At 36.9% G+C, this 72,089-nt stretch overlaps 2 protein-coding genes across 3 annotated transcripts in view; one reads left to right on the top strand and one right to left on the bottom strand.

The window, feature by feature from the left end:
• LOC141830890 (uncharacterized) overlaps nucleotides 1–23,991 on the bottom strand; it is an 88,780-nt gene extending 64,789 nt beyond the window's left edge. Inside the window, exons 1-12 of the mRNA XM_074718337.1 lie at nucleotides 23,808–23,991; nucleotides 23,389–23,727; nucleotides 16,663–16,724; nucleotides 16,401–16,538; nucleotides 16,009–16,284; nucleotides 5,249–5,335; nucleotides 4,869–4,970; nucleotides 4,733–4,798; nucleotides 4,362–4,472; nucleotides 4,223–4,284; nucleotides 4,052–4,096; nucleotides 3,831–3,904 (exon numbers count right to left, since the gene is read on the bottom strand). Coding sequence (XP_074574438.1) covers nucleotides 3,831–3,904; nucleotides 4,052–4,096; nucleotides 4,223–4,284; nucleotides 4,362–4,472; nucleotides 4,733–4,798; nucleotides 4,869–4,970; nucleotides 5,249–5,335; nucleotides 16,009–16,284; nucleotides 16,401–16,538; nucleotides 16,663–16,724; nucleotides 23,389–23,727; nucleotides 23,808–23,979 — 1,534 coding nt within the window. The 5' untranslated portion in view covers nucleotides 23,980–23,991. The remainder of the gene's footprint in view (nucleotides 1–3,830; nucleotides 3,905–4,051; nucleotides 4,097–4,222; nucleotides 4,285–4,361; nucleotides 4,473–4,732; nucleotides 4,799–4,868; nucleotides 4,971–5,248; nucleotides 5,336–16,008; nucleotides 16,285–16,400; nucleotides 16,539–16,662; nucleotides 16,725–23,388; nucleotides 23,728–23,807) is intronic.
• Nucleotides 23,992–35,537: 11,546 nt separating this feature from the next.
• Nucleotides 35,538–50,872, top strand: LOC141830910 (uncharacterized). 2 transcript variants are annotated; one of them, XM_074718355.1, is made up of 5 exons: nucleotides 35,538–35,706; nucleotides 36,145–36,230; nucleotides 36,427–36,554; nucleotides 47,342–47,824; nucleotides 50,137–50,872. In XM_074718355.1, exons 2-5 carry the CDS (start codon nucleotides 36,204–36,206, stop codon nucleotides 50,549–50,551), a joined length of 1,053 nt encoding a protein of 350 aa, XP_074574456.1. In that variant the 5' UTR covers nucleotides 35,538–35,706; nucleotides 36,145–36,203; the 3' UTR covers nucleotides 50,552–50,872. The 2 variants fall into 2 exon arrangements, with proteins under 2 accessions (XP_074574456.1, XP_074574457.1); XM_074718356.1 differs by lacking the exon at nucleotides 35,538–35,706 and adding an exon at nucleotides 35,768–35,890.
• The last annotated feature ends 21,217 nt before the right edge of the window (nucleotides 50,873–72,089 follow it).

Consider the following 72,089-nt stretch of genomic DNA (forward strand, 5'->3'; position numbering starts at 1 on the left):
CTATCAGCAGAGGTGGGCGGCGCTTCCTTGGGCGGCGACAACGAAAGGATTCAGCGCGTGAAGGAACACTGTCGAAAAGAGAAGAGTCGCACGATGAGGAAGGAGGAGCCGACACTAGGGTTATAGGAAAGAGGAATAAGTTTTTTCTCTAACCTCGCTCTGATACCATGTCATTTCACAAAAGAATTCTTAATCCAATATTACAAGAGGTAAGCCCTATTTATATGTCTAGTTAGGGTCTATTCTAAAAATAATTAGGACTCTTTTCTATGAAATAAATCAAGATTCTATTCTAAGGACTAATTTGTATTTTAAGTAAATATAAATTTGGATATCAAATTATCCCTAGCCATATTTATAATATTCTAACAAATATGTACATCCGAATTCTAGGGTCTGTCAAAACCGATTAACATCTCTACTAATTGGCCATTAGAAGTAATAGAAGATTTACAAATCTCTTTAAATTGGGCCTTCGCTCGTCAAAAAAATTGCAATCAATCATTTTAATGTACATATAAAAGCCTTGAAATATTATTGGAGATGATCACAAATTTTAGTGATAATAAAAATTCTTCTTGATTCTCTTTAATTTGTCAATGGATAAGGCGCACATTAAGTACGGACCAGGCTTTCCTGTGGCTGACAAATAACCCAACTCAGATATATTTGTGTCAGGCTCGTGTTGGCACGAGTATACCAAAACCAGAGCCAACATGAGCCTTGGGGTGGGGGCACATCATATGACACATAATGTATCTCTTTTTTACATCTAGACACCGTGTCATAAGACCTCTAGGGTAAAAATCACAGATGGAACTGTCAATTGTGTTGCTGGAAAAGGCTTTGTCTATCAAACTATCTTGTTCTACTTTCTATACTTCATACTTCCAAATTAACGTACAACTTGGTGTCAATTAGCAAACTAGCTTACAATCTTGATTGCACTACTATTTTCTACCACTTCTTGTCAATAGTAAGAGCAGGGATCAGAAAGGATGATTGCCATTGCTAAGAAACAGGATGGACTCTACCATTTTAAGAATGGTGATTATGTGTGGAAAGGTAGGCTAATATGGCTGAGAATAGTGTACATCCTATTTCCAATAAGGATGTAATAATGTGGCATTGTAGATTAGGTCACCCTAATTTTCATTATCGTAAACACTTATTTCCATACTTTTTTAATAATAAAAATCTCAATTCCTTATGAAATTTATCAATTAGCCAAACACACACGAATATATTTCCAACCAAACCATACAAAGAGTCTCATTCATTTTCTCTTATTCATAGTAATATTGGGGACCGTCTTGAGTACAAAATATCACAATTACTAGAAGGTTAATTACATTTAGTGATGATCCCAGTAGAGTATGTTGGGTTAATCTCTACAAAGAAAAATGAGAATTTTGAAAAATAAAAATAAAAAATAAAATTTTTGCTCTATGGTAAAAAATAAATTTTAAACCTCAATCAAAGTCTTGAGTGCTACAATGGAAAAATATATATTTTAAATCCATCCTAAGAGAGTATCAAGAATTCAATGGCATCATTCATCAAAGTTCTTGTACCAACATATCACAACAAAATGCTATAGCCGAGAAAAAAAATCATAACCTACCTGAGATTGCTAGAGCCCTTATGTTCACTATATATATTCCTAAATATCAAAGGGGTGAAGCTATCAAAAGTGCCTCACATTTTATAAACTACATCTCCTCAAAAGCTACTTCTATGTCCAGTTACTTAAAGCCTATCCATTGTTCCATTCTTTCTCCTCTATTCCCCTTAAAACATTTGATTGTACCACATTTATTCATGTTAATTCCCAGAACCATTCAAAATTTAACCCAAATCAAGTGCCTCACATCTTAAATTTATTTTTTAAAGAAAAATTAAATTTAGTGATATAATTGTGACCCTCATTTGGAAACAAATGAGAGTGGATGGATAAGCATGACAGAAAAAAGATGACTATCAAACTTTAAAGAGGCATGACTAATGTAGTGGTAATTGTTATTCCATATTATAAGTACAGCCTTGAATCATATCATCTATAAGTATAAATCACGATTGTGATAGTAAAGGACCGACCGATTACACATGTTAAGCGAACTTGTCATTTTGTGAATTGTGGCACTTGGTACTCTATGATCGCAACCATGATTCATCCTCATCACAATATAGGGTAAAAATTATGGCTATGATCCTAGAGGATTATAGAGAACTATTAGTGCAATCAGTCCCTAAGAGGCTTAAGGGGAGGTTGTTGATGTAATTATACTTAAATTGGGTTGGTTTTGATGTGGTTGGCAAAATCATTGATAGATTGTTTAAACTATCATTGCAATTGGGTTAAGGGGAATCTGATTACTTCGAGATTTTTTTGGGTTCTAGGGTTAACAAAATTTTCTCAAAATTATCCTCGTGGTTTTGCGCAAAGAGGTGGGCAGGCAAGCATCTAGGGCGAGGAAGGAGCGGAGGCAGGGGAGGAGTAAACGAAGGAGACGGCTGGTTTTGCACTCAGACTATTGGCGACGGGAAGGTGTCGGCCGGCGACAACAATAGCGACACCAGCTTGCAGCGACGGCGACTGGCAACAACACCAGTTCTCCTCTTTCGCTCTCCAATGGCACCCACGGTCGAGGGGGTGCAGCGACTTGAGGACTGCTAGCGACGGGAAGGCGTCAGCCGGTGGAGGCAACGAAGGCGACGTCGACTCGCAGCGGCGACAAGGGCGGCTGGCAGCAACGGCGAGAGCACGCGAGTGAGATAATCAACACAATAAATAAAAAAATCGACCATCGGCACAGTTAAAAAAACACAGTGAATTAAAAAATTTAAACTTAAATAAGATAATTTAAAACAGTAAAACATTAAGTTATGTTTGGTTGAACTAAGGGTAATACAGTAAAACCAAATAAGTTTTGTTACATTACTTAGGATTGAATCAAACAATATTAAATTATGTTTGATTCTCCATGATCTTGGTTTACATAACCAAAGTTATGCATGATAACTTGAACCAAACGTACCCTAAAAGTTTATATCATTTTCAAATCTATACCATTCTTGGTCTAATTATTATCGTAATTACTTTTGGAATTCGAACTTTTGCGTTATGTCTAGATAGTAATGTTTTATTTTAAGTGATTTTAGATATCTTATATTGTATTTGAAGTTGTAGCACTGGGGTGATACAGATGACCGGTTTACAAGTCTCAGATATTAATAAAAAGATCCTTTTGATTCGTTCTCTTTCCAATTGAGATCACTGATTGAGGCATGCACCCCTATGGTGAGATTCTCTGATTGAGATACATGATACATATCTTCCATCTCTTACCTTCTCCACTGATCATGTTGTGTCAGAGGTGTTTTCAGATCAAGGAACCCCACCCATCTTCCACCAACCTAATACACACATATGCACATGCACATGCACACACATGTGTGGTGCCAGTCTTTCTCCTCAAGAATACCTGAGGACAGGCGCATTCAGCCCATCTTCTCCTTGCAAACGGCTGCACAGTGCACATCGCCAACCAATCCACCTCCACATGCTGCTGAATCTCCTTGAGCTCTCTTCCTCTAAAAATCACAAGTAATACTCCCCTTTCTGTCAATAGCAATCAATCAACCCGATACATCCCAACATTCCCAGTGTTTGCTGAGAAATATTCCCAAGAAGCAATCAGAGATATCGGCTAGCAATTTAACTCTAACATATATAGCCATTGGTAAATGAAAACTACAGAAACAGATTATGAAAATAATGCACATGACTTTAGAATTGAATAAATTAATAAAAAAAAGTGATGACTAACCAGTATATTCAGCAAGTGCAGCAAGTGCACTTTTATTAGTCCTGAATCCTTCTTTTGCGCATATAAAGTTAAGCCTACCATGAGTGAACTCTTAAACTTAGAACAAAATGACTAAGGATTCAAAAGTGAAAGTAAGAAGCACAAAGGAATAAATGGAAAAGAAAATGAAAGAACGAGAAAGAAATTCAATGTCAATTAGGAGTTCTTCAGAATTCACCAACCTATTCACAACACGGTTAATTGTTGGCTGGACAAAGGTATGCACCCTGTTTAAAATTTCTTCTCATCAAAATATGCAAGACTCATTCATTCTTAACGTCAGACAAAGACAAACTTATTGCTCAGCTCTAACAAATAATTGATTTGCACAAATAACAAAACCAAGTACTCACTTGGCGACTTGGCGAAGTGCTCTCAAGGCAGGTGCATAAACATCATTGCATATGCAGATTACCTACGGAAATACCAAGTATTGGGACCTAAAGAGTAAAAAGTTAACAAAGACATATGAAGTTAAAAGAAAATACTTACAGGTCTATTCAATATTGCTGATTTATGTCTCTTTTTGGACATGGTCTTTCCGGGTTGAGCTTGATGAGTGGAATTTTCCTTATCACTGCTTAATTTCTTTTCAGCAGCTATCTATGAGAAAAGATGCTTCATATTTGTGATGCAACACAACTTCAGTCAATTTTAAATTGTTGACACATGTATAACAATTGATTTAGCTACTTTGTTATGTTACAGTTGTCAATTTATGCAGAACTTTTCCCAGTGCCACGACATAATTAATGTCCTTCTGTTGCCATCATATAATATATCACTATATGAAAATCTTAGATGCAAACAGCAAACTTGCACATGATATCTAACAAGTCAAAGACAAAGTATAGAATACATACCATTTTCAAAATTACATCAACAGCACCTTTTCCTTCACCAAGTGCCCCATCAATTTCATCAATTATCTGCAGATAAAAAGAAAAGTTGATTACATCAGAAGAACCACTCTTCAAGACATGGAAAGGTAAAACTCACCAAACACTTGGGCTTGGCATCAGGCATGACAGAGTTCATCTGTATCACATCAAGAATTTTTGACTCAACTGTAGATGCAGAACGATCGTCACTAGCATTAATCTGCAAAAATGATGTTTAGATGCAGCAGCATTACTTCATTTCTAATAACAAGATCATCCAATAACTATACAAGTTCGTACTCATTTTTAAAAGGTCCAATATTTATTTGGGATTTTACTAATACATCTAATCTGCAGGATAATTATTTAATGAAAAATGAAATCGTTACTTCAATTACAGTTATTCATCACAGTGTCTTAGAAGTATCTACTGGCTACAATTTGGCATATGTCCACAACGCCATACAATAGTAAATAAGGACACCAGATGGAATCTACCTCAACAGCACGATATCCACAATGCTTAGCAGCTATGTTTGCGAGTGTGGTCTTCCCAAGGCCTGGTGAACCACATAGCAGAAGAACCTATAGAAAATGATCCTCGATGGTATCATAAGAAAGAAAACTTTTGAGTAAGGAAAATAAAAATTGTAGTATACCTATTGACACCGAACAAGACAACTTGAAATATTAATCTGTTTTATTTAGAATAAATTACTGGGCAAGCCATATACCAATGGAAAGCCTCAGATGTCTAGTTTCCAACAAAAAAAATGGTGTTCAAAAATAATGTTTCTACAGGAAATTATAGCCATCTTTACTAAAGACTGTTGGGCTGGAAAAAGTGCTCGGGAATGCTTATAATGGTGCTCGGGAAAGGTGCTCAATGCTCAAGAAAGGTGCTCGGTGCTCGGTGCTCGGTGCTCGGTGCTCGGTGCAGGAATGCTAAAGTACTCAAGAAAATCAAAGGTTAACATGCTACTCGAGAATTTGAACAGTTCAATTAACTTTTGGTATTCTCAATGAGGTTCTTCTTGGAACTTGAAAGCTGACCAATCTTTAATACCTTTGCATGCTTATTCATTATTAAACGCAATTTTCATTCTCAAGGGCTTAGGAAATAGAAATCTCATTTAATGCATTTTGACTCATCTTGGAGGGTTGTTCCAAGTCTCGCCTATAAAGGTTATCATTGGTATTGTTGGTTGTAGTTTTTTTTAGATTAAAATATATTGTGAGCTTTAAGCTTGTTAAGAAGATTTCTCTTCTGGTTATTTCTCTAAACTCTTCGTGGATTTCCTAGAGTGGTGAGAGTATTGAGAGTGTCTTGTGTTACCTCCTATTTCCCCTACACTTTCCAGTGTCAAATTGGTATCGGAGCTTAGGTTCACAATGGCTGATCGTAGAAGACAAAGGTTAAATGGTGATGATCCTACAGCTCATCAAAAAGACTTTCGTGATATTGAGTAGGATGACTTAAGGAGACAAGTGCAACAACTCGAGGAACGTCTTGCACGTGGCGAACCTTTGGAACAAGATGTTGAGGGCCATAGTTCGGAGGCTGATTCTGCAAATTGTGAGATGGGTTTTAATCCATTTCATGGCAATAGAAATAATGATTCCAATGATAATGCATCTCGAAGTCAAAGATATCGAACGTCAGAAATCTATTGATTTCAAAGTTCACATCCCAAATTTTGATGAAAGAAATGATTCCAATGAATTCATAGATTGGCTCAACTCCGTTGAAAGAATCTTTAAATTTAAACAAAATTTAGAAGATTGTAAAGTGAAGTTTGTTGCTATCAAGTTGAAGAAATATGTATCCATTTGATGGAAGCACCTAAAGAAGCAACGAGCTCGTGATGGCAAGCAAAAGATTCAAACATGAGACAAGATCAAAAAAGAATTGTGCAAGAAATTTTTGCCGGATAATTATCATCAATATATTTTTCGCAAATATCACAATTTCAAGCAAAAGGATCTATCTGTTGAAGACTATATTGCTGAATTTGAGAATCTCACGATGAAATGTGATATTGTAGAGTCGGAGGAGCAATCTATTGCTCGACTTCTTGGAGTACTCCGACATGAGATTGGAAATGTTATCCAACTGCAACCATATCGGACTTATAATGATGTATGTAAGTTGGCTCTCAAGGTGGAAAAACAACAAAAAGAATCCAGATGGTTTGGTGGTCGTTTCTCTTCAAGTGGTGGTGCTTCTAATCGAGGGAGTGCATCTACTTCAAAGAACACAACAGCTTCAAAAGAGGCAAATCAAAAGGTTGTTGAGCAAGGAGAACAATGCAGGTTTTGTTAAACCAAATGATCCTAACAATCAAAAAACATGTTTCAAATACAAAGGTTTTGGACACTTTGTTGTAAATTGTTCAAATCGTAGGATTATTACTCTTATTGAAGCAGAAGACGAGGAATCGTATGAGGCAGCACCTATCTACGATGACTACGATAAAGAAGAAGAAATTACTTATGAAGATCATGGAGAATCTTTGGTGGTACGGCGTAGCTCAATACTACTTATGTTGAAGATCAATCATGGCTTTGCAACAATATTTTTCACAATAGGTGTGCTTCTCATGGTAGTGTGCAGTATCATCAATGATGGAGGAAGTTGTGAGAATGTTGTGGCTAATACGATGGTGGCGAAGCTGAAACTAATGGTTGAGGATCATCCTCAACCTTACAAGCTATCATGGCTTCAAAAAGTAATGAGTTGAAGGTAACTCAAAAATATCTCATTCAATTTTCTATTGGCAATAAGTATAAAGATGAAGTTTGGTGCAATGTTATTCCTATGGATGCTTGTCATTTGTTTCTTGGTAGACCTTGGCAATTTGATTGGAAAACTTATCATAATGGCTTCAAGAATACTTATACTTTTATTAAAGATGGTGAGAAGATTATTTTGGGCCAACTATGGTGGAAAGTATTCTTAAACCCTCAAAAAGGGATGGAAATACTTTATTTTCCAAGTCACAAGTGGAAATGGCAATTTGTGAATCTGTTGAAGCATTCGCGTTGGTAGTTTTGGAAGAAAATGAAGGTCATGCTGTCCCTTCACAAGTTCAACCCCTTCTCCATGAATTTCAAGATGTGGTGCTTGAAGAAATTCCCCCGAGGCTCCCTCCAATACGAAATATTCAACATTGCATTGATTTAGTCTCTGGTACTTCAATTCCAAACAAGGCAGCCTATAGAATGAGTCATAGGGTGCATGAAGAGTTACAAAGGCAAGTTGAGGACCTTTTGGTTAAAAGTCTTGTCCAAGAAAGTAAGAGCCCTTGTGTTATCACAGCCCTTTTTGTACTAAAGAAAGATGGTTCGTGACGCATGTGCATTGATAGTAGAGCAGTGAACAAAATCACGATCAAATATCGCTTTCCTATTCCTCACCTTGATGATCTTTTCGACCAACTTCATATGTTCAAGATTAGTTCCAAAATTGATCTTGGAAGTGGTTATCATCAGATTCACATGAGATCAGGAGATGAATGGAAATCAACCTTCAAAACAAGGAATTGTCTCTATGAATGATTGGTTACGTCATTCGGTCTTTCTAATGCTCCTTCTACTTTTATGCGGCTTATGAATCATGTCTTTAAACCATTCATTGGCAAATTTATTGTTGTCTACTTTGATGATATCCTTGTTTACGGTCCTAACCCGAAAGAACATTTGGAACATCTTCGACAAGTTTTTGAATTACCAAGGGAGCAAAAGTTATATGCTAACTTGAAGAAATGTCATTTCTTCACCAATAGTCTGGTCCTTTATGCTATGTTGTTTCCTCCAATGGCATCAGGATGGACGAGAATAAAATTGAAGTCATTCTCCATTGGCTAACTTCCTAAATCTCTTCATGGCCGAATTTTTCATCCTAAATCTCTTCATGATATCCGAATTTTTCATGGCTTAGCTTCATTCTATCACCGGTTTATTAAAAATTTTAGCACTATCATTGCCCCTAAAATTGCATGCTTGAAAGGGGTCATTTCAAATGGAGAGAGGAGGCGCGACAAAGCTTTGAGCTTCTTAAAAGAAAGGTTACAGAAGCTCCAACATTGCAACTACCATATTTTGATAAAGTTTTTAAAGTGGATTGTGATGCTTCAAATGTGGGAATTGGAGGTGTTCTTAGCCAAGAAGGTAAGCTCATTGCTTTCTTTAGTGGGATGTTGAATCATTCTCAACACAACTATTCCACATATGACAAGGAGTTCTTTGCTATTGTTCGTACATTGGATCATTGGCAACATTATCTCTTGCATAAAGAGTTTGTTCTTTTCTCGGACATGAAGCTTTGAAGTATTTGAACACTTAAATTAAACCCTCATTATGCTAAATGGGTTGAATTTCTACAAGCCTTCAACTTTGTTATTAAGCACAAGTCTAGTTTTCTTAATCGTATGGCAAATACTCTTAGTCAACGACACACTTTGTTGTCTATTTTACAATCAAAGATAATTGGCTTTGAAGTGATCAAAGAGCTCTACCGAAATGATCCATATTTTGGTAAGACTTGAGAAGAATGCAAGAAAGCTCCATTCAAACTCTTCTTGATTCACGATGGATTTCTCTTCAAAGACAAATGTCTATGTGTTCCCGATTGTTCTTTAAGACACGCAATCATCAATAAAGCTCACAATGGAGGTCTTGCAGGACATTTTGGTAGGGACAAGACTCTTACATGTTGGTGCAGTCTTGCCCCAAGTATCATTGGATTTTAATATTTGGCTAAATGAGTTTAAGTTAGGCAATGTTGGTGATCTAACATGTGTGAATTAAGTATACAGGAAAGTCCAAATTTGAAGTCTTGGCAAATGGTGAAGTCCCGGAGGTGTGGCCTCTTGGCAAACAGTGAAGTCTCGAAGGTGCGGTCTCTTGGCAAAAGAAAGACTTAGCATGACGAAGCTGAGGGAAACATCTCCAGCAAGTGCAAGGATGGGGAGTCGTGGGCTCGAGAGCATCCAAGGAGAGCACAAGGCTTGTGGAAGATATTTGAAGACGTGAGTCAAGGCTAAGGGATGAAGAAGAAAGCTGAAAAGTGATTTTCAGCTTCACCAGTCGACTGGGACTACATCAGTCGACTGGTGTCCTGATCCAAAACACACAGAAAATTTGGTCGAGTGAAAGACACTGACCAGTCGACTGACCAATCGACTGGGTGAGTCTCAGTCGACTGATATTTGAACGTTGGGCTGATAGCTGGAAAATTAAACGCAATCTACAAGAGTCGTTAAAGCCCACCAGTCAACTGATCCCTGAGGCAGTCGACTGGCATCGAGAAAAATATAAAAAGACAGATTGAAGATTTGAGACGCAAGTGTTTGCACTTTTTTATTCTTGCACGATCTTCAATCCCTGTTATTCACAAAATCTTCCCCCAAACCTTCACTTTACATCTGTAAGAAGAAGAGATCAACTGTAAAGGTTTCTCCACCTTCACAGTTTCTTTGAGAATGAGAAGTTTCATAGTGGAACGTTTGTGTGGTGTGTGTGGATCCTTGGATTAGTCACCTCGTAGAGGTGGATACCAAGTAAATCGAAAGGGTTAAGCATTTACACTTGTTCAAGAAAATTTTTATCAGCCCCGAATGGACTGAGATGTCAAAAAATGCATTAAAAGGTGCAGAACTTGTCATATTGCCAAGATTCATGGCCAAAACACTAGATTATACATGTCATTACCAGTACCAACAAGTCCTTGGGAAAACTCAAGTGTGGACTTTGTGGTTGGATTGCCTCACACTCAAAGAAACAAGGATTAGTCATGGTGGTTGTCGATCATTTCTCCAAAATGGCACATTTTGTTCCCTGCACCAAGACCTTGGATGCTACTCATATAGCTAATCTTTATTTCAAAGAAATTGTAAGACTTCATGGTATTCCAAAAACCACTACATCTGATTAGGATTCAAAGTTTATGAGTTATTTCTAGCGCACACTTTAGCGAAAGCTTGAAACTCAACTCCAAAATAGTTCCTCTCATCATCCTCAAACTAATGGCCAAATAGAAGTGGTAAATAGGAGTTTGGGAAATCTTTTGAGAAGTTTGGTTGGCAAAAACCCACACCAATGGGATGTGGTTTTGGCTCAAGCCGAGTTTGCTTATAATAGATCTACGAGTCAAACTACCAGTCAAAGCCCATTTGAGATTGTATATGGTCATAATCCAATCAGTCCATTAGGTTTGGTGCCCATTCTTGTCACTCATCATTTCAGTGGTAATAGAGAAGAACATGCTCAATACATTGCATGAGCAAGTTCGACAAGAGATTGTTAAGCAGAATGAATGAGCGAGTTCGACAAGAGATTGTTACGTCTGATTAAGCCTATCATTTATATTGTTGGCTGTAGTTTTTTTTAGATTAAAATATATTGTGAGCCTTAAGCTTGTTAAGAAGAATTCTCTTCTTGTTAATTTCGCTAAACTCTTTGTGAATTTCCTAGAGTGGTGAGAGTATTGAGAGTGCCTTGTGTTACCTCTTATTTCTCCTACACTTTCCGATGTCACCTGTCATTTGTTAAAGGAATAGCTATTTGGGTAATTTATTGCACAATTTTAGCAATTTTAGTATTGTGTGTACAGTATGGTAAATACTGAGATTGTGGGCTCTAAACATACTTTTATTCATCTTATTTGTTTAATAATTCATTAATGTTTTATTCAGTGTATCAGTCCAATCTATCTTTGAGATTGGCCTTTCAAGTAAGGGTGTAGAGCTCTTCCTACACTCCTTGCAATCCTCCCGACTCAGTGATGCTCCACATGTGGGCAGAAAATAAATCACATCTTCATCACTTTCACTAATTCAACTGAATCTGTAATATTCCCAAGATGTTGTCACTATTTCATGAATAGGATATATTCTTTCATATTTAAAGCATGGAAGAAACACTATGGGAAAAACATACTTTAAATAAGGACTTGAAGAAATTTTGAAAATGAGTAGAATAACTTAAGAGTGACTAAAGAGCATTTTATCAATTTGGGAAAGTTAGAGTAGGGAAACACAATGTGTGCGAGAGAAATTAATACCAAATGGGGAGAGAGAGGAGCAGTGATTTTGGTGGTATTCCTGCATTACCAAGAGGAATAATGCATCGGCTCTTATGCCTAATCCTTCTCAACGATCAAACCCTTAATTTTCTTCTCCCACTCCTTAGTTTCTTGGTGGTTGGCGACAGCAAAGAGAGAGAACCATTCTATCTTGGGGGTTGGTGGTGTCAAAGGGAGAAGCAACAACTTAGGAATTCCACCTATTACACTTGAAAAGTGTCATAAGACAATCGCCTTAGATATTGTATTATTTATTGGATAAACAAAATCACTATTTGAGTGTACATTCTCTAAGTATTTGATTTGATCGTAAACTCAATTACTGACGTCCACAATACAATCATACCATTAGAGAAATTGTGATTGGATCATAATTAGTAGGTATCTCTACCTATGTAATTATGTACGTATTGAAATTCTAGTTGTTAGTCGTTGAACTAGTCATCATCAATTCTGTGAAGACTAGCATATGTTAGACGTCTTAATTTTACCAAGCAACCAATCTTTACTAACTGGAAGCATTGGGATGTTAAGAGTTAACATATGGATGCTAGTTAAGGGTAACTAGTTCATCAGAAGTAACCTATCATGAAACTTCAAATGGTTCTATTAATGTCTATAAAAATCTCATTGCAGCTCAAGTATAAATTTCTTTCGACTTGAGGTATTCAAGTCATTTTAATCATGGAGACTTATACTTTGATATCTAAGCAAGCATATCTACAAAGGTGTGAACCTGGGATGATTGGGTAAAGCCGAACTGTTCGAAAGTGTTTGGGTAGCCAACAGTGAATTCACCCCTCCTTTAATTAGAAGATATATACCCTATGGTCACTTGTCAGGATTGTTACTCGTAAGTCTTTGACCAAAACAATAACACGTCAAGAGGATGATCCTCTTGGATAGATGTTTTGAGTAACTTAAATCTACAAAACAAAGAACTACAGTTTGGACTAGGAGTGACGTAGTCAACCTAGTGGGGACTAACACATAAACCATGTGTTGAACTAAGCGGGTATAAGATAAGTGAAAGAAACAAACGCATGAATAATTGTAGTTGTTAAAGGATTCAGAAGTGGTTCTGGAATCAACTATGATTTTTCGATTAATTAGAGATCATGATGTACATACACTATTAGATCTCACTCATGATCTATCCGTAATTAATAATTAATTATGGACAACCAACATAACTTGAAAACCTATAAGGTCACACGCACGACGAGTTTCTCCAAGAGATATAAAACAAGTTTGAGAATTATATTCTCAGATTGACAGAGACTGAGTCCGGTTGGACCGGACGAAGGATAAATATAAAAGATATTTTACCAAAAAGAAAACACAGATGGATCACGTCTTTTGAAGACAAAGTAGGCTCTTTTTGGTTTAATTATAAACCAAATTGATTTGGTTTAAATTAAAGGTGGTTTGGTTTTGAACCAATGCAGTTTGGTTTTGAACCAATACAGTTTGATTGTGAATCAAACTTAAGTCTAGTGGTTTGGACTTTGAGATTTTTGATTAGCGAACTAAACCCGTGAGCGATCTATAAATATAACTCTTATGAAGAATTATTTACAAGGTTAAAAACCTAATTGTTAGGTTTAAACCCGTAGCCCTCTCTTCCTCCAATTGTCGCCCAACACAAACAACACAAACCCCTTCTTTTGTGTTGCTACGGCCCCTCGTTGGGTGGTTCTTGTTGCCACCAGCTAAAGGACTTTTTCCAAGGTTCACCACCGATCATTGATCATCCTAAGATCAGTATCCTCCTAAGGGTTGGCCATCCCGGAGCCAAAGGAAGCTATAGCCAACGATGGAAACAAGGAACACGAGGAAAAGCAACGATTGTTTCTCCACCAAAAGGTATCGCTTCTTCCTTTCGTTTTAGCTTTTGTTTCGGGACAATTGTTATCGCTGGAACAGCCACGCCATATAGATTTGTTGCCCCTGCTTGACAGCGAACCATACGATCTTCGAATGATAATGTGATCCTCTCCGTTTAATCCGATTTGTATCGCCAGATTACTTCACCCCGTCGAATACAGAATCGGACTATAGATCCTCTCTCAAATCGCTTGTCTCCCTCCTTCGACTAGTATTGAAACGGAGACAAAACACGTAACTTAGGAAAGTCATCTCGAAGAGATCTCTGAGTGGATACGAGTAGAGGCAACCTTGCTGTAGGTTGCTAATTGATATCGTTTCCATTTCGCTTCATCCAAAAGATATAAATGTGTTTGTCTTATCTATGATTATGTTTGCATATGTGTGTTTCCTTGGATGGATTTTATGCATAGTTAGTGATAAAATATTTATTATATTTCCGTTGCATGTTTAGTGAAACATAAAAGTTTTAAATTACACATACGAAAACCCAACACCACCTTCTTTAAAGGTAAAGGAAATTTGCTCTTGTGATTGAAGGTGTTAGTGGGGACTACATAAGGTCTTCAAGGGAAAGAAAAGACAAGTTGAAGTTTTGGAACATTAAAATGAATTTTTATTGGTTGTAGAACAGCTAACAAGGGAGGAAAAACTCTTCATCTTTGTGGCAAGGACAAGCATTGTGATTGTGATGAGTATTCGTACAACCTAAATAATACCCGTAAAATATATGGTAGTCGTATTGATCTTCGGAGAATGAATGTAAGGTTCATCTTGGTGAAAGGAAGTCAGGAGGAGTCTAAGACACTTTCATGCTCAAGACATGGCAAAGGTGGGTATAGTTGGAATTGCATTGTTGGAAGCAAATTTAATGTATATTATTGTTGTATGAACATGGTGAAATAGACCTTATCATACATTTTGAATGTCAACCCTAAAAAAATAAAGGTGTTCGCCTTACTCACGACATCGGAGCTTATTTACATGGCACACTATGATGATCCTTGGCCCTATTTCCATTATACAATCAGTAAGTGCCCAAGATACACATAAAATTATATATGTAATATACTATTGTATATTCAATTTGTCAATGGTTGTCTAACATGATGTGCAGGTGTCCAAGTGAGACCCTTGTTTAGTTAACTTTTATAAGAGGTAATGGTTCATAGGGTATTGCATTACATGTGTTACAAATATGTATTCATGAGTGTAGCTATATTTAAATTGTGTTGCATATTATTAATGATGAACACTCTTTTACTTGTTCAATAGTTGCTTGGACATTGTGAATTAATACTCATGCTTGTCATTTGCCTCTAGATTCTTAGGTGGGAGAAAGTGTGTAGCCATAACATACTCAGAGAGGACAGTTGCTGTGCAAATGGGGAAGATGCTTTGTTTAGACTAAAGTCACTTGTATCGTGCTACTTGGTATTTTTGTTTGTGGTTGTAGGGCAATGGTGTTGTCTAGTGTTTAGATTTACACTATAAATTCAAGGCTTATGTCAAACTTGGTAAATGTTGTCGATACTTTCTTACAATTGTTTAGTAGTCTCTTAAATCACATTAATCCTGTGAATGTGTGTATTTCGTGGGAAGGATGGTAAAATTCACATATTTCTTGTGTTGTAAAGCATAGTTGGAGTACATAATACATTGGAGGTGTTAAGCTGTTTTAGACCACTTAAACTGCTACACTGGTTCAGATTCATTGTTCCTCTTTTCTGAAGAAGAATATTGGTCAACTCTTTTTCTTGGGTTGGTCAGAGAGCAAACCCTCTTTTTCAGAGAGCAATATATTGGTCGACTCTTTTTCACAGATTGGTCGACTTAAATTTCCAATAATTATGGTCGGTCGACTCAATTATATTTTTTTGTCAACCTAACCCGAGATGGTGAACTGGACCCTTTTGAGGCATGACAAATCTTCCCCTTTTGAATTCAGCCAGAACCAATCAATTCCTCCAAGTTTTTCCCATTCTAGTGCATTTAAATTTCTTCACACAGTCTGTCAGCAGAAATTGGATTGGCATGTGCCAATTCCAATCCAGCTCTGCTTCTGTCATATCAGTGGAGTTTCACAACCATAATTTCTTTATATATCTTGTGCATTCCTTGTGTTAAAGAAAGTGATGAAGAATCATGCGCATGAAATCTTTTAGTGATGAAAATACATGAGGTGCAAGGAAATTTATAAAATTTCAACCAAAAAGTTAGAACTTATTTATGTTAGCTCAAATACAAAGAACCTCAAACTGTATCTATTTAAGAAACTTTGACCAACCTTTTGTTCTGGAGGATGATTCACTCTGGACTTTCTTCCCAATGATTCGTGAACATCTATAAAACGACTATCTTGTCCATCCAAGATATTAGAAATTTTTGAGTATCGATTACCAAAAGGATGCCCCTTGTTGTGAAAGAAACCTCTATTTGCACCAAATCTAGGATTTTGAACACCTGAAGAGTGGCGCCTTAAAGCAGACAAAACTTCATCCTCTGTGGCAGTAATATGTGATCCAAATACAGAGGAATCCCATTGCTTCAACCATAATAGTACCTACAAAAAAAAACAAAAATCTAGTGAAAATAACTCTCAATGTAAGTATGCGATGATGTAAAAAAAATAGATTCAGTTTGAGCAAGAAAAATGAAGTTAATTGGTAGTCTATTTACCTCACGATTTGTTCGTTCATCACTCAGAAGCTCTTTAAAAGAGTTTGGTGAATATTTATCTACCCAAAGTTGATCATCAGCCTGATTAATTGTTGCATGAGGTAGCTGATCTGCTGATCCAAAGCTATCCTTCAAAGCCTTCATGTTCATTACAATATAAACAATAGTGCTCAATTGTAAGAGTATTTTTTATCATAACTGTATAGAAAGAGCAATAAATTCAAAACAACATATTGAAGACAGGTTGTCCAAAAACATATACCTTTGCCAAGGCTTCTTGTTCCAGCTTTTTGTTTAATGCGCTAATAGGTTCAGAAAGAAGGCCTGCTAATGAACAAGAATGAACACCAAATATTGCATCACAATTTATTGTGAGAGACTGAAAGGTATACTCAAAGGATGTATGTAGTTGGTTGCTAAATGCAGTAGAGTACCAAGAGGAAAACGACACTCCAAAATTGACAATTCAGAGACTTGTTTAAGGAAGATAATTGCCCAAGGTGTAGAGCATGTAATAATCCCCAAGTTAAGGTAAAAACTTCTGTAAGATGACATTTTCATCCTTTTCAGAAGATGAAGGCTTGGTAGATTGCACTTATCCAAATGTTGGATCTCAAGTCCAACGTATCATATATGTTGTAAGCAACAGTAAGCCATCTTCCAATAGATTGGGGTGGTAATTTTTTCTTCCATGTTATCTTTTCTGCAAGGTTTTTGTCAATTCTCTCATTCTAAAATGACTTTATTCTCATTCAAATACATTAAAGTTTGGATATTGTTAGGGACCTGAATGTAAATACAAGGGATATATTTGTGAATAACATATATTATGGATTACATTGTAATATTAAAGTATGAATATGTAGGTAGAAGGGACTATCTAGGAATCATGACCCTAATCTTCCATTTTACATGTTGTCAGAGTCATGTTCCTATTGATATTTGATCCCTCTCTCTCATCGCCAACTATATCTGTTTGATCCTGAAAGCACACATTGCTTGCTTGCCAATCACAAATCATCCATGAGTACAATGCAAGCACACAACACATTCACACACCATAAGAGCACCTGCCAGTTCCACCAATCACAATTGCACACATCACAATTTCTTCCATTGCTCCTTCACCACAATCTTGATATAAGCAACAAGAAACCTCCCTATCAGAAACAAGCAAACACGAGGATACCCACTTCTTCCATGCATTACAATCACATTTACCGCTTCTTCTGCTTCTCATTTGCTGCATCATCTTCCAGCACCTAGCATGAAAAGCATAAGGCGCTTCCTGCTGAACATAAACAATAGAGGTGCCCCTCATTTGTGAGTCCAGATCTCGTGACAAGCAGTCACTCCAGGTTTCTCACTCCTCAAGTGGTGTCACTCACGTGGTTTTATTGCACCAACAACATTTCACCGCTCAATTGCCACACCTGATCTGATTTGGGAGATCTTACCTGTTTGATTTCCTTAATAAAAAAAATTGTTAGAGCATCTTCAACCTATTTTAGTGTCAGAGAGTTGATTCTTTCAATTTAAAAAGTCAGATTCTCCTCAATACCTCCTATAGTTGGTTTTTCAGGCCTTTTTTAGCTCCATAATAATTACCTCTAAGAAGCTAAACGGGAAAATTTATTCTTAGTGTGTAGTGATTCATGTGTGGCTCATGGGCCAAGAGTGCACCAGAGGTTCAAGGCATAAATTGATGCTCAACTAAGGGTCTATTGATTCCAATCTTGTGAGAACATTTCATTATTTGTTCTCTTACTAGCAGACCTGAACACATGCTTGAGATTTGTACGATGACACCTCTTAAGTTTACAATGTGATTAACTCTGTTTCAGTTATAGCAGTGCAACACAGCATGACCATACAGTTGGTTAATCGTGAGTCAATAAATGTTGATTTTCAACTTGTCATTCCAATTACAACAAATGTAAGGATGGTACAGAATCATCTCAACAATTTCAACAAGATTCTCAGTATTATGTCAATTCATATAGTCCATCCTAAGTTAGTGCCTATGAAAACTCTATTTGATGTATACATGAGAGGCACCTCCAATCTATCTAGGTAAGATTTTTGAATGAGAATGTTAAGATTGTTGCCAAATGCACATCAATGGTATCTAACCCCCTGTAGAAAAATATATTTTAGCCACTTAGTTGCCATTTGAAAGGTCTTATGATGATAAGAGGAGATGGGCAACAAACCACAAAGATTCTACGGGTCATAGTAAACACCTAAATGTATCCACTGTTGGTTGGGATTGTCAAGGACGTCTTATATTGCCTTCATGGCTCTCCGCCAGATCATCCTCCATAGTACCCATATAATACAATCAACCACAAATAATTAGGATGATTCATCTACTCTCATCACGTCTGGTTCTAGCTCTATTAGCAAGGTTTTAAAAGGCAGTGTGGTAGGCCGTCAACCCACAGCATACCGCCAATATGATAAACAAGCAACTGAGAGGAGGCCTAGGTAGTCAGCAATAAAATTATTAATAAAATAGATATACAATCCAAACAAAACAGACACAAGTAAACAAATGATAACTGATAAGTACACAGCAACAACAAAAAATCATACTTCAAATTGCTCAAAGAAAACACAACACAACAAATCACATAAATACATAACAATGATTATCTATTTAAATAAGTTGTAAATAAGCATAGCAATTATAAATCTATATTGGTATATTGCATGATAGCAATTTAACATAACACCGTAACAAGTGAACCAATTGTAAAAATAAATCAATTTTTCTCTAATGAACTTGCCGCATCCACCTAGGCAGTCCACCTGGACTACAATTTGGAACAACCACATAATAGACCACTTAATCACTAACTGAAACAGTCCCAAGACTCCGCTTTGACAACTACCTAGAGTGATTTTCAGAACATGGTCTATTATCACAGTTCCAACTGAGAAATATACTCACCTTCCTCAGCTCTAAGGTACAACGAATGCTTCCTCTCAATCAAAGTGTTATCTCATATAGCTGCTTCTACTACGTTTATGATGCATTCCACTAACCGTTCTACCTAAATTCTTGACTCAAGCGCCTCTGAACACATTTGGTGATTCATCCACTCATTTTTTACTTTTATATCACTCAGTGTACCTACAATGCCATGTTTTACAATGTTCTGTTCACATTGATAAAAGGCATTGTGTGGTTTCTAATGCTCTATTTTTATCACTTTTGTATCTTATATGTTCTTCATGCGTCTAATTGTTCTTGAAATTTGTTACCAATCAATTAATAGACTTGTTGCATCATATTCATCAATAATTCGTTATTCCATTTAGGATTCGTAGATACGGGAGGTGATTTACGTTGAGCATGAGTCACAAGGTCTACATCAACTTATTTATAACATCTATATCCGCTCTTATTGACCACCTACAAATTCACAATCAACTTAGTTATCCAAGTCTTTCTAATCTTCAAAAGATTTTTCTAATTTACATGTAATTGTTTTATCTACTTATTATCTCAACGGAGATAAATTGTTGCGAGTGTCTCCCTTTATCTTACTCTCAATTACAAAAGAGGTACTATTGCTATTCTCCCAACTTAGAATGTGCATTTATCTTTATCAATGTCACTTTCTTTGAGTTCATCGCATTCTTTTCTGATTTATAATCTACTTTTGAGTTTGTGACTACACTACTTTAAATTTCTACAACTTTATCCATTCTATTACCTTCTCTTACAAGAACATCTACACCATATCGTCCACCATTTAGGACCCATAGCAGACAACCATAAAACTCCATTACTCACCACCACCAATTCCCAAATCCAACTCACTTGGATATTTCTGTTGCTCGGAGGAACAAATACAATTGTTTTACCTCTCATCTATTAGTGCAATCATCTCCTGAGTGATCGAATTCAACCAATTAAGTGATACTTGAGGGGAAGAGACATTGGGGAGATTGTTGGTAAAACCACGACCAAGTGGCTAAATTTGGCTAAATAGTTTTGATGCTTAGGTAAAGGTTCAACTTAAGCTTATATTTTTATTACTGATATGCTTTGTCAAGTGTGTAGGTGTGTAGGTGGAGATTCCTTGACAAAGATATTGCAAGTGCAATGGATGAAATCCAAATAGGTGAAGGTTGACCTACTACATGGTAACTAGAGAAGTCCTAGAAGGTCGAGGACAAGATACTTAGCTTGGCAAGTGGAAGTCCAAACCAGTTAAGAGTAACCACCAGATTTTTTATAGCTAAAAGTCCCAATGGGCCATAGATGATTGCAAGACCTCTTGGCACGAAAGACCCGAGAAGGAGGCCTCTTGGCACACGAAGAAATCCCGAAGGCACAAGCTCTTGGCATGTAACTTCTAGTGAAGTTGAGAATCGAGTGTACTTGTAATATAGATTACAAGTAGGACTAAACTTAGGCAAAGACTCAACTTCTAGACTAAGTCAAGAATCCAGTCAACTAGTATACAAGTAGACCAAGCATTGACTAAAGATAATCATGTTTCTATGTGTGGCTAAGTTGACTAAGTAATCGAATAGGTTCGATCCAATTGACTGGGCAATCAACTGAGAAAAGGCTGCAATGGTGGTATGGCCTAGGAACTACAACAATTCAATCGACTAATGTATCCATTGCAACATAGCACGCTACTGTAATTAAAGAAATGTTGATTGGCTTAAGTCATCAATCGCTTGCGATTGTGCTGGAAAGTAGATTTTAGGCTAAAGCAAGCCTTCATTAAAAGGTTATAAATATAGATTAAAAGGAGCACACGAAGACTACTGAAATTCCTCATTCTTAACCTCCTAAGCTGAATTCCTTAGTGTTTATAGTCTTTGCTTTACTTAGCTCCACACTTATATTATCTTCTTTGTGCTTAACATTCCATTCTTGTAAGAAGTTTATAAGATGTTTCTCCACATCTGGAAGAATTTGAGAAGGAGAAAGCATAGTAGATTTAGTAGAGTGACTCGTCGACAAGTCATAGGCCCTAAAATAGGAGTTCTGGATTCCAAACAACATAAAATTGCTTGTTAGCTTTATTAAATTCTTAGTTTTGTATTTTCTTATTTTCGTTGCATTACTTACATTTTTTGTGTATTTAGTTTCAGATTTCAATGATAGGCTACTCAACCCTCCCTCTCTAGCCTTATCATTCAATCCAACATCTGCATATTTCTCATTTCCTACCTTATGTTGCATTGTCACCTAGCAATTTTACTTTTATTTTTTCTTTAAGTTTATAATTCCTAAGACCATTTTTATGGAGCTTTTACATCGGGAATGGAGATACACTATGGTCAAGGAATTGCAAATATTGCATTCTGATGTACATGTGGGTTGGCACCTCTTCTTCTTTGCAAGTCCATAGTGGGTTACCAATGCATAATGATAATGAAGATATCATACAGATGCAAGGTAGGTTGGTTGAAAGCTCAATTGGTTCCTAAGTGAAATGCTAAGGTCTATGAAGTGGATTATTCTAATACCTTTGGCACTTATGTCCCTTCACTAGTTGGGTATTAAGAATGTTTAAATTCCCATGGAGACTAAAAGTTAGCAGTAAGAGTGATCTTGTATGGAAGTGAAGAAGTCCCTATACAGTCTGAAGCAAAGTGTATTCTCCTTACTATATATGTGTGAATAGTATTAGCATACCTAGTGATACCTCTATAACTTTTATCAACACTTTCATGCCAAGTATCAAGATGCATAAGATATTTTTTGGAATAGAAGTGGATCACTCAATGTGATATTTATATCTCCCATCAAAAATTTATTCTTAACATGCTTGAGATAACTCGTAAAATAGCAGCTAAGTTGATTAACACTCTTATGATTCTGAAAGTCAAATTAATGTTAGGATAAAAGAAGTCATTTACTAATCCAAGAAAGGAAAACGGAATTACTGCAACAATTACAAGATTAAATCGCACGTGAGTTTGATCAATTTGTTTCTTAAATCTCCATGTTATAACCATTATGAGGAAGTTTTGACAATATTATGATACCTAAGGAATGCTTTAAGGAAAGATCCTTTATGTCAAGATCACAGTCACTTTCTAATAATGGGACTCCCTAATGTTGAATAGGTAGATTCTCCCATAAACAAGACATCCACATCAGACCATTGTGTCCTTTTGAGAGCTAATTTGGTTTCCTCAAAGAGAAAAATATAAACTTTATAATCAAATCAAGTGTTGAGGTAGAGTATGACTATGTCCATACTTATATGCGACCATATCTAGGTTAAGCAGTTGATGACCGAGTTGGTAGATGCTACTAAAGAGCTAATGAAATTATATTATGACAATCAAATTGCCATGCATATAGTTTTTAATCCAATAGTTAAACAAATCACTGAGAAGAGAAAAGGTGCAATCTAATGAGACTGTTATAAACTCCACTAATCACTTAGGGGATTTGCTAACTAAGTATTTAAGAGGTCATAGGATAGAGCTATCAAGCAGGGTTTTTATAATACTTTTAAGCCATTTTACAGGGAAATGTTAGCAATCTACTAGGATCCTATTTATGAATAACATATATTCCAAGGATTAAATGTAATGTTAGGATTATTCAATAATCCATATAGGTTGAAGAGACTATTTAAGGATAATGAACCCTAATAATTCTCCATTATAGAAATAAACAAGTTTTACTGTTTATCTATCAATAAAACATTTATTCTTGAAATACTTCTTTATCATGGAAGAAATGAGCCTACAATGTAGAAATGGTTCAATATCAACTTATAACTTCCTAATGAGACCAACTTGAAAGGATGACTCAAATTTTAAAAGACATGTAACATAAGTTCAGCTTTACCAGGCTCCTTTAGTTTTAAACTGGAAACATAGAAAAACTCTGGTGTTCTCTCCTGAATTCATAGTTTCATGTGGTTCACAAATTGACTGACAGGTGCATCACTCTGAAACAACACAATTAACAAGGAATAGTCAGGATCCTCAAACAAACCTCCTCGCGCCTTCGTTGCCATAAACTCCCCACGACCTCCACCAATCTCTTCCGAGCTCATTTTAGCGTAGACTCTTGCTCCAGAAGGCGCAGTCACTGGCATGCACTGCCCGTCAATATCTGTTGAAAAACGAGACAGGATTTTCTCCTCCGCAACGACGACATCAGAAACAGCCTCCCGGTGAGGTGAATAGCGGAGCCAATCCTCGTCAGGCTCATCTTCCAACGCCATCCTCTTCGCCCTTGCCTCATGATCAAGATTTACCTCTGATTCATTCTCTGCCGACCAAAGTCGCTTCTTGGTAGCTTCTTGAAGTAGGTTCTTGGCTGCCGGTCGATCTGCATGTCAGATAAACAGACAACATCAAGAAACCCGTGAGGATCATAAGAAAAGAGGCATTATAACGCGGTTACTTCACCTTGATGGGGAAGCCGTCCGCCAGCGGCAGCTTCATCGAAATAGAGATCATCGAATGGGGCGGCCGCGTCTCCTTCTTCTTTCTCGAAAAAATCCTCTTCGCCTTCATCGGGGAAGACAGAGTTGGACTCGAGATACTCGAGTTCTTCTGCGGCAGGGAAATCCATCTCCATGTCTGTCACCGTGCCAATCACCTACAGCTGAACCCTAGTCGATTATAGCAGACCATTTACGCGGTACGTTAAATCAATTTGAGCATTTTAAAAAAAGCCTCCTATTCTCCTATTTGCAATTGACCAAAGGCTTACGTAATTTCTTAACTTTTTAGAATTTGTAACGGATGTATTTATTTTGGATTATATGATTATATCGCTCGCTAGGATCTTGATTCAATCAATGTAGACAATAATATAATATAGTTAATAAAATAAAATAAATATATAAAATGTTATAATTATAAAGCATTATAAAATAATTACTTTATAATTGTTCTTTGGAGTTGGTGTTTACTACTGTATCAAATCTATTGTATTCATAATATCCTTTTTTTTTTTAACGTCGTTGATATTTTACTTAAAATATCTAAGACATATTTCATTAAGTGTAGATTAAATACAAAATCAAATGAAAGTATTGATTCTAATAAATTAAATATCTCAATTTTTTAATTAAGAGAATTAGAAATATTGTTTTAGAAGCATGTTTGGAGCTCTGTGCCATTTGTTTGTCCATGCATTGTAGAAGACTACATGCTCCATTGATCCCTATGATGGTTCTCTACCACCGAATAGGTAGAGGCAACAACCACTAAGAACAACACAATGAAAACCAAGAACTTCAGAATAATCAACAAGAACAGGTGAAAGTGACCTCCAAAGTTTATATTTAAAATCAAATGTATACTCAAATATTTTTCCATCACGGTCTCTTTTGATGACATCCTATGCCACCCCTAGCTTTTGAATACAAAATCATTTTTTTATTTGGGTCCACCAGTTGTGTAGGCAACGAATTACTACCAACCACTCAAATTAAAACTAACTAATATTTTTTTATTTAATCTAAATCCCAGTGTGGGCAGCTGCCTACACTAGGCCTACATTGGCTCCGCCCATGGCTCCGATCAACCGTTGATCTCATTTTTCGTTTTTTCAAAATATCAAGTCATATAATACTCGAGTCATCCAAAACTGCCACAGGGATATTAAGTTAATTAGTATGGAACAGATTTATTATAGTAAACAAGAATTGAATTTTGATGAAATCGATATAATACTCTTCTCCGTAATGGCCAACTGTAATTTTCGATCTATCTTCTCACAGATGGTCGTGAGATCGACCGTGTAAGACCGCTGGGGTGGCAAATTTCACCTTACTGCAGAGTGATCCAAAACTCACATTGAACTCCATGCTTACCTTATCTCTTTCTGTTTTACATGCAACTCTAGACCAAAACACACATTTTAGTAGGATTTCAACATAATAGCTCATTCGATAATTTCTCATTGATTCTCTTCAATATATTCTCATGTATATATTATATCGGCAATAATATTTATCTATTTGTAATATCAATCTATATTCGATTAGAAAATATTATAAAAATATTAATTAAAATTTTATTTAGTTTTACTTTTGTATATTTATAAAATTTTAATTAAAATATAAATAATAACCACAAATTGATGGTGAATTGTGATTGGAATCATAATTGACAGCTCTAAACTATAAATAGTAATTAACTTTAAACTCAAGATTTTTCATAACTCTAGTTACAAAAAGAATACAATGAATGTAATGAAGAAACACAAGAATTTTATATAAAAGAAACAAACTCTACAAGAATGGGATATAAAAGTGAATCATGATCAAGCCTAAGTTCAATTTGAATTTGAACAGAGCAGTGATCTCATTTAGGTATTATCAAAATCTTAAGTAATACTTGATTTCAATATGAATTGAACAGAGCGTATCTCATTTAGGTATTATAATTTAAGTAATACTTGATTTCAACTTGAAAGCTTGATAAAGCTTGACTAATCTAGAAATTATCAAGCTACGAAGTCAAGCCTGTTTGAAACTTGTACATATAATTTTTTTTATTAGTTAGTGAGATTTTTAATTTATTTATAAAATTATTTTATAAATTTGATAAGAGTTTGTTTGCTTATTATTAAGTTTAATAAGGCTTGTCACCAGTTTATTTAGTCAAATACGTTATAACTATAAAAAATTTATATTTTAATACATTGTAACAATCAATTTAATTTATAAAAAATTTGAAAAAAACTACATAAAATAGTATCCTTATTTTAAAAAATCACTACATAAAGTTATACTCAATACTCACGTCAGCCCTTCTCTTCCTAGAAATGAAAAAAATAGAAACAAAAGTCAAAAGTCACTCTTTTATTAAAATCATCGAAAGGGTGTCCATTTTCTTTTTGTTATTAAAACAACATCTCATTCCGTCTCAACCTACTTTTGTATCTGAAAATATCTTTGTTTTTGATAATATGGTAACAATTATGAGATTATAATAATCGCTACACAATTGTAGCAATTATAAACTCATAACTTTTACATAGTTGGAATATCTATGATCTTATAACTATTATATAATTATATTAGCTATGATTTCATAGTTATTATAATTATACAATTCTATAACTATTACACATCTATAACAATTATAATCATGTGACTGTTATATGGTTGTATTAGCTATGATTCTATTGTTATTATAATTATACAATGAGAAATGATATGCAGTATGGAAAAATGCAGCATGAAACTAACATGACACACTTAACTGCATGACTGTGGATCCCACTGCATGGATGTGGGACCCATTGCATACAGTGTGTCATGTTGATTTTATGTTACATTTTTTCATGTTGCATATCATTGCTCTTATACAATTGTAGCAACTACGATCTCATAGTTGCTACAACATAATATGGATCATTATTGCCTAAAAATAAATTGTCTATATTATAACAGCTATAAATTGTAATTGACAGCTATGACTTTTAACTGCTATAATATAATATTAATAAGTGTTGATCAGAAATAAAATATCTATATTGTAATAGAAAAATACTCTTTTAATTATTTCAATAAAAAGAGACATTTGTTATTTTTGCCCAAAAAATAATTAAGATTGCAATTTATTATGAGTAATAATTATATACTATATTCAGAGTAAAAAGATAATTCAACTAATAAAAAAGAAATAAACAAAATTACTATATGGACAATAAAAAAGTTAAATATGATTTAGTTTGATCATTTACATTAGCACGGTGAAAAAGATCAACACTTATAAGGAGTCAACCACAATAAAAAAAATTAATAATTTAATAAAAAAATACTATAAAGCACCATTGCTTGTGGTGTATAAAAATGCCTAAGATAAATGGAAGTCCTTTACTCCTTCATTTTCATTATATTCAAACTAAAAATATGATGAGTTAAATACTAAGTCATGGGTAACAAATTCTGAAAGCAAATAAATATATTATTTTTTTCTTCTTTTAATACCATAAGGATGACGAAATCAATTTCACCACAAAGTATAACTTAGACTATTTTAGATCATATGGAAGTAAGATAATTATCAATCACCCTATCAACAACACTGAAAGTTAACTCTCAAAACAACAATAGTAATGAGATCTAATTTACAGAAAAACTAAAAGTACTTGGTTGTAGAAGCCCAAACCCAGAGGAAACTTTTGATCTTCTTGACACAGAACCTGAAATATTTATAGATTTTATTAGTCCCTCTTACTTACTGCAATTACTTATAACTCAGTCTGAATTAGACAATTTTATTTTTAAATTGGAAAAATTAGAAATCATAGGACAAAACCCTATTAAATACGGGGGCAAAGATAAGTTATACTGTAAACTGAATATTATAAATCCAGACATAATCATTAAGGCACAAGATTTAACATACACTAATTGAGAAACAAAAGAATGTACTATACATATTAAACAATTATTAGCCTTAAAAGTCATACAATGATCCACTTCTAAGCATAGAAGCCCAGCCTTTATAGTAAACAAAGGAGCTAAACAAAAGAAAGGACAATCACGAATGATATTTAATTATAAACGATTAAATGATAATTGCCATGAAGACAGATATAAAATTTATAACAAAGACCAACTCTGAAAACACATACTATAAAGAAGCCTTAAACTTTGCACAACAATATTCAAAGATTAAAGAAGACGGTTACTATAAAGTAGACTTTCCTGGAAAAGGAGATTAGATTTTAAAGCAACAAAATAATACGATAATAGCTCTTTTAACCTCTTTACACCACATACTCACTTTACTAGAAAATAAAATATTACAATTAGAGACACAAGTACAAAAGAATAATCAGACCACTGAGTGGAAAAATAGTATAGATTTATTAACAAAAGATTTAAGTAAATTATCTACAGGGAATATTATTTCAAGAAAGACAACCAAAAATATATTTCTTTTTGACATACACACAAAATAAGTCTAACAAATCCAAATCAAACTCAAACTGAGACTTTCTTTGGTCCTTCCAAAACTCTTCGGGACCTTTAATCACTAATGTTTTTCTTGTAGATGGATAGACAAAGAAAAGTTCGATCATTTGCTATGCCTGACATGAGGTTTGGTTCTCAAGCCTTACAACAATTTTATCGGTATGAAGAACAATTCCACTTTGACTCCAAGAATAAATTAGACACACAACAACTATGTTTCATTGACAACATATGGAACATTCCCATAACTCCTGAGAGTGATGGTTATAAAATAGTCATTATCAATGCCCTAACACATTACTTCCTACAGAAAATAGAAAAAAAGAAATTTACTTGTTATGCAGTATTTACTGAACCTCATGCAGGGTCTATCAAACATGGGTTGAAGTTGCTACAACCATACATGAATTGGAAAATCCTTTATACAAAGGGCACTTTACTATTGAAGATACTCTAACAGTAGTTCAAGCTACGGTCGGACCTAATTTCTTTATTAGCACATCTTTAAAAACTTCTGGTTCTTCTTCTGGTCCTAGACCTACTCAACTAGAAGTAAAAACATATTCACAAGCTCTAGTTGCTATGGAACAACAACAAGTGCTACAAGATAAAAAAGTCAATGACAGTCTAAAATAAGTCAAGTAAGTACACAACATTGGTAGAATTACAAAATCAAGTTCCTCCTAAAACCCGCCAGAAATAGTTATAACACTAGAAAAATTACAAACACAACAGATGATGTTTGACAATTTTCACAGGCTACCTGTAGACTTACATACATATATATATGACAAAGTCAAAACCTCCACTTATTAGCAATTTGCTGACTTATGTGAACTGTTAGAACTTATACATAAAGACCCAGTAATTAGAAATGGTATTTCCGTAACATATGAAGTTGAGTTTAGCTTCAAATTAAAGTGTCAGCAGACTTCTCCACAATGTCCAGAATCAGACTCTCACGGCTACCCCTGTATGCTCTCTTATTCTATCGGGCGAGCCAATATTGATTATTAGAAGTTCATTCCCATAAACTTCTGAGGATGATTGGTGACACCTTTAACATTCATGGACTATGGCCTCTTACACAAATTGTGGGTTCATGAGCTAAACTTCATTCAAGATTTTCCTTACAAACTACGGCAGATTCTGCAACATATACTGGAACAAGAGATGCTTGGTATCCTTACACTGGACAGTACACCACCAGAATGACAGGATTTAAAAATTAAACCTGCCAAGCATCTAATTAAACTTGATATTAATGATGTTAATGGCCTTCATTGTGGCCAAGAAGATTATCCCTCTGATCCTAATGTACACTGGATGACAAGAACAACACTTCCAGAACAATTGCTTGAATGGAGAGCTGCTGTCCTTGGGAATCAATGGTATTGGGACAGAGAATACACACCAAATGACTATCTTCTAGTAGGAGAATTCTTCATGGAGAAAATCTACTGGCCTAGAGAAATGGGGACTGCATATTTTTCATTTCCTATCAATACAAAACATGAAGCCGTCTATGAAAAATATAAAAAGAAATATGACCATTGGGCTTCGAGGAAACTAGCAAGCTCAATTCTCATCTCTAATACTTATTTAGCCCGAAGTCATATGGCCTCCACCAGGCTGCCTACACCACCTCCTTTCTAGCTTACAAGCCTAGGATCCATGAATCCAACAGAAGAGAACAATTTGGACAACATGTTGGAAGAATGACGTTAGCCATGACATCAAACTCCACCATAAAGGGATAAACATTACAACTCAGCCTCTAATAAGACAGAAGACAGGACCTGACACCCACTAGTAAAAGCAAACTCCACTCACAAGATACCTTCTTATCTTCTAACTCCTTAGCTCCTAAGGCATTGTATCTATAAATACTCCCTTCGGAATGCTTCTAAGGCATCATCGAAGGAACTCATCCTCCCTCTCTTCCCTTACTACTTCCTACCTTCGTGTGCTCTTAAGCTCCTTGTAAGTCTTAGCTTTTGTATTCAGTTTGCTATTGTACTGTACTGCTACTTTTGTGAAATATATTCTCTTATTATGATCGGGTAAAACCTCTGTCTAGGTATAGAAAGAAGGATTTAATCTTATTTTCTCCTAGAACTGTCCTCAGTTCTTATCTAAGTACTCTCCGAGGAATAGTAACTGTGCAAGAACTAGACACTTAGTGGGCTAATAAGACCTGTGTTGGCTAAGTAAGGTAAGGCTGAGAGCCATAAGACCTGAAGATAGCGGGGGCATAGTGCCACTATTAGTTCTTCACAGGTGAGGGTCATTGGAAGGAATAGAAGAAAAGTAGATTAAGCCCTCTTTCATATCTAGATCTTGCTTACATAAGCTTCCTGTTTACTTGCTGTCTTTCTTTCTTATTACTTTAGTAATTTGAGTACTTGCTAAAAACCCCATAAAATTATGTCCTTCAGGACAAGAAAAGGCAGTCCATTCGATTGAATCTGATCAATCTAAGATTATTAGTGAGTTTTAATCAAAATTTATTAATTGTGTACAATATTTAGAATCTAGAATTTTAAGAATGGTCATAGTTAGGAGAATGCAAGGAATACATTAGTGTCATCATTACTTCGATATGATGAGGATAGGTCCAACATTTAGTTTGTGCCAAAATAGCTCAAGGTTGAATTCTTTTTAGAAACCATAGGAAGTTGATAAAGATATAGAACTATGGTTGGAGAGCAAGGTTATACTCAAGAGACTACTAAGAATCATTGATTCTAATTTGAATTGATTCTAATATGACTAAGGTCATAAGTGAATTTGAGTTAAAACTCACTGATGGGTATAATACATAGTTTCAAATATAGAATTTTAGGTATGGTCACACTCAGGAGGCTCCTACAAATGAATTGGTCCTAGTTTGAATTGAATTTAATTAGCCTAAGGTCATTAATCAGTTTGTTCAAAACTCACTAACAGATGTACAAAGTTAAAATTTAGAATTTTGGATATTATCAGTCAGGAGAGTGCAATGAACACATTAGTATTATTATTATTGTTTGAATATGATAAGTCTAGGTCAATTAGTGAGTTTGTGTTAAAAGTACTGAAGACATAATTTTTTAGAACTCCATAGGAGGCTACTAAAGATATAGAACTAATGTTCGAGGGCATGGTTACACACATGATATTTCTAGGAATGCATTGGTCTTAGTTTGAATTAGTCTAATCAATCTAAGACCATTAGTGAGTTTCAGCTAAAACTCATTAATGACCATATAAGATTCATCATTTAAAATTTTGAGCAAGTTAAAAGTAAAGACAGTTTTAGAACGAATTGACTTTATTACTGAGTGAATACAATATGCTTAAATTAATCAATGAGTTTGTGCTAAAAATACATGAGACTATTTAAATTTTAGAAAGCCACAACGTTTTATTAGGTTATGAAATTAAAGTTTAAGGGCATGGTGATGTTTAGGTGACTCCTAGGAATGTATTAGTTCTAGTTTGGATTGATTCTAATTAGTCTAAAACCATCGATGAGTTTTGGTCAAAACTCACTTATGGTCGTACATGGTCCAAAATATGAATTTTTGAGCATGTTAAGAGTTAGGGGAGTTCCAAGAATACATTGATATTGTCATTGAATGAATCTGATAGACCTAAGTATAATAATAAGTTTGTGCCAAAATTATACAAGATTTTATAAATTTTAAAAACTCTCAACATCCTATCTAGGGTGTAGAGTTAAGGTTGGAGAATATGGTGACACTAAGGAGACTCCTAAGAATACATTGGTTTTAATTTGGATTGATTTTAATCATCCCAAGGCTATTAATGAGTTTTGACTAAAACTCGATGATAGTTGTACAATATCAAAATCTAAAATTTTGAGCATGTTTAGAGTCAAAGAAGTCCTAATAATATATTAATATTATTATTGAGTGAATATGATATACTTAGGTCTATTAGTAAGTTAGTGCTAAAATTACACAAAGCTATCTAAATTTTAAAAACTCACAATATCCTATCTAAGGTGTGAGAGGGCATGGTGACACTCATAAGATTTTTAGAAATGTGTTGATTTTTATTTGAATTGATTCTGATGTGTTTGAGATCATTAATGAGTTTTGATCAAAATTCTTTGATGATAATATAAGATTCAGAATGTGAAATTTTCAACATAGTTAAAGTTAAAGTCATGGGAATTTTAAGAAGTCATTGATGTCATCTTTGAGTAAATATAACCAGCCTAAGTTTATTAGTGAGTTTGTGTCAAAATATGCAAGATTTATATTTTTTCTTATAAAAACCCACAAGAGGCTAATAAGAATATAAAACTAATATTGGAAGACATGATTATACTCATGAGACTTTTAGAATTCATTGATCTTAATTTGAATAGATTTTGATGTGTTTAAGATCATCAATTAGTTTGATCGAAAGTCATTGATGAATATATAAGATTCATAATATGAAATTTTGGATATGATTAGTGTTGGTGCAGGGAGCACCAGACAATCGAACCTGAGTGTTGATAATGGCACTAGGTTCAAGTTAAGTGTGTTGTTGAGCTAACTATGTTGATCTAAGTGTGTAGGGAGCACAGGTTTGAGCAAAGTCCTAGTGGAAGCTAGACACTGAAAAGTCCTGATTTGGAGTATCAGGCTGAAGACTTGACAGAGTCAAAGCACCAGGTGAAGTCTGGAGCTGGTCAGGAGGACCGAGTAGCAGCAAGAAGTCTGAGCTGGTCAGGAGGACTGAGTCGCAACAGAAGTCTGGGCTGATTTGGAGAATCGAGTCGCAGCAGAAGTCTGGGCTGGTCAGGAGGACTGAGCTGCAGCACAAATCCTGGGGGCTGAGGACAGAGCCGAGCAAAAGTCCAACGAGTCAGGAGAACTCAGTTGGCAAAAGGTAAATTCTCCTGAGAGGAGTGGATCAGGACGCGTTCCCAAGGGGAATAATAGGCGTCGATCTAACCCAGGGTCTCACTGGAGACCTGAAATTAAGACCCAGAGAAAGTTCTAGGAACTGTCTCTAATAAATGATTAAATTTGCATATTATTTTGGCTAATATTTTATGCAGGGTTGGAAAAACTGAACAACGCAGACTCCGAGCAAAACTGTCCAGAAAATGCTGTTGGAGTCGACTTGAGTCAAAACTCGAGTCGACTTGAGCCTGGTTAGCAGCCTCGGACGTCAGCACAGTTCGGGATTTCTCCACATGAGACTTGAGTCGATCGAAGATGACGTTGGAGTCGACTTGGCACATCAAATCTTATCGACAGACTCCACGTCAGACTAGAGTCGACTTGAGATAACACTCGAGTCGACCCGATAGCCGGATAACGCAGCGGAGAGGAAAAGTTATCAGGAAGGCTCCGTTCGGACTAGAGTCGACTTGAGCCGAAGTTCGAGTCGACCTGAAGACACAGTCACAGCGGAGGAACATGATCGAAGCTGAGCTCGAGTCGACTGGAGATAGGGTTCGAGTCGACTTGAGTCCTGTATAAAAGAACAGTTCGACCAACAGCCAAGAACAACAATTTCTAACGATTCCCACGTGTACTTTATTGAGACGTCAGCGCCCCGAGCATTCCTGTGCAACCCTAGAGCCGCCGCTACGCTGAATTCACAATGAAAAGAAGACCAAGCAAGATTCGGCTAGTTCGGTTCAGTAACAAGTATTTAATTTGTCTATTCTTATTGTTATCGATCTTGTGATTTTTGTAATTGTTCAATTTGTATCCGTAAGGAATAAGTTTATTTAGTGGATTGCCCGCAATAAACGGTCGAAGACTGTGGGCCTTGGAGTAGCAGCCTTGGATTGTGAACCAAGTAACTGACTGTGTATATGCTTGTCTTTACATTATCTTTGTTTAATCGCTTCTGCATAATATTCTATTATCGCTTCCGTAAGTTTACTATCGTAAATCGAAAATCGGTTGAAAAGCGAAACGTGCTATTTACCCTCCTATAGCGCGTTCTATCGATCCTACAATTAGAGTTATGAGAGTGTAAGGAATACATTAGTATTATCATTGAGTTTATGTCAAAAGTACTTAATACTATTTTTTTCTTTAAAAACTGACATGATGCTGATAAACATATAGAACTAGGATTAAAGGACATGATTATTTGTAATATTCCTTAGAATACATTAGTCTTGTTTGAATGCAGCTGGCCCACCCCACGCAATGCTCATCCGTTATAAAGTTGCCTTAACACTCCTAATATTAGACTACGTTTGGTAGGACGTAATGTAATCACGTTTGTAATGTAATCAAGTTTGTAATGTAATGTAATCAAGATTACATTCTATGTTTGATTGAAGAAATGCATGCAATCTTTGATTACAAGAATGACATAATTTTTATTATTATAAAATACTAATAATTTTATTATTAAAATTATTCAATATTTAGATAGTTTGATATTAAAAAATTATAAAAAAATTATATTTATTTAATTGTTAAAAAAACATAAAAAATTATTTTTTATTTAATTATAAAAATATTTAATTATATTTTTATTAAATATAGGATTAAAGGGAATGATTATATCTTCTTCGACGTGTCTCTTGTAATATTCCTGCCGGAGAATACGTTAGTCTTGTTTGAATTGTAAGAGAATCATCCACAACGTGCTCATCCGTTATAACACTAATTAAAAAATAAAAAATAAAAAAAATAAAAAAAATGCATGTGGAGTGAACGAAGGTTGCGATCTCGCCGGTGCTTCGGTTTTTGAAGAAGGGGTTATTGTAGCCTGATCTGTAGCTCAGAAAAGCGGCGCAGCCCGAAGCGGAGGAGCAAAGCGAAGGCAGGAGCTGCTCGAACTAGTGGAGCTACATGCCAAGGAGTTGTTGGAGAATAGATTCTCTATCCCTTTCGATAAGAAATAGTTGAGCGTTGTGGCTCCCACAAATGGAATGCGTTCAAGACATCTCATTAATAAGCTATTAACAAGCGTTGTAGATGTAAATCCTAACACTCCTAATATTAGTGTATATTATAAGGAGTTTATAATTTAGCTGAGGATATTATAAGAAAAAGATGCATGGCTGTTTAAATATAAAATTATAAAAATGAAGTGTCACTAAAATGCGTTAGAACTTTATAATATGTTATTTTTACCCAGCGCGTTTTTGGAATTATCTTTATTCTATTCTTAAAGCTTCCAATCTCCATCAACAAATAAAACCTAATCCAAGTTCCCTCCCGCTCCCCCTTCTCTTCCTTCACCGTCCGATTCTCTGCTTCTCATCGTCGTCGTCCTCGTCGTCTTCTTATCTTCATCCAAGTTTCTCTCGCGTATCTCCCATCGAGGGGGAGCACGACGACGTAAGCCGACCGTCGTCTAGAGTCGGGTCCGAGTAAAAGTTTCTCTCTGTTCGTCTTCTCTCCTTCCTTCTCCATTTCCCTCTATCGATTATTTTTTTTATTCAACTGTGATCCATTTTGTACCTTTTTTTTTGTTAGTTTATCATCTTTTTGCAAACCTGGGCAAAAATTCCCACATATTTTTCCCATCAGTCTTTAAAATGATCGAGTTTCCTTTTCTCGGATTGCAAACGTAAGTTACTTTTGATGGTAATTTTATCATCTATGCTTTCTCTGTGGATGCTTCCAGTAAGAAATTAGTTTTTGTTTACCTTACACACTAGCAAAGCGCAGGCTTCTTGTTGGCAACTTTTTGTTCTTTGGAATGATGAAGATATAATTGATCATGGTGTCATTGTTTTCCCCATCTTTTCTCCTGAATCCTTAAGCAAACATGCTTATTGACCTCGAAATCAACTAAATGCTTAACTGCTTGCATTTCTTCAGTTCTGTACTGGAACTCCAGTGGCCATTGATGATTGATATGTGAATCTGAAGAAAGTGCAATGGCGTTAGTAGTTCATCAGATGCAGGTTTTTGTTAAGCTCTCTCACAAAGTGTATATCTCAGACAATTTTTTAACTCGTAGATTCCATACTTCTTAACATTATTGTGCAGTTCATACATTTATCTGTATATTACTTGCTCGCCATGCTTATTTTTTAACTTCATGATTAACATGTTATTAAATATGTTTTTTAAGGCTATGCTATTTTTGTTGGTTTTTAGGGTCCTCTTTCTCCACATTCACCTAGTTCTAAACCATCGGCAAGAGGGGTGAACTGGAGAACCTTGACGATTCATTTCAATAACAGAATTCCTGATTTTGCATCATTGAAGCATGATATCAATTTCAGGTAAGTCTGTTTAAAATAACTGGGTCAGTTCTATAATGGCTGTTAGTCTGTCTTTATATTGCTTTTGGACAGTATGCAATCTAGATTGAGAGATTTGGGAGATAAATCTTGTAAGTTAATCAGTGTAAACAACAGTGATATCAACTATGTTATCCTAGGTTCCACTAAAAAAAGGCTCAAGATAACAGTGCTAAACTTCTAGAGTATATCATGGGATTCAAAACTTTTTATCTACAGTTTCCTTGTTTTCTTCTATACTCTAAAGTACACAATTTATTAAAACAAAGTACAAGATACACCTTAAAATAATTGAGTAAACATTGTAACAAGCATGCATTAAGTATCAAACCAACTGATGCCACACCTCATAAAGCACAACCAAGGTTATTGCACAAGTCTTAAAACCATTCTTTTAGTTATTTCATCCATTCTGCTTCTTCTTGTTTGATTGCATCATGCGTGTAAATGAAATAGTTTACTTTTTTTTGGAACTGATATATGCTTTTTAGCTTATTTATTTTGTGGGCATTCTACAAATGTTTGATGTGTTTGACATCATGAAGTGTCTGAAGAGAAATAGTCTACTTTCTTAAAACTAGTATTGACATATTAGTGTTTTTTTTAAAGTATTTGTACAATGATTCTCGCTAGATACATCCAAGATATGTTTCCATAGTGCATATTATTTGCAGATGATATTGTTTTGGCCAATAAGATATGTGAAGTAATAAATGCTATACTTGAATTTTGATGGGCGACATTGGAAGTTAACGGTTTTAGACTTAATAGAGTAAAGATAGAATATTTGAAATTTAAATTTAGTAGTATATATAGCAAGATAATTGTTAAGATACAAAATAATGAGTTATTTATAACTGAAAGTTTTAAGTATCTAGAATTGTTTTTGTAAAAGGATAGAAGGGTTAAAAGAGATGTTTTACATAAGATACAAGTATGATGACTAAAATGGAGGACATTAGATATTCTTTGTAATAGTGAGGTACCTCTAAAGTTTAAAAGGAAGTTTTACAAAACGACAGTCAGACATGTTTTGTTATATGGAGTTGAATTTAAGGCTGTGAAGCGAGCATACAATCAAAAGATGAGAGTTGAAGAGATGAAGATGTTAAGGTAGATATTGTGGACATACGAGGATGACACGATAAGAAATGAGTATATTAGAGTGAAAGTTAGGGTTATGCCTATTTAGTGAAAACTCTAAGAGACACATTTAAAATGGTTTAGTTAGAACATGTACTTAGACAATCAATAAATACCCTAGTTAGGCAATGTGAGACTATGATAAATACACACATTAATTGAAGAAGAGAGATCAAAGAAGACTTGATTTACAATGATAAAATAAAATAAAATTCATTTAAATATAGATGATATCGTAGGACATCAAACTCAATAGTCTAGGAGAATCCATATAATCCCATATAGTAGGATAACGACTAAGTTGTATTCGTACAGATGTTTGATGTCATGCGATGTCTGAAGTGAAATAGTTTGTAATGCAACACAAAAAATTATACCACAAAAATGAAACAACTCTTGATGAAGAATGTTATCATCAACTAAAAAAAATACTCTTATACTTGTGGGATTCTAACTGCTTTTATAACTTAAAATAATACCAAGTTCTAAGAACCTATCTTATCTCTAAAGTTTATAACAAACTTTAGAAGGCCTAATTTATGTTAAAAGATCTAGTAAATTTTTAACAATTTTCAGAAATTAAAAAAAATTACATAGAATCTTAAAAATCTAAGGAAACTTCTAAATTAATCGTAATTTTCAAATTGTGTTATTCTTTCTAACCAAGGAGAACTCAGCTCTAGTCAAATTGTCAACTCTTTTCTTTTGTTGTCATTTCTAAAGTTATAGTGGATTTGTCAAGCATAGTTTCTTTAGTAGCTTTTCTTTAGTGGCCTCTCTAATATGTGAGAAATTAATGAATTTGTCTTTATTTTGTTTCTTGGGAAGTTAATTTTTGTTACTACCTTTTTCTAGATGTCCCTTGTAACTAGTAAGGAATTATTGTATTTGTTTGCCTATTGATCTTTGATAAAGTGAGGCTAATTTTAGTTTTCTTTCTTTCTGGTTATCCATAAGAAAATTTATGACGATCTAAAGGTGGATACCCTCTTTATGGTTCTCCTATCCCAAAATCATCATGCAAAGACAAAGGCTCAATGTGTCATATTAGTTTCTTTTGCTCTCAAATTTAAAAATTGAATTAATGTTTACATAAGTCGATGTGACCAAGGTTATATTGAATCCTTGTCTTTAGTAATGCACATATCCTACTAAAGCAAATCAAAGTGAGTTGTAATCTCTTCTAATATCGCAACACCTATATAAATTTTCAAATTGTGATTAGTATTCTATTGCACTTGCATAGTATTGTTTTTATTATAAACTTGTAGTATAGTTCTTGATTATCTAAGTTATTGTAGTATATTTTTCTTTGAGATTACTTCTCTTTTCATGTAAATGTTTGATAGGTCGTTTTCTATATTAGTTTGAATTAACTTGGACACTTTGCTAAAATTTCTTAACAATTGCAATGAATCTATATTTGGCAAATTGTGCTCATTCAATAACAACCATTTCATGATAGTCAAATTACTCTTCTATATTAATTAACCAATTAAAGAATTAAGAAATATATTAGGATCCATTCTTCCATAAAAAATAGGGGATTTTGCCCTTATATGTTTAGGTCTATAACTATTATTATTTTTAGGAAAGTAACTTGAGTTTTCTTTAGCCATAAGGTAATGAGATTGTTAGTTTCTAGAGTTGATGGTGGTATATGTGTTTGATGTGCATTGCAATTATTCATATGATCTAATTTAGTATTTATGAATTTAAGCTCGTCCTCTATACGAGTATAGTTTCTATAACTCTTACTTGTAAAATTTATTTAGTGCTAATAGTGTTGCCTTTCATTGGGTTGAGCTATGTAAATCTATAAGGAATGATGCTTGCAAAATAAAGTTATGCGATAAATTAAGTATAATGCAAAAACAATGATGGATCACAATGATATCTAATCAGAGTTCAAGTAAATGAATTATGGATATGTGATTCATGAGGGATCTAGGAACACAACCAACCCGTGTTACCTGGTATGACCGTGCTCCATTTTGCGCCTTGGTGAGGAGCAAGAGTTCTAGCAAGGAACACGGTCAGGCCGTGTCCAATGACATGACCGTGTTCCATTTTGTGCCATGTCGAGGAACAATCGAGATTTCCAGCACGGAACACGACCAACCTCACGTCCCTTGACATGATCGTGTTCCATTCAACACCTTGATGAGGGAGTTTCCAACAAGAAACACCGCCAGCTCGTGTTTCTTGGCACAATTGTGCTCCTGAGCACGGTTAGGTTGGTTTGTTGACACGACCGTGTTGCGCCGCCGTCGGATCGACGGACCAAAGCGCCAAACAAGCTATTTTTTCCATTAAATTAGGTTTATTTTACTTGTTTGCATCGTTAGGATTTAGGGTCTATTTAAACCTTTGTTTAGTTGATGTTTGAGGACTTTTTGATTGATTTTTAATCTATTCTATTTGTTTAACCTAGAGACGACTTCTTTACATTTACGATTCCTTGTGTCTTTCTCTAAGATTCCTCTTTGAAATTTCACCTCTAGAATAATTGTTATTCTGTACGGTGTCAGTTGGTATCAGAGCTCATCAGATCCAATGGAAGGTGGTCGTGGTCGTGGTCATGATCGCGGTCGTGGTCGCAACATGCAGATTCCGATTAAAGAAGCTCAACATCGTGATCGTAGCGTTCAGGATGTGATGATTGAGGATTTATAAAGGAAAGTCGCAGAATTAACTAGCGTTTGGTGGCGCGGAATTTTGAAGATCGTGAATTTGAATCTACTTTCGAGAACCCATATCACCATTGTACTATATACCATGGCCGCGAGGAATGATATGGAGACCTCGATTTTTGAGTTGATCTACCCAAATTTTCTAATACGTTATGTTGATTGACTCAACGAAGTGAAGAGAATTTTTGACTATATGGAGGTGCTCGATCATGTGAAAGTGAAGTTGGTTGCCATCAAACTCAAGGGCTGAGCATCTGTATGGTGGGAACAGTTACGACACTCATGAGAGAAATAGAGCAAGACCAAGATCACTGATTGAGAGAAGATGAAAGGTCACTTTCTTTGCTTTGGATACACTCAATCTCTATTTCAGTCATTTTATGCATTGAGACAGGGTGTAAGATTGGTCGACGTGTATACCGAGGAGTTTTACTAATTAATTGCATGGAATGATTTGTACGAGACAAAGGAACAGTTGGTGACATGATATTTGGGAGGTCTGCGCCAGTCTTTTTAGGATATTCTCCGCCTTCATTCATTGTGGACGGTATCAGAGGCTTATTAGTGTGCATTGATAGTTGAAAAATAGCAAAATCGAAAATAGTGATTAGAGGCGATCAAAGCAGTCGATCAGCTTAGCCCTAGGATTCACATTTTATCTAGCAGATACTATAGGTTAATCCTAAAACACCTATCAAATGTTTTTCTTGTGACTAACCAGGGCATAAGGCCACCGAGTGTAAGAAATTCGCTAGTTAAAGGAGCAAGAATTTATTGATTGAGGAAGATGTAGACGATGAGGTCGAAGCAGTCGGCGATCCGGTTTATGATGATGAAGAGATTGACGAGGTACTCTATGGTGATGGCTACGAGACATTAGTTATTTGCAAGAACCTGCTAACTTCCAAGGACGATGTGAGGGATGATTGATTGAGGACTAATATTTTTCACACGACCTGTACAGTAACGGATAAAGTCTGCAAGATGATCATTGACAGTGATAGTTGTGAGAATATTGCTCGAGGAAACTGTCCAAAAATTACAATTGAAGATAGACCGCCATCCTAAACGTACAAGTTATCATGACTGAATAAAGGAAGTGAGGTAATAGTAGATCGGAGATGCCTCATATCTTTTTCTATTGGAAGCAAATACTATGACAATGCTTGGTGTGATATTGTGGTGATAGATGTGTGTCATGTATTATTGGGATGACCTTAATAGTATAATCGTAGTGCCATTCACGAAGGGCGGAAGAACACGTATGCTTTTTACATCAAAGGAAAGAAAATCGTGCTGGCACCTCGATGAGAGGACATCACTCCTATCCTGATAACTTTTAACACAAACCTCCTTTCTATATCCATATTTTTATATGAGGTGGCACAGGGAGATTTTGTCTATGCATTACTACCTTGCCAGCACAGTGCGATAGCCATCGGTCCTGATTTACCGATAGAGGTGTAGTGATTATTAGGAGAATTTGCAGAATTGATGCTAGAGGATCTTCCTCCTGAACTACCATTTATGAGAGATATCTAGCACCAGATTGATTTTGTTCTGGGATTACAACGACAAGTAGTGGAGTTGTTGGACTGAAGTTATATTCGTGAGAGCATGAGTCCATGTGCAATTCCTGCCCTACTTGTTCCGAAGAAGGATGGTTCGTGACGTATGTGTATTGACAGTCGAGCCATCAACAAGATCACAGTGAAGTACATGTTTTTAATTCTCTGTTTGGATGACATGTTGGATCAACTATTTGATTCTAGAGCCCTCCAAAATTGACCTTAAAAGCGGATACCACTAGGGGTGAGCAAAAGTTTAGTTAAACTCGAACAAACCAACTGAATTTAAAAATTCCATTCGATTATTTTGAAATTTTAATTTTTTTCTAAAAAAATCGATTAATTCGGTTTGGTTTCAGTTTTAAAATTTCTTATTCGATTAAATCAAATATACCGAATTAACCAAAATAAAAAATAATCAGTAAATTCCTAAATAAGTGAACTGATAAATTCCTAACTAATTGGTAAATTTCCCATAATAATTAAAATTTTTGATTAATTCGGTTGAAAATTGAATTAATTGTTATTTTATCGGTTTGGTTTGCTTGATTTTTATTTAAAAATTCAGTCGATTCGGTTAGTTCAAAAAAATTTAGTTCGGTTCGATTTTGGTTAATTCGGTTCAGTTCGGTTTTAACTGAATATTCAGTCCTAGATACCGCCAAATCCGAATAAGGCTCGAAAATGAATGGAAGACGATATTTAAGACGCAACATTAGTTATATAAGTGGATGACCATGCCTTTTGAACTATCCAATGCACCTAGCACCTTCATGAGGTTTATGCATCAGGTATTATGATCTTTTATGGGGAAATTTATTGTGGTATACTTTGATGATATTCTCGTTTATAGTCCGACGTGGGCTTCGCACTTTGATCACCTACGTATGATTTTTGAGAGGCTCAGGACGAAACACCTATTTGTCAATCAAAAGAAGTGTTCTTTCTTCACTGCCTCGGTGAGCTTTCTTGGCTTTATTGTGTCTATTGATGGTGTTCACGCGGATCATTCCAAAATAGATGCAATCGTGGAGTGGCTAAAGCCAAAGACCTTGCATAATATCAGGAGTTTCCATGGATTGATTTCTTTTTATCATCAATTTATCCGGAATTTCAGCACTTTGATTGCTCCTATCACCGAGTGTGTCAAGGGGCGTGACTTCAAGTGGTCAGAAGAGGCAGAAATTAGTTTTCAATTGTTCAAGCAGAATATGACTGACTAATTCTAGCACTTTCCGATTTTGACAAAGTATTCGATGTCAATTGTGACGCATCTGACATTGATATTGGTGGAGTTCTGAGCTAGTCTGAACGCCCCGTTGTCTTTTTCAATGAGAAGCTATCTATTTACATATCACAACACCTTGTAGTACATCAATGGCCAATGTAAGCTGAACAGGTGACATGCCAAGTGGGTAGCTTAATTGCGCTGAGGCACCAAGTAGGAACTCTGAACCACGTAGCAGATGTCTTGAGCCGTCGTTCTTCACTACTTGCCACCATGAGTACTAGAGTTACGGGCTTTAAGGTTTTCGTGGACATGTATGCACTTTGGAAGGATACTTCAGGAGGTAATTGAAGGTTATCATCCTGATTTTACTTTGCATGATGACTATTTGTTTCGGGGATTATAGTTGTGCGTTCCGGATTGTTCATTAAGGCAGTTGATTATAAGTGAACTTCATAATGAGGGTTGCTTTGGTTGTGACAAGACATTGACTCTTCTTTCTTCTAACTATTATTGTCCAAAGTTGACTAGTGATGTCGCTCATTTTGTGGATCAGTATTATGTGTGCCAGCGGTTTAAGGGAATCCTCACCAATGCAGGCTTGCATACTACCTTACCTGTTCCTGAGGTTCCATGGTTTGATGTCAGCATGAATTTTGTATTGGGCTTACCACGCACATAGTGAGCCTCAGACTATTCTCGTTGTGGTTGATAGGTTTTCCAAGATGATCCATTTTGTAACTTACAGGAAGACCATAGATGCAATCCAGATTGCTCATCTTTATTTCAAGGAGGTTGCATGCTTACGTGGTGTTCTTCAATCCATCACTTCAGATCGCGACACTAAGTTCGTTAGTCAATTCTGGGAGAGTTTATGGGAGAAATTGGGAACCCAGTTGAATTTTAGTAGTGCCTACCACCCCCAGACAGATGGTCGTACTAAGGTGGTGAATTGGAATTTAGGTAATCTGTTGGGGTGATTGGTAGGAACTAAACCGAATCAGTGAGATTTGACATTACCTGAAGCTGAATTTGCTTACAACTGATCAAAAGCCCGAACTATAGGTTTAAGCCCTTTTGAGGTTGTTTATGGACGAAACCCATCTGGAGTACTAGATTTAGCCCCTATTCCACACATAGGGCGAGTTAGATACTAAGTACAAGACAAGTACAAGACTAAAGAGATGAGATGGTAGAGCATCTTTGTGGTATTCATGAGCAGGTGAAACATGCTATCCATGAGAACAATACTAAGTATAAGACTCAGATTGACAGTCATCATGCTCAGATACTCTTCAATGTTGATGATTTTGTTTGGGCTATATTAACTCGTGATCGTTTCTATGTTGACAAGTATAACAAGCTGAAAGAACGGAAGATTTGATCTTGTGAAATTTTACAGAAGATCAATGATAATGCTTACTAATTGCGTCTCTCTTGTCACTTGAAGACTTTTGATGTCTTTAACGTGAAACACTCAAGTCCTTGTTTGTGGATTCTGATGACACTGCTTTGAACTCGAGGACGAGTTCTTTCCAACTCAGGGCGATTGATGTAGGAGGGATCCAGGAACACGACCAGTCCGTGTTACTTGGCACGATTGTGCTCTATTCTGCGCCTTGGCGAGGATCAACTAAGAGTTCCAGCAAGGAACACGGTCAGGCCGTGCCCAATGACACGATCGTGTTCCATTTTGTGTCATGCCGAGGAACAACTAAGATTTCAAGCATGGAACATGGCCAACATGACACGGCTAACTCGTGTCCCTTGCCAGCCCGTGTCCCTTGACACGGCCACACACGGCCAGCCCGTGTCCCTTGACACGGCCATCCCGTATCCCTTGACACGGCTAGCTCGTGTCCCTTGACACGATTGTGTTTCATTCAACACCTTAACGAGAGTTTCCAGTAGGAAACACAGCCAATCCGTGTTTCCTGGCACGATCGTGTTTGCCGACATGACTGTGTTGTGCCGCTGTGAGATCGACTGACCAAAGCGCCAAACGAGCTTTTTTCCCATTAAATTAGGTTTATTTTTCTTTTTTGCATCGTTAGAGTTTAGGGTCTATTTAAATCTTTGTTTAGTTGATGTTTGGGGACTTTTTGATTGATATTTTATTCGTTTAAATTAGAGACGACTTCTTTATGTTTACGATTCCTTGTGTCTTTCTCTAAAATTTCTCTTTAAAATTCCGCCTCTAGAATAATTGCTATTCTGTTTGGCGTCAATGCGATGATTATTTATTTTTTAATGGATAATTAAGCTAAACTACGTCTATCATTGATAATGCCAAAAATGATAACACCAAAAGAGAGAATGACAACTCCAAAAGTGGGCATTGATGTTGTCTACGGTGAAGGATTCATTGATTTGCGAACAAGGTTCTGGTGGTGGCATGATGGGGTTGGCATGAGAGATTTGTGCCATTGGGTCGGGAGGACGTCTATCTCATCTTGGTTAGAAGGATGAGGAATCTTTATGCAAGTGTGGAAGTGCTAGATGAGAGATGAATGGCTCATGCATAGTGAGTCAATGGAGTAGCTTTGAGTGGCGGCAACAACATGAGTGAGTAATGACGTTGATGCTGCGGGATGCAAGAGATGAAGGGTGCACACTCCCTGGAGGGGAGATTGCATGGTGCAGTGGATGATGAGTGGTGCCATTAGAAGCAAAACCAAATGAAGATGTTGAATTTCTTGCATTGGTTGTTTAAAGGTCTGATCTCCTCTGTGAGGGTGCATGAGTGACGTAGCGATGTTAGGTTGTAAAGTAGAGGTGAATTTGACATGATTTAGCTTGGGGATGTAACTATAGTGGTGCAATTGGATGCAAACGAGGAATTATGGGCATCTCTAAGAGAGAAGATCAATCATGGTAGGAGTGGAAGAGGCGGGTGTTAAGAGTCGTGTGTGATGATAGAGTCATATAGATGGTAGAGGCTATCATGGGGTTCTGGTGCTGTGGGAGCAGTTATAACTGTAAGGTCTATTGCGTTTGCAGAATAGGAGGTAGCATCATCAGGGCAAAAGACCATGATGAGGTTTCTGTTGTTCTGATTAGGACCTGCCTACGAGGAAGGAAATCTTGAGAGGAAGGCTCGAGTGGTGACCTAAATTTTGGAACAAAACTTCACTATTTTGGAACAAAACTCATGTTTGATCAAAGAACTAGTATAGAGACTAAATTAGGATACCAATATATGCAACATGAAAAATTGTATTGGAAAAGTTAAAACTGATACATAATACATGAGATCCTAACTTCTTTTATTAACTTGAAATATATGATCGAGTTATATAAAACATGAAATTATGTTTATCCTTAAAACTTTTAATAAACTTTGAAAGATCTAATTTATCTTTAAAACTATAATAAACTTTTAACAACTCTTAGAAATTAAAAAAGAGAGCAGCATGATGCACGAAGCTCCTCTCAATGCACTCGGAGAAGGATCTATTGTACGCAATCTTATCCTGCATTGCAAGAGGTTGTTTTCTTAACTCAAATCAGTGACCACCAGGTCACACGGCAATAATTTTACCGTTGCGCCAAACTCCCCTTCTAACTCTTAGAAATTTAAAAATTATATATTTTTGAAATTCTATAGTTTTAAAGAAAATTTGTAAATTGATCTCCAACTTTCGAATTGCACCAATTTGTGTTCTCAAAATTATTATTTTCTTATTAGTTTACTCTTTTTGTGGGCATTTATACAGATGTCTGACTAGGTAGATGAAGCAACCTTTTTTCTTTTTATGCTCACATAGCTATGACAGTGTTGAAATTGTTACTTTGCTTCTAGTGTTGTTTTAAATCTCCTTATTCTTTTATTGGACTTCTCTTGGAATGAGACTAAATGATGCCTTTTCTCAAGACTTATTCTATGCTGTAATTGTACTTGATGGTGTTAATATTATTGCACAATTCAATGAAATAGGTTTTGAATTTTGATGTTTTTCCTTTGTATTATGGAAAGAAGGGCAGTTTTTTTTAAATAAATTTCATTTGGTTGGTTTTCTTTGGATTTTTTGGTGTGCAAGATTGTTTTCCTAATTAGAAAACGTTCCTTTACTCAATTTTACATGTGGTTTTGCTACATTTAATTTCCAATACATGTGGTTCCTGTTGACTTTGCAGGTCAGGTATTCTCGTGGTTAGCTACAAATGCTGTGACAGAGGGCATCCTATTTGTTTCAAGAAGAAAGCTTCCAGAGTTTCTTCTTTTAAAGGCAATGCACAGAGCAATAAGCCTGATAGAAAAGACTCAAAGATTTCTAGGCCACCAGTCCAGATTTCTAGGATGCAGCAAGGGAAAGAGGAATTTCTGTCAGAATCTCTTGATATCCAAAAACATCCAGTACCTTATGCACCTGAAGGGAAAGATAGCATGACAGCGAGATCTCTAGCAATTAGAAAATTATTTGTGAAGTGGCTCATCATGTTGCGGTCACCACCATCCAACCCAACAATGGATAATAATCTTAATGAAAGAGCATCCCAGTGTGCTACATCTGAAACTCAGCACAGTATAGTTGGAACAAAGGCAGGGAGTATTCCACAAGCTATGCTTGTATACCTCTTGGGAGTTGATGCTGCTATATCTATCCCATTTTTGATATTGTAAGTTCCATCATGACTACTTATGTCTCTTCACCTTACGAAACTCCCTACTATTACTATGTCTCTAATTCATTGTTTTCATTATCACAAACAGAGTTTGAGTATTTCTTGTGTAAATTGCTCTATTAGATCTGTTGATTGAATTTTCATTCAATCCTGCCCAAATTAATCAATTTTGGGCATCTAAGTACTAGTATGCCTATAGAAATGACTGTAAGTCACTGTCTAGTTTGCAATTATGTTCCTGGAGAATGAACTCATTAATGAAAATTATCAAGTAAACTTTTTCGTTTGGCAAAGTAGATCAAGATATTATGCAATTTGTTATCCTATCCTCTAACAGTCTGTAAAATCACTATACTACACTTTTCTTATAAGCTTCCTAGTCATACATGCAAATCCTTACTGTCAGGTTAAGAATGTAAATAAGCACAGAGTCAGTATGTTATAATCATTATGAATAGCCAACCATACTCAGTTTTAACAAATTAAATACATATTGTGATAATTAGATGGTCATCTATATGCAAATAATCTAGTGTTTTCTGAATGCGCTAACACTTTCAGTGGTCGACTGCTACTTTTCTATGATGTTGTTGCGTCAAAGAAAATGTCATGTGCTTTTGAAGAACAAATTGTTGATATTTTTGTCAAGTCTCTCTTCCAACTTTTTCTATGTTCTATGTGATGAATTTGTGACAAATATCTATGCTCCAGTTTGAGAGGGGAATATTAGCTAGAGTAGAAACAAATTAGGGTTGTGTTAACCTAGTTTAATCCCATAGTTATTAGATTAGTTAGTTATTCTGGAGTCTTCGAACATATCACTTGTATTCTTATTTCAGCCTGTTTTAGTGTAAGAATAACATATCCAAGTTTCCAATTATATGTTACATTGTTGTCAAAACAACTCTAGTTAAAATTTGGATTCCATATGCCTCCATATATGTGTAGCAAATCACATATGTGCCATGTAGTTGGCCAACCATATAATCTTGCATAGGACTTATATTTATGGAGACAAGATGTTATACATTATTATGAATATAATAAATGCTATTTGTTTAGAAAACATAGATTGGATATAGATCCATATACACATCTGCTTGTCGCCTATCTGCTGTGCAACGGACCCACCTTATTACTACCATGATACAAATACAATTAAAAGATATGAATGATTCTTGCATTACTAAAGCTATCACCTAAGACAATTCAATGAGAATATATGCAGCTCATTACAAATAGTCAAGGTATGCAGCACGTTATTGTTCTAGTTTTAATCAATTGGTGGGAGTTAGTGAGTTGCAAAAACTTTTGCATAGGTTTATTACGTTAAATAGGTCAACAATACCGATCTGCATGAAGAATCATGATTCAAACACTAGTAATTAGTGTTGAGTTAATGAATCAGAGTGAATTGATTAAATATCTGAAGTCTATTCAACATTTCAACCTATAATTGAGATTTTTTTTAAAAAAACTGTCTATATAAATTTCAGGGTTGAGCATGAGTTGGTTTGTTGGTTTCAAGCACAATTTCAAACGGAGGGTATTTTTGGTTTCTAATTTTGCAAAGTAAAACTTTCAAGCATCCAAATTGAACCAAAATTTCAATTGGTTCGGTTTGAACAAAAAGGAAATAACAGTAACTCTCATAATTTACTCTGCCTCTTGAAGTCAAGAAGCCTACTTATTTGGTTAAAGTAGATATTAATTTACAATACAATTTGTAGGGCATATTCTTAGACATGTTTACATGTAGGCTATATTATGCTACACCTTAACATATTCTAATTATTTATTCAGTTTAATTCCTGCTTTTAGTTGCCAGAGTCTAACAAAATTCAAACAGAAACATCCAAGCTGCAATATCAAAAACTTGGCTTGTTAGGGATTGTTTTTCTATCTTTTCGGTTTTTAGTGCCTGCCTCCAAATTTCATTATGCTTTTTTTTATCACTTTCCATTTTTTTGTAATGGCAAAGATATTTTTTCATAACAATAACTACACTACTTTCTTATTTCTTCTCTTTGTGATGGCTCATCGTAAAGTGATGCTTCTTCATATCTATTGTGGTTCTAGTCTTGGTTAGAGAAGCAAACATTTTGTTCAACTGTGGGTAAAAGGGGTGTCATTCTGTTCTTCAACTTAGTATCGACATTTCAGTTTATTTTTATTTTTTGTTTAGTTATGATTTGCTGAAGGTGGAGAAAAATGTTGTCCTCTCTAAAGATAGTTGGGCACTCAAGCTTAGTTACTAGCAACGCTTAACACTATCTTCATCTGATTGATCACCTTTCTTCTGGCAGTATCCCTTTGTATCTAACTATCAAAGTTGTCCACGGAGCTGATGCGGCAAGGGACCTTATGCCATTGTGGATAGCTGGGCCACTTATAGTTGCTCTCTATCTAAAAGTGGTTCAGAGGATATGCTCATTGTATGTTTACATCTTTGTCCAGGGTGGTAAATTCGTAATGGATCTTCCCAGGTATTCTCTACTTGTATACAGTTACCTAGCTGAGGGAAAACTCAGGGCGTATCTGTGGACTTGTTTTGTTAAGCCTTTCATCAGCATCAGTGCCTTCAAATACAAGGACTATTTTAGGCAGAAGTATGTACAACTTCAAATAGTGGCTGCCGAGAATTATATCAATTTCCTGGAATCAATGTGGCCGTATTACTGCAGAACTATCCGTTTCCTGAAGAGAGCCAATCTCATTTAGCAACTGATTACCTCGCAACTACATCTATATCTTACAGCCGAGAGCGCAAAGCTTTTTGCAGATTGCTTGCCGATTTTTCCTAATAGTTCTTGTAGGAGACTGGAACAAATTTTTGCAAATTGAACCAAGGATTCCCTCCCAGAAGAACAAGGTGAGGACCAGGAATTTACTGATCATCCGTAGATGAACTTTTGACATGTTCAGTGTTTTGTGGATGCCTAAGCGCGTGATGGTTGTTTAGCTGCCATTTCTTAATTGCTATTGTTCAAGCTCCATATTATTATTAAACGGCCGAATACAAGTTTTTGATTTTTCTTTTCATTATTGTTTGCTAATTTTTATTGTGGTGGACAGAATCTGATCCACTGGAGATCCCTCGATCTGTTGAAAATATAGATTATTTGGATTTCAGATTGATTATGCTTCCTAAAAAACATGTATTTGGTTTGGTTCATAGATCGAATGTGCATATCTAATTTAAACCGTTGTATTAATAATGTAGTAATATTAATGCTAATAAAAATTATCATTTCAATAAATATTTATGATTTTAATCTTGAAGGCTAGTTTATTTCATATGTTTGGTAATGGATTTTTTTAATTTGTAATATTACAATTTAAGTTGATTGTAAGATTTTTTTAATAAAAAATGATTAAAAAATTTATATGGGTAAAAATCAACTATTTAGTGATTACAATTGTTTTAAGATAATTTTGATTAATTTAAAATAATTTTGATCAGAATATTTTAATATAATAATATTTTTATTTAGTAATTTTAATTAAAATACAATAATTAAAATTTTATATTGTATTATACATGTAACACTTATTGAATAGTTAATACAATAATATTGAAATAAGAATAAGAAGTATTTTTGGTTTTAAACATGGAGCGATATTTTTATTTTTGAAAAAGAGATGCCTTTCGACTATGCCTTTTAATTTTTGCCGCATTTGTATTTTCATCACAAACATGTGACTTAAATAAAAGAATGTTCATTCGGCTTCAGTTCGTCTGGTATTTGGTCGTATCTACTATTTAGATATAGTTTTGGATTAATTTTCTTTGGTGCAAAAAATTAGAGTCTAATTATATTTTAGTTGGGAACGGATTCGATTCGACCTACATCGGCCACTAAGTTTTTTGTTTTCAATATTAGCATTCAAATTGCAAATCCAAAATAATTGAAAGCTGTTTATTCAAGTTTATCCCTTCATGCTGAACAGACAATCCCGCTCCCGATGATCAGCCGAGGCACAACCCCACGATTCTTGTGTTCTTGGTTCCCGGCCGGAACTGAATCCCAGCACTCCAACTATGGATACAAAAGTGTCTCCCCTACTCTTCTCTCTCTCATGGCATGCCGAGGAATCCAACCAATGCGGTTCCCGTTGAGATCTGCTTTTGGGTGCGCAACTCTCTCTTCAGCACTTCACTGGAGCTAGCTTGGACGAAGGTGAAGGTGGAGAGTTCCCGGGTCCTGCAAGCACGAGAAGGGTGAGTAGGAAGGCCAGGGGTAGTGCCCGGTGCGACCACTCTCGATGCTTAAGTCAGCTTCTCTAGAAGAGGAGGAAATTGAGAGTGAAAAAGAGAGTGTGTCTGAGATTTTCATACCTCCTCTGATGTAAAGCTAACCTTTTATATAAGCTGAAGACGTTATGTCACATCATGGATGTGATTGGGGTCCCATCACCGTTATAAATGTGTCAGGGAGCATGGTATAGTCAGCGCATATGTCCCATCGCTGGCTTATATTAAAGAGGGGGGTCATGTCATGCACGCGCCTTGCCATGATGAGCTGCAGGGGCGGCAAGGAAAACATTCACAACCGCATGATGGAAGAGTGGTCTTTGGGAAAGGGGAAGTCCGTATAGAGCCGTCCCGGACATATGAGGCTGGCGGGCCTTACGTTCGAATGGGTGGAGTCGGCTCGGAGCCGAGATGCCGGGGTGGGATGATAGGGCTGGCGGGCCCTACGTCCGAACAGGTGGAGTCGGTTCGGAGCCGAGATGCCGAGGTGGGACGATAGGGCTGGCGGGCCCTACGTCCGAACAGGTGGAGTCGGCTCGGAGCCGAGATGCCGGGCGGAACGATACTGTTGGGCTCGATGAACCGTGACCCGCTCCCTTACACCCATAACACAAGCCTCCCCACTAGTCTAGTCGAAGGAGACGTGAGCTTGACTGACTAGACCAGTATGTGTGTTGAGCGTGAGTCAAGTCGGAGTTAGGCCGGTGTCATGGGCAACTGCTCGGTATTCGTTTAGGAGGTGATGAGGTAATGACCCACGTGACTCCAATGATGACAAGCATGTTTGGCCATACCGCTTCCGGCGTAATGCGTTGTCGGAGTGTCAGCATCGTTTCCGAGGTATCATTAAGGAGGGCTGGCGTGATGTCCGATGGGACGGGTGGATCGTCATCATAAGGCAGCCGATCCTCCTAGGGGGGTGAGTTCATCGGACGGTTGTTGTTGGCTCCCGCTTATTCTCAGCCGCCTAATCGGACGGCCGCGATCGGTTAGGGCGTGGGATATATATGGGGGAAGTGACCGTCGTGGGGCGGCAGTGCGATCCTTCTTTCATCGTCTTCTTTCGTCCTTTCTTGCTCGACCCTTAGCCTCCGGTGCTCTCCTTGTCTTTGTTTCTTTGAATCAAGTAAGTCCCGGTTCTCCTTCCCTATCATCTTTTCTTATAGCATGGCTTCGGGTGAAGACGTAAGTCCCTGGTATGAATCGACGGAGTCTATCTTTCTTCAGTCATCCATCTCTAGGATGAGATTGGCTTATGAGATTCCTGCAGACCTTAGGATTAGGGTTCCCGAGTCGGGTCAGCGACCTTATTTGCCACCACCCAATTGCATGGCTTTCTTCAAAGACTAGCTCGAAGGTGGTCTTCGCTTCCCGAGTCTCGGAGTTTTTCCGAGCCGTCTCGACCTACTTCCATGTCCCGCTCAATCAACTGGCTCCTAACTCCTTCCGACTCCTTTGCGGCGTTGCCCTCGTTTTTCGCCTGTATGGCGTTCCCCTACGACCTTCCATCTTTCATCTATTCTTTTATCTGAAAAAGAAGGAGGACGGAGTTTTCTTTTTCAACACTAAGCCTGGGGTTAACTTCCTGAGTAAATACCCGACCTCCCACAAGCATTGGAAGAAAAGATTTTTCTTTATCCAATTCTTGAATCCGCTTCCTCCTTCTGTCAAATGGCAACGCGAGCTCCCGACTCCTCCTGTTCTGAGGCTCTGTAGAACAATTCGGAGGTCGCGGCGATGGCCGAGTCCTTGAAGGGACTGAAGTTCGATGTCAATCGGCTTGTGACCGAGGAAGGATTACTATACCTCGGAGGCCTGAGCCCGATTGCGGCTAACCTGTCACAGCCATTCGGTAAGAACCAAGAGTGCCCAGCCTTTTGTAGGAACTAACTGATCTCTTATGTTTTGTGTGCAGCTGATGTCTGGATGACAGCTTCGTTGAACAAGTACTTGAAGTGGGATAAGGCAGTCCTTGGTGCCTTCGCAACTCCGGCTGCTCCAGCTGCGGCTTCGGGTGCGGAGGTCCGAGAACAGAAAAGGGCGAGACTGCGGTGCCCGAGAGTGTTGCACCTGAGGTGGCGGTGCCCGAGGTGGTGGTGCCCGATACGGCAGCGCCGAGCTCTAAGGCACCTGAGCCTTCGGAGCCTGCGGATGGAGTCTCCGCTCGACCGATTCGAGAGGAGTCGGGGGCTAGACGCGTGCGAGCCAAGAAGGAGCGCCCCCCTAAACCTTCCAAATCCCACAAGAAGCATCATCACCGGTCCTCGGAGAAGGAGGAGAAGAAGGCGAAGCGCACGAAGCAGGCGAGCGCTTCAGGGATTGGCAAATCGGTCCCGAGTCTAGCGAGTGAGGCGTCGAAGCAACTCATGGCCGGCTCGGGACGTTCGACCCAACCGGAAGGGGACGAGCCGACTCAGCCGGCTCTGGAGGAAGGGACAACGGCGCCGGAGGCCGAGATGAGGACCGGAGTAGTCGAGTCGCTTGCTCCGGTTGAAGAGGCAATGGAGAGGGCGCCGACTCCGGGCGACCAAGTGTCTGGAACCAAATCGACGGCTGCGGCTTCGGCGTTAGGCACCAAGAGACCCGCAGGTTCGGGCCCTGCTGGTCCTGCGGAGGAGCTCAGCTCCAGACTTCCCCCCTTCACTCCTTTAAGGAAACTCGGAGCGTGATGAACCACATCCGCTCCTTACGTCGGGCGGATTCCTTTCGAGGGATCACCACTTCGGAGCTCAGCTACTGCGGAAACTATCATTTTATGTGGGTAAGTTTACTTGCTTAATCATCGGACTAATTTCAATAAGGTTAATCTGTCCTTATACGCAGTTCTGGGCCGAACACTTGGAGCTGCATAGACGGCTTCTCCACTTAAACCATCAATTTGTTGCGGTGGACAAGGAGTTAGCCGAGTCGAAGGCCCGAGTCCTGGCGTTGACGCAGGAACGGGACGAGGCTTGGGCGAGGGCAGCCAAAATAATGGAGAGGCCGACCAGTACCGAGCCGAATTGCTTGAGGCTCACGACAAAGTGGAGACCTTGGAGGGCAAGCTGGAGGCGACCCGAGCCAAGAGCCAGGAGCACTTGAAGCAAGCTCGGGGTCAGTTGGCCAAACAGGAGGAGGAGTTATCACAAATCCTGGAGGAGTCCGCCACCCTGAAGAAGCAGGCGGAGGAGGCGGCGGAGGGACGCAACCTCCTTGAAGCCGATCTGAAAAAGTGTCGATCGGAACTGGAGAGGGCTCAGACCGAATCAGCCACCTATAAGGAGGGGGAGGCCAGCCGCGTGCAAGCTGCTAAGGAAGCCTGGTTGCAGTCGTAAGAGTACATAGACTTATTTGAACAGAAGACAACTCTAATGTTGCAGCGTGGCTTTGAGGGAGCATTGAAGCAGGTAGGCGAGGCAGGCCTGTTTCCCTCAGGTTTTTCCTTTGATACCTTAGACATAAATAGGGTCTGGTCCGAGTTGCCCGAGTCTGAGAGGAAAGGATGAGGGTCCGATGTACAAGTCTGACGTACCCATGTTTTGTATTCCTCATCTTAAAATCAATGAGAACTTCACTTTATTTCATATGACGAACTCTGGCCCTTCGAGAGAATTCTCCGTTCGGGAGGTCCTAGTTCTTACATTCTCAGAGAGTAGACTGTACGCCCGCCCTTATCAGAGCCTTGACGGACGCTACAGTTTGTCCTTACATTCTTTCATACTAGTAATCAAATACGAAATTCCCAAAAATTTTGCAGCGGAATAAACATGAATATCGATTTCAACTGGGAGTTCATAGATGCTTGAACTAGTCCTAAATAGGCTATTGTATTTTAACAAGAACTTATGCTATTCTTAAAGAAAATATAAATACTATCCGCTAGAGCATAATGGTCAATTTAGAGCTCCAAGTAAAAAAATGACAATTACATTAATATTATAATAATCATACAATTGATCAAGTTTTGCCAAAAAAAATTTTATAACTTGATAAAACGGAACTTCCCTTTTTTTTTAAAAAAAATGCTACTTTAAGTTAGACGATATGTCACAAAAGTACTTTTTGAGTAGAAATACAACAAGAAAGAAAACACATGGATAACCGCATGTTCTATCACATGGATGGTTGACACCTTTAAAAAATAATTTGTAATCAATAAAAATTAGACAATGTTGGTGTAAGAACATGACATTAATTGAATGGACTAAAAGATACATTTTTCATAGAAATTGTTTAGATGCTCTACTAGAGATATATACTTATATTGAATAGCAAACTCAATAACTTCTTCCGAAAAAAAGAAAATCAGGAAGAAAGAATTTCGAGAAAACATGATTGCATCATAGTATTAATGAATCTCATGAAACTATAAAATTTCATCAATGATGTTAGTCAAAGCATATTCCGTATTTTGCTCCAACATAATCTATTAATCTGATCTGAATGAGAATGTGAATGTTTTTTAATGCTAAAGACACTATAAGTAATAATGGGCAAAAGTTTTGCAATAGTTGTAATGTTAACCTCAAGCAAAAACTGCTGCAATAGTTTTGAAGTATCCACATTATCTTGATCACAAATTCCTTAATCATAGAATTTTATTAAGTGAACTACAAAGTACACTTCTAAAAGTTTGATTGCTCGAAAGGCAAGAAATGCATTTCTAGATTTATTTCGAGAGGCATGGAAACTGTTAGAATATTTAGGGATATTACTATATAAAAATATATTTTTTTTATAGAACATTTGTCTAGAATAAGTCCCTAAATTGGTGTATAAAAAGGCCTTGTTTCTTATAATAAAATAAGAGATTTCATGTATTATTTTTACATGGTATTAGAGCAAGGTTAGGTTTAGGTTTATCTGTCGAACCCTAGTCGCGATCCTCTTCCTTCTCTCTGTTCACCGCCACCACGTGCCTTCCTCACGACGTCTCTAAATCGGATTTCCTCATCGCGACGTCCGAGAAAGGCATCTCGCTCTTCTTCGAAGCCTAGAGCCTCTGCGACAAGATCCTCAGCCAAATCGCGGAGCTTGCTTCCTAGATCTCTCTCGACTTCAAGGGTGGGTCGCCGCTTCTGCCACCTTTCGTCGTCGTGGGCATCGCCACTAGCGCATTCCTAGCCGACATCGTCAAACGCACGATTTGAACAGAACAAAAGGGACCTCCCGCAACTGCCCTTCTTCTTCGTAGGCAAGAAAAGCCCTAATCGGCCAGAGCTTCTCCCGATTGCATCATCGTCAGCCAGATCTTCTCCCTACTGTCACGTCGTGAGCCCACGCAAAGCCCGTTGCTGCTGCTCGTGTTCCCGCCATGGCTACCTTCGACACTCCGAAGCCAGATATCTCAATTTTTATCAACCACATCACTGCACCGCTCTCTTCTGAGCTATTGGATGGTAAGAATTATTCCTCTTGGAGCTCTCACATTGAACTTTGGCTTGTTGGACAGGATTATGAGACACATCTCACCCAAACCGAAGAAGATATTCAAGTTGTCAATCGTCCTTTGTGGAAAAATGTTGACGCTCAGTTGTGTTGTATTATCCGAGCCACCATCCATCCATCTCTTAGGGATGTCTTCCGCACTCACAAGATCTGCAAAGCTGTTTGGACACAGGCTCAACAACTCTTTACAAATACCTCTTAGCGACTCTATCAAGTTTGTGAAGATCTCATGATCATTCTCAGTGCCCATCAGATTAAGGATTCTATGTCAACTTATCTGGGTTCAGTCTCTAGCCTTCTTTGTGACTTCAATGAACTGCTCCCACCTACGGCCACTCCTGTTGCAGAGCTTGAAAATCGGAAGAAATTTTTTATGTCTCTGGCTTTATATGGTTTGCCCACAGAATATTCTCATGTTCGTGATCAGATCCTGGGCAGCCCCACAGAGGCTACCATGGACAGTACCTGGGCGACTCTCCTTCGTGTCCCTGCCAAAGTCTTGATGGTGCCTCCTTCCATTTCTGTTGACTCATCGGCTTTGGTCTCTCGAACAACAACAGACCTCCACCTCGTAAGGGTGGCAAAGGACGCCCTTGGTGTGATCATTGCCACCGACCAGGACACACAATTGATAAATGTTGGAGTCTACATGGTCGACCTCCCCGTGCTGCACAGATCGTCCAGAGTTCTGTTGCTCCTTCAGCTTCCACTTCACAGTTGCCACCAGAGCCTAACGACCCCACCGCCTTCCTATGACGACTTTCTGAAATGGTATGAGGATCGAAAGACTTCTGATTCCCCTACTGCCATTGCACTCACTGGTAATTCCTTTGCTGGCATATCTCACTCTTCGGAGTCCTTGGGTTTTTGATTTTGGGGCCACCGATCATATCACTGGTAATAAATCTCTTTTTTCTTCTCTCTCTACTTCTGGTTATTTACCTTTTGTCACCATGGCAAATGGTTCTCAAACTCAGTCCCAGGGTGTTGGTATTGTTCATCTTTCTTCATCTCTTTCTATCCATAATGTTCTTTATGTTCCCGGTGCTCCTTTTAATTTATTATCAATTAGTCAGCTTACTCGGTCTCTTGATTGTGTCATCTCGTTTACTAAATCTTCTATTTCCTTACAGGACCGGAGTACGGGGAGGATGATTGGCTTCGGATGTGAGTCTCATGGCCTATATCAGCTTCAACAGTCCTCTCTTGTTGGTTCGGCGACGGCATCTCCACTTCTTATTCATGCTCAGTTGGGACATCCTGGTTTTGATAAGTTAAAACAATTGCATCCTGGTCTTTCTCACTTAGAATCTTTATCTTGTGAGTCATGTCAATTAGGAAAGCATGTTCGTAGTTCTTTTTCTTTTCGCACTGTGAGTCGGATTACATCCCCTTTTGCTTTGGTCTATTTCGATGTTTGGGATCTGAGTCGTGTTTCTTCTACATTGGGGTCATATATTTTGTTAACTTTATAGACGATTTTTCCCGTTGTACTTGGTTATATTTGATGAAGGATCTTTCAAAGTTATTTTCTCTTTTTCAATCTTTTTTCTATGAAATTAAAACTCAGTTTAATATTTTTCTTCGAACCTTGCAGAGTGATAATGCACGTGAGTATCTATCTACTCCATTTCAAACCTTCTTGGCGTCTCATGGTGTGTTGCATCAGACGTCTTGTCTTCATACCCTTCAACAAAATGGAATTGCCGAACGTAAGAATTGTCATCTTCTTGAGACCATCCAGACTTTTCTTCTCCATTCTCATGTTCCTCTTCAATTTTGGGGTGACGCTGTACTTACTGCATGCTATCTCATCAATCGCATGTCTTCTTCCACTCTACAAGGTCAAATACCTCATCATGTTCTTTATCCTCATCAGTCTCATCATCCTTTACCACCTAAGATCTTTGGTTCTATATGTTTTGCTCATGCTCATGATCCTCGCATTGACAAACTCTCTCCCCGGTCTTATAAATGTGTCTTCCTTGGGTACCCACGATCTCAGAAAAGGTGCAAGTGTTATTCTCCAACTCTCCGTCGGTACTTCATCTTTGCTAATGTCACGTTCTTTGATTCAGTTCTATTTTTTGGGCCCAATAGATGTCCGTCCAAGTTTTCACCTGCTACGTCTGCATCAATGGCTATCTTCTATCCTCCGAAGGAGTCCCTGTCACCTCCGGAGACATCTCCTCCATTGTAGGTTTATCAGCATCGTCCTCGTCCTGCTTTGCCGCTGCCCACCACTAACGCTGCCATGGACACATCTTTGAAGTCAAGTCTTTTGCCTCGTCCTCCGGTCCCATCTCCTGAGTTTGATATTCTCATTGCACTTCGGAAAGGCATGCATTCCACTCGTAATCCTTTTCCTCATTTATTCTTTGAGTTATCATCATATTTCTCCTTCTTATTTTTCTTGTTTTTCCTCCTTGTCATCTATTTCTCTTCCAAAGACTGCAGGTGCATGTGATGTCTTTGCACATCCAGGATAGAAACAGACTATGCTCGATAAATGTGTGTCTTACAGAGCAGTGGAATTTGGGATCTCGTTCCTCTACCACCAGAAAAGTCAATTGTCGATGGGTATATACAGTGAAAGTTGGTCCAGATGGAAAGGTTGCCCGACTTAAGGCTCGTCTCGTTGCTAAAGGTTATACTCAAATCTTCATATTAATTATGAGGGCACTTTTTCTCCTGTTGCCAAGATATCTTCCGTGTGTATATTCCTGTCCATTGCTGCAATTCGACATTGACCTCTTTATCAATTGGACATCAAAAATGCGTTCTTACATGGTGACCTACTCGAAGAAGTTTACATGGAGCAACCACATATTTTGTTAACTTTATAGAGGCTGATCTTTTATTTTCACTTATCTACTTGTTGCATCTACTAAGTAGTTTATGTTGATGATATTGTTATTGTACTTGAAACAACATCTTTTAAAACATTTACAAACAAAAGTTATATTTAGAGATGAAGTAGCACAGTCTTATCCCAAAGGAAGTATGCAATGGATATAGAAGAAACAGGTGTGTTAAACTCAAAGACAGTTGACACCCCTATGTATCCTAATGTCAAGCTCATGTCAAATCAAGAGAGCCTCATCTAGATCCTTAATGATATAGGTGATTTAAGACTATGCTATCTTACTATTACTCGTCCGGATATCTCATTTGCAGTAGTGTAGGAAGTCAGTTTCGAACTCTCCATGCAAGGAACATTGGGATGATGTGACACGCATTATCCGATATATCAGAGACGCTCCAAGAAAGGGTCTTTTGTAAGAAGACAAAGGGCATACTCGAGTTATAGGATATTCTGATGCAGATTGAGCAGGATCTCCCATTAATAGAAGATCTACTTCTGGGTTTTGTATATTTATCGGAGATAACCTTATTTCTTGGAAAAGTAAAAAGCAGAATGTTGTGGCAAGATCCAGTGCAGAGGTAGAATATTGAGCAATGGTCATAACCAATCAAGAACTTATATAGTTCAAACAATTACTTCAAGAGCTAAGATTTAGAGAAATTACACAAATTATATCCTTGTGTTTCTCACTTATAATCTTTATCTTGTGAGTCATGTCAATTAGGAAAGCATGTTCGTAGTTCTTTTTCTTTTCGCACTGTGAGTCGGACTACATCCCCTTTTGCTTTGGTCTATTTCGATATTTGGGGTCTGAGTCGTGTTTCTTCTACATTGGGACCACATATTTTGTTAACTTCATAGACGATTTTTCCCGTTGTACTTGGTTATATTTGATGAAGGATCTTTCAAAGTTATTTTCTCTTTTTCAATCTTCTTTCTATGAAATTAAAACTCAGTTTAATATTTTTCTTCGAACCTTGCAGAGTGATAATGCACGTGAGTATCTATCTACTCTATTTCAAACCTTCTTGGCGTCTCATGGTGTGTTGCATCAGACGTCTTATCTTTATACCCTTCAACAAAATGAAATTGCCGAACGTAAGAATTGTCATCTTCTTAAGACCATCCGGACTTTTCTTCTCCATTCTCATGTTCCTCTTCAATTTTGGGGTGACGCTGTACTTACTGCATGCTATCTCATCAATCGCATGTCTTCTTCCACTCTACAAGGTCAAATACCTCATCATGTTCTTTATCCTCATCAGTCTCTTCATCCTTTACCACCTAAGATCTTTGGTTCTATATGTTTTGCTCATGCTCATGATCCTCGTATTGACAAACTCTCTCCCCGGTCTTATAAATGTGTCTTCCTTGGGTACCCACGATCTCAGAAAGAAAGGGTGCAAGTGTTTTTCTCCTTCTACGTATGCATCAATGGCTATCTTCTATCCTCCGAAGGAGTCCCTGTCACCTCCGGAGATATCTCTTCCATTGTAGGTTTATCAGCATCGTCCTCGTCCTACTTTGCCGCTGCCCACCACTAACGCTGCCATGGACACATCTTTGGAGTCAAGTCTTTTGTCTTGTCCTCCGGTCTCATCTCCTGAGTTTGATATTCTCATTGCACTTCGGAAAGGCATGCATTCCACTCGTAATCCTTTTCCTCATTTATTCTTTGAGTTATCATCATATTTCTCCTTCTTATTTTTCTTGTTTTTCCTCCTTGTCATCTATTTCTCTTCCAAAGACTGCAGGTGCATGTGATGTCTTTGCACATCCAGGATAGAAACAGACTATGCTCGATAAATGTGTGTCTTACAGAGCAGTGGAATTTGGGATCTCATTCCTCTACCACCAGAAAAGTCAATTGTCGATGGGTATATACAGTGAAAGTTGGTCCAGATGGAAAGGTTGCCCGACTTAAGGCTCGTCTCGTTGCTAAAGGTTATACTCAAATCTTCATATTGATTATGAGGGCACTTTTTCTCCTGTTGCCAAGATATCTTCCGTGTGCATATTCCTGTCCATTGCTGCAATTCGACATTGACCTCTTTATCAATTGGACATCAAAAATGCGTTCTTACATGGTGACCTACTCGAAGAAGTTTACATGGAGCAACCTCTGTGTTTTGTTGCTCAGGGGAAGTCTCTGGTCTTATATATCGCATGTGGAAATCTTTATATGGCCTCAAGCAGTCTTCCAGAGCATGGTTCGGTAGATTTAGTACTGTAATTCAAGAGTTTGGTAAGACTCGGAGTGAGGCTGACCATTTTATCTTTTATTTTCACTTATCTACTTGTTGCATCTACTAAGTAGTTTATGTTGATGATATTGTTATCACAGGTAGTGATCATCTCGGGATTTCATAAGTGAAACAACATCTTTTAAAACATTTCCAAACAAAAGATCTCAGCAAACTCAAATATTTATTAGAGATAGAAGTAGCACAGTCCAAAGATGGAATTATCATATCCCAAAGGAAGTGTGCAATGGATATTTTAGAAGAAACAGGTATGTTAAACTCAAAGACAGTTGACACCCCTATGGATCCTAATGTCAAGCTCATGTCAAATCAAGAGAGCCTCTTCTAGATCCTGAATGATATAGGTGATTAGTAGGAAGACTATGCTATCTTACTATTACTCGTCCGGATATCTCATTTGCAGTAAGTGTAGGAAGTCAGTTTCTCACTTAAATTAAATTCAAAACTTAAATTAAATTAACTTCAAAATTAAAATTAAAATTAAAATTAAAATTAAATTAAAATTAAATTAAATTAAAATTAAAATTAAATTAAATTTAAAATTAAATTAAAATTAAATTCAAAATTCAAAATTAAATTAAATTAAATTAAAATTAAATTAAAAATAACTCAAATTTAAAAGTCATGAACTTAATAATAAATTACTTTTAATTATAAAACTAAATGAAAATATTACCAAATGAAACAATAAAAATAAAACTCAAAGTGTGTCAAAGTGGATTAACACATTCGCGGTGTCTCACATGAAATATATCAAATCGAGAATTTGATACATTCTTAGAAATTGAAAATTACGTGAATTATTTGACTCATGCATATTTGCCATGTATATGCATCTGCTTTATTTTAAATGCATATAATATGTCATGTCATCATGTTTCCTTATCACTTAATCTAGAATGGTTAGTTAAGGAAACATGAATAGTTGATACTTGCCAACATAGTGACAGGGTGGGGCGAGATAATAGTACGTTAGGGAAACTTGGTCTGGGTAGTCAAGTGGGGTAAGGAGTATCATGCTTGGTCTTCTTAGCTAAGTGGAACTGACCGAATCTACCTTGCCACATCCTAGACTAGTTAGACCAAGATTTCTCAAGAAATTGGTTAAAGTCATAATTTTTTGAATCAGTTTTGTCTTAGAACGTGGTCGTTGTTTTGATACCCAAGAAGGGTCTCTGTGCCTCGCCACTGCTTGGAAACTGATTTTTGACATGTGGACTTAATTGATTGACGGTTAAACCTAAATCTAACACAAGGTCAAACATTCATTAGAACTTAACTTAAACTTAATAAAATTGATAACTCATCTCACAGTGTTTGTCATGTACTAAGGCACTTAGAATGGGTGAGATGATAAGGACATTAAAGTACAATATTTTGAAAAAGGCTTTCAAAAATTATTATAAATACTTTTATAAAAATTATTTTTGAAAATTTGATATTTAATTGAGATTCATGCTTGTTGGGTGTATCTATACTATAATTTTCAAAATATTATATATTTGAAAACTTGATTGACCAACACATTAGACACAAACCTTTAGGTCAACACTAAGTCTAAGAACCCTAAGACACATAGGCAAAAAATCCTTATGGTCAACAAGGATGTCCTAAGAGAGTGTCTAGTTCAGGAGGAGGTCATTCTTGAAAGACTTCATATTTAAAAGACCTCTTAAAAATAAACTTTAAAAATTCTAAAATTATTTTAAAAACTATTATTTTGAAAAATATATTATAAATTGTTCTTTTAACTTGGAACAACCCCTAAGACACATAGGGAGATTGCCTTGTGGTCAACAAGGAGCCCTAAGGGAGTGTCAGATTTAGGGGGAGTCCAAACTTAAAAGTTCAATTTAAAATTATAAAATTATTTGCTCGATTTGATTTAGATTAACCTCTAAGACATTTAGGGAGTTTGCCTTGTGGTTAACAAGGAGCCCTAAGAAAATGTCAGATTTAGGGAGAGATCCAAAATTAAAAGAGCAAAACTATTTTTTTTAAAAGGTAAAGAAAATTATTTCAACTACATTTCAAAATTTCAACTACATTTCAAAAATTATTATACATTATCTTTTTATTTTGGGTCAAATCCTAAGACACACAGGGAGGTTGCTTTGTGGTTAACAAAGAACCCTGAGGACGTGTCTGGTTCAGGGGGAGACTCTGAATTAAAAGGATAATAACTAGTTTTTCAAAAGCCTACCTATTTTGAAAACACTCTTACAAAACTATTTGAAAATATCTTGAAAAATAATATTTCAAAAATTATTATCCATTATGCTTTTAATTTAGATCAAACTCTAAGACACATAGGGAGATTGCTTTGTGGTTAACAAAGAGCCCTGAGGATGTGTCAGGTTAAGGGGCAGATTCTGAATTAAAAGAATAATGACTAGGTTTTCAAAAAATGATCTATTTTTAAACATTTATTTTAAAAATTCTTTTGAAAAACTATTTCAAAGCTATTTATCTTAAAAAGGCTTTCATGGAACTTATAAATATATATACTTTTCAAAATTACTTTATAAAATCTACTATGGTCTTTCAAGAAGTGTCAAGACTTAGTTGTGACCATAGGGATATCATTATTATTGGTGCAAAAGAGAATGGACTTAAATGTAATAAATCTTTTTGATGTATGAAAAGGGGGAGAAGGGAACTTAAGTTAATCATATAGAATTCTCCCAGATAATTAAATTCTGACCTATATTAACTTAAGAAATTGTCAAACATCAAAAAGGGAGAGATTGTTGGTGCAAGAAGCACTAGATCTTTCCAAGGGTTTCGATATTTGACAATATACCTAAGTCTGGCCAGTTTGACCAAGGGGTTGATCCAAACAGGACTTGATGTTTGGATGAAGTGAGTGAAGGCTAGTCAGACCAGATGACTAGCGAGAAGACCTAGTCAGTTAACTAGGCAGTGGAAGTCCTGATCTGGAAGATTGGGCAAGGGAAGTCCTGGTAAGTGAAGCTAGGCAAGGAAAAGTCCTAGTTGTAGCTAGGCATGAGCAAGTTCTGATTTGGAGGATCAGGCGAAAGTCTTGGCAGAGTCGAAGCACTAGGTGAAGTCTGGGCTGGTCTGAGGACCGAGTCGCAGCAGAAGTCTGGGCTGGTTTAGAGGACCGAGTCGTAGCAAAAGTCTGGGCTGATCTGGAGGATCAAGTTGCAGCAGAAGTTTGGACTGGTCAAAGAGGACCGAGCCGTAGCACAAATCCTAGGGGCTGAGGACAGAGCCGAGTAAAAGTCCAACAAGTCAGGAGGACTTGGTTGGTAAAGATAAATTCTCCTGAGTGGAGTGGATAAGGGCGCGTTCCCATAGTGGAATAGTAGGCGTCAGACTAACTTAGGATTTCGATAAAAATATGAAGTTAGACCCACAAAATAAGGGTAGGATGTGTTGCTTTGTTTGCATGCTTATCTTGTAGGAATCATGATGCAGGGACAACACATGAGGAGTCCGACTTCAACGAGTCATAACTTTTGACTCAGGACTCAGAACGAGGCACGGTCAGATGCGTTTCAAAGCCCTTTCAGAGCTCTACAAAAAGTGTCTTAGAGTTGACTCAACTATAGCTTAAGTCGACTCGAGTGGAGCTTGGAGTCAACTCAGATGCACCCAAGTTGACTCAGACAGTGGATAACGAGCAGAAAGAAGATTTATCTGCCACGTTGACTGGAGTCAACTCAGATTAGCACTGGAGTCGACTCAGGAGCATACCTTGACAAGAGTATTAGAACACTTCGATCCGATCGAGGTGGTGAATACTTAAGTCAAGAGTTTCATGATTATCCTAGAGATAATGAAATATTATTTCAATGGACTCCGCCGTATACACCTGTGCGTAACGGGGTATTGATAGGTGAAATCAAACCTTGTTGGATATGGTAAAGGTTAAGGATAAATCATGCAATTCTTTCAAGAATATTTTAGGCAACGCACTTGAGACAATTATTTAATTGTTAAACAAAGTCTCTACCAAGGTGGTCTCTGCTACTCCATACGAGATATGGATTAGTAAAAACCTTGTTTATCTTACTTGAAGATATGAGGTTGTCCTACTTACGTGAAGAGAACTGTATCAGATCAGTTGGAAGCTAAATCTGATAAATATCTATTGGATACCCTAAGGAAATGAGGGGTTATCAATTTTATTCTCCAATGGAATAAAAGTGTTTGTTTTACGTCATACCATATTCCTGAAAGAGCTTCTCTTGCATGAAACAGTGGGAACTGAGTTAAAACTTCGTGAAGTTCAAGAGACTCAAATAGATATAAATGAGACACCTAGTCGCGAACCACAATAGATTGCTCAAAGTGATGAGCTATCGGCTGAACTTATTGAGACACAACCTCTTCGTGGATCCAGTAGGACACGAAATATTTCAAAGAAATATGGATTTCTAGTAAGTGAATCAGATTACGTGTTACTCGTCGAGCATGAGTATACTACTGATCATGAACACATTTTGAAAAGTTCAGAAAGGGATAAATGGTTAACAACCATGAAGTCGGAATGGATTTCATTAAATCTAAGTTTGGAACTTGATGGAATATCCATTTTAATGAGGCAATCAAAGAGTTTGATTTCTCACAAAATCTGACGAACACATTGTGTATAAAGAGGTTAGCGGGAGTGCGATCGTATTCCTGTAATTATATGTTGATAGCATATTAATGAAAAGAAATGATATGCCTGTTCTATAGTCAGTCAAATTACGATTAGTTCTCCATGAAAGACATGAGAGAAGCGACCTAAATCTCTGTGATTAAGATCTATATGTTGGGATGTATACTATAAGCCTAGCTTGTTGTATAAACATTTATTTTGAAATAATTTGAAATGAGAATCACTTTGGTCAAATGTTTGCATTTTATATTCTTATATATGTTAATGCAGTTATCCACTTAATTTATATTGTAGATAACATGGTGTGTGGTGCCACACAGAAGATCATATTATCAGTTCCTTATAAGATAGGGACAAACCATTGGAATGGTTGTAGTGTAATTGGTATTAGTTTATCTTAATTATAAAATTACACTAGTACACTTTGTGTGTATCGAACAGGATTGTTTGAGGTCGTTCGATTTATACTGACTATATAATCGAACTAGACCTCTATTATTATGGATGTGCATACTCTTAATCCCTATATAATAACAAGCACATATACTTAGTATTTATTTCTTTAATTCATCAAAGGGTGAGATTTATTCGTTAAATCAATAGAACCAATGAGTTGGGAGATAATACTATGTATATGGTGTGTTGTTGATTATAGAAGGAATCTGTGTCCTAATTATTTTGGCTGATGATGTCCCCTTGAGGAGCTCATAAGGATTATCATGTAAACCCTACAGGTGGACTTAGTCCGCTTGATAATAAAGTTGAGTGGTACTACTCTCAGAATTAGAAGTTAATTAATTGAGTTGTCAGTAATTCAATTGATTGACGAGCATACGATATCTTAAACATAGGGAGATTAATGCACTCATAATAAAAAGGAGCCCATATTGTAATATGGGATTGGTGCGGTAGTTCAATAATAACCCTTTAGTGGTATGAGTTATTATTGATGGACTTGAGTTGGGTGTTCAGGGAGAACACAGGAAGCCCAAGCCCATCAGGAGGCCTAAATCAATTCCTCCTCTAGGTTCCTTGTAGCCTCTAGATAAAGCCTCGTATCCAACCAATAAGAATTCTATTAAGAATTCGGTTAGAATTCTGTTAGAATTCTATTTAGAATTCTGTTAGAATTCTATTTAGAATTCTATTAAGAATTCAGTTAACAGAATTCAATTAATTCTAAATAGAATTATGTTAATTTTATTATCCAATAAAATTTTATTAAAATTTTGTTATCCAATAAAATTATGTTAATTTTGTTATCCAACAAAATTATATTAATCCTATTATTTTTTCCTAAACTTTCTATGATGGCAAAACTATAAAAGGAGAGGAGAAGGGGTGGCTCAAGGACACAACAATTCCCCTAATCTCCTCCTAGGGTCGGCGCCCATCTCTAGCATTCTAATCTCCTCTAAACCTTCTAGGGCCGGTGCCCCTTCCAAGTGCTTCTCTTCCTCTAGGGCCGGCAAGGTGATTTCATCCCCTAGGGCCAGCGCACACATCAACCTCTTCTCATCTCCTTAGGGGTCGGGGCCCAAGCAAAGGGAAGAAGAAGAGGAAGTTCTGACTCTTCAAGTCTAATCGCTCTCTATTCCAGAGTGATAGGAGGTAAGCGTGGAGGGATCTGGAGGAGGTCAGCTAAGTCGATATCATCCTCCTCATTCTCGGCTGCTAGCTGTTGCTAAGGCTGGATTTTCTGTCTCCAAGATAAAATTTCATCCTTATCTATATGAACCTCAGCTAAGGAGAAGCTCCTAATGCATAACATGTTGTAACACTCGTATTTTCCCCACTTAAGATTATTGGTTAGATTTAGAATATTTCGTAAAGAGATAGGGGTTAATTATAAATAATCCTAATGAATTTGTAATTAAGGAGGGGTTAATTATTAAATTTAATAATTAAGCATTAAAGGCTAAGGAGTTAATTGGGTTGAGCTCATTTGGGGTAAATGATTTCATCCATTTGGTCAATCAATTAGGAGTTTATTTAGATTAATGAGTAGGAACTAGAGTTAGGTTAAGATTTTGCTAAAATAAAATAGATAAAAAGGTTCGTCTCGCGAAGACGAATCCAACAAAATTAGTTTGGGTCAATTCGGAAGTCGTTTGATTGGTCGAACCAAGCGAACCAAAATCAGACCCGGTTCGCTACAGTAACATATTCAATTGTTTTAATAAATCATAAGTTTTAATTGGATTTAGCCGGTAAAAACACGGTAGTTTAGATTTAATTGGGTAAAGTTACTGTGCACTCCTCAAATAAACGCCGTCTCTTCCACGCCGCGCGACCGCGTCCTCCGAGTTCGGCGGAACCGAAGGACGCCCGCCCTGGCGCCGCGTCCGTCGGCGAAAACGTCGGGTAAGCGGCCTTTAAAAGGCCGTGCAAGGGAGGGAGTCGAGGCATCAAACCCTAGCCACGAGCCGGTTGTTCGCCGCCGCCGCGTGAGAAGACGCCGACGCTACAGAGCCTACCCCACCGCCTTCCTTCGCCGGAGAGGAAGGAATCGAGCTCCACCACTGTCAGCAGGCACCGCAGCTCGCCCTATCGCGCTGCGCCTTCCCCTGCTCAGCACCATCGATAGTCGGCCGCCGACGCTGCCGTCTACCGAGACCCCTGCTCCGCCGCCCCTTTTGCACAGAGGACGCCGCCGTCCAGCCGACACCGACGCCTTCCGCCGGTGCCCAGCCCGCGCCACCGCCGTAGCCACTGCTGCCCTGTTCGTGGAGAAGATGAGCCACGATCAATTAATTAACTAGGTTAATTAAACTAAGGTAAGTAATTAATTAAGGAATTAATTGATTATATGTTAATCAGATAATTAAGTGAGTAAGTAAAGGTTATTCGATTAATGAAATATGATAATTTGTTAATTAATCATTCAATGAGTAGTTTAGTGATTAATTAGTATATATTTAAGGGATTTGGTTAGATCATGGATTAATAGATGATTAATTTAGTATTGGGATATAAATAATTAATGGATAATTAATTAAAGGATTAGCTTAGGTTGATGATTTCGATTAAGCTGTAGTTATGATTGTTGTTAGGTCGCGCGAAGAAGGTGCTAGAGTAACTCGGAGAAAGTCTCCGATTTCACAAACCTTAGCGTTAAAATCTTAGTGAGAAGACAAGGTAAGTACATCTCTCACCTGCAGTATGAGTTATTCCGTTGTTTTCTTTATTCTGTCCATAGTATGTAGAGCATGCATAAAGTATTATTTCCATGACATCATTTTATGTTAAAGCATGTGTAAATTGTTTCTTTCCAAATTGCATGATATAAGAAGTATAAGAAAAGTATTTTACTTTAGACAGGCGGGTATCGGGCGCAAGGCCCACGGGCACAAGGCCCATGGGCACAAGGAAAAGGAATTCTGGGCACAAGGCCCATAAGAAAAGGAATTCTGGGCACAAGGCCCACAAAGAATTCTGGGCACAAGGCCCACAAGAAATTTAAGTGATACCTCGCTGGGCCCAAAGAAGGATGTTTATTTATTTTCACTTATATATAATATAAGTTTTTCCCATGTCATTTCCAGCATTTCTTTCATATAATAGCATCAGTTATTACGAAGTTTTCTATGGTTTTTGTGAGTTAGATGATGTACTTACTAAGCGTTGCTTATAGTTTGCATTCCTCATATTGCAGATAAATAAAAGGAAAAGTTTTAGGAAAGAGGAGGCAGCTGGAAAAGTGTTTGATGTGTGGTGTCGACGGAACCGCGGAATAAGATCAAGAAATTAAATAAATATTTATTTTATGTCTAAAAAGTTATTTATTTCTTTTGCTTCCGCATGTTAAACAGAAAAAGAAAAGTTATTTGAGTTATTTTATTTAATAAGTAAAAGTTAAGGAAAGTTTAAAGTACGTAACGTCTCCCTATTAGTATAAGAAAGAGGGGGGGTGTTACAAATGGTATCAGAGCAGGTTCCGCCTTCCGTCACACTCACATCAAGCATCAATCCTACTGCCTTCCAAGTAAGAAAGAATATGTATGCTTTCTCTTTCTTTTAGAATAATTGTTAAGTTAGACATATTTACTATGATTAGCTTGAAGAATGAATTTAAGTTAAATATGCTTATTATTAGCATAAAGAATGATTTTAAACTAGGCATGTTATTTTAGTCGAAAGAATGATACATGCTTAATATTAGTATAAAAGATGATTTTCTTAATTAGACATATGTAAATAGATGTGATGGTCGGTAGTAGATAAAGCTACATTTGTTCCCATAGAAGTAGAAGCTACCTTAGTATTTTCCAAACCAAATTTCTTAATAATTTATTTAGCATATTTGATTTGGTAAACATGAGTTCCTACCTATACAACATGAAACACATCACTCTTTGGTACCCAAAAGCTAGATTCACTAACATTTTGCAAATATTTCTTAGGGACCCATGTTTGTTTTACCTTTCCTTTAATGATTTGTTTGCTAAGTGACCCTTGTCTTCCTACTAGAGAAATATAGGCAAACTCTTTAGGCTTGTATCCTATTCCGGCCTTGTTGTAAACTGTTCTTTGACTATTTAGGATCATATTAAGGTATTTTGACCCATTTGAAATTTTTTTAAAATATTTTCTTAAATCAACGACTTCATCCTTTAACTTAGCATTTTCCTCATTAACTTTACTAGAGTGACTAGATTCACATGCATTGTTCCTAATAGTCCTAAATTCCTCCTTTAATGCCTTAACCTTAGACTTCGATTTATCCAAAGTATTTTTGAGATAAGCAATAGTTCTATAAAGAAAATTTGCTTTGGTAGAATCCATTACCTCATCTTCACTTGATGAAGATTCGTCGC

The sequence above is a fragment of the Curcuma longa genome, chromosome 6, assembly GCF_044706935.1.
Source record: "Curcuma longa cultivar G26 ecotype Majalengka, Jawa Barat chromosome 6, ITB_CL_G26_1.1, whole genome shotgun sequence".
NCBI lineage: Eukaryota > Viridiplantae > Streptophyta > Magnoliopsida > Zingiberales > Zingiberaceae > Curcuma > Curcuma longa.

Excerpts from the sequence above, each read along its gene's own strand:
- LOC141830910 (XM_074718355.1), top strand. The coding sequence starts at position 36,204 with ATGGCGTTAGTAGTTCATCAGATGCAG. Across the intron at positions 36,231-36,426 it reads TAGTAGTTCATCAGATGCAG|GGTCCTCTTTCTCCACATTC; the intron begins GTTTTTGTTAAG and ends GTTGGTTTTTAG. Across the intron at positions 47,825-50,136 it reads TCTATCCCATTTTTGATATT|TATCCCTTTGTATCTAACTA; the intron begins GTAAGTTCCATC and ends TTCTTCTGGCAG.